The 72,089-nt window shown below is 38.8% G+C and overlaps 5 protein-coding genes and 1 pseudogene across 5 annotated transcripts in view; 2 read left to right on the top strand and 4 right to left on the bottom strand.

The window, feature by feature from the left end:
- LOC146476343 (uncharacterized) overlaps positions 1-358 on the bottom strand; it is a 3,241-nt gene extending 2,883 nt beyond the window's left edge. The window contains exon 1 of the mRNA XM_085114911.1: positions 1-358. This exon is cut by the window's left edge and continues 892 nt beyond it. Coding sequence (XP_084971037.1) covers positions 1-335 — 335 coding nt within the window. The 5' untranslated portion in view covers positions 336-358.
- The window catches only part of LOC146476342 (putative serine/threonine-protein kinase drkB), a 214,446-nt gene extending 196,256 nt beyond the window's left edge, over positions 1-18,190 (bottom strand). Inside the window, exon 1 of the mRNA XM_085114903.1 lies at positions 17,859-18,190. The gene's annotated coding sequence lies outside the window, so the exon portion shown is untranslated. The remainder of the gene's footprint in view (positions 1-17,858) is intronic.
- An 11,831-nt stretch (positions 18,191-30,021) lies between these two features.
- Positions 30,022-33,589, top strand: LOC146476341 (zinc finger protein 862-like). The gene is made up of 7 exons (XM_085114927.1): positions 30,022-30,589; positions 31,042-31,237; positions 31,406-31,748; positions 31,879-32,163; positions 32,272-32,564; positions 32,701-32,839; positions 32,959-33,589. Exons 1-7 carry the CDS (start codon positions 30,022-30,024, stop codon positions 33,262-33,264), a joined length of 2,130 nt encoding a protein of 709 aa, XP_084971053.1. The 3' UTR covers positions 33,265-33,589.
- Positions 33,590-36,231: 2,642 nt separating this feature from the next.
- LOC146476340 (zinc finger protein 862-like) lies at positions 36,232-40,090 on the bottom strand. The gene is made up of 7 exons (XM_085114928.1): positions 39,063-40,090; positions 38,415-38,610; positions 37,904-38,246; positions 37,489-37,773; positions 37,088-37,380; positions 36,813-36,951; positions 36,232-36,693 (listed from the first exon to the last, which is right to left on the bottom strand). Exons 1-7 carry the CDS (start codon positions 39,628-39,630, stop codon positions 36,388-36,390), a joined length of 2,130 nt encoding a protein of 709 aa, XP_084971054.1. The 5' UTR covers positions 39,631-40,090; the 3' UTR covers positions 36,232-36,387.
- A 1,872-nt stretch (positions 40,091-41,962) lies between these two features.
- On the bottom strand, positions 41,963-43,828 carry LOC146476339 (uncharacterized). The gene is made up of 3 exons (XM_085114680.1): positions 43,697-43,828; positions 43,271-43,361; positions 41,963-43,027 (listed from the first exon to the last, which is right to left on the bottom strand). Exons 1-3 carry the CDS (start codon positions 43,826-43,828, stop codon positions 42,738-42,740), a joined length of 513 nt encoding a protein of 170 aa, XP_084970806.1. The 3' UTR covers positions 41,963-42,737.
- Positions 43,829-50,785: 6,957 nt separating this feature from the next.
- LOC146476338 (uncharacterized) lies at positions 50,786-53,556 on the top strand (annotated as a pseudogene).
- Positions 53,557-72,089: the final 18,533 nt, after the last annotated feature.

Here is a 72,089-nt window from a genome sequence, read left to right as displayed (position 1 = left end):
TTTTCTTGTTGTTGTTCTTTTTCTCTCAGCTGCTCATGTAGGCTGGCCTCTCTCAAGTCTCTCTCTTGCAATTGTTCTTGGCAATTTGCCAGCCGCTCCTCCATCTCTGCCCGTTCTCTTTGTGAATTTTCTTGTTGTTGTTCTCTTTCTCTCAGCTGCTCATGTAGGCTTGCCTCTCTCAAGTCTCTCTCTTGCAATTGTTCTTCCCAATTTGTCAGCCGCTCCTCCATCTCTGCCCGTTCTCTTTGTGAATTTTCTTGTTGTTGTTCTTTTTCTCTCAGCTTCTGACGTAAGCTGGCCTCTCTCAAGCCTTGCTCCCTCAGCCGCTGTTCCATCTCTGTCACCTGCCTTTGCTCCTTTGCTCTTAGCTGCTCAAGCAAACTGGCTCTTTCTCGCAACTGTTTTAGGCAATTTCTTAATTCTTTCTGTATGTTGTCTCTTTGTTTTTCTGTCTGTCTTAGCTGTCGGATCAAGTTGGTTTCGCGTTCTTCTTTTTCTCGTAATAGTTCTTGCTGTTTTCCCTCAGCATGCCTTGTTGAGGTTTCTGAGAAATTGAAAAGTATGAACTCATTAGATGTCTATCGCAGTTCAATCAATTTTGAGTGGGGTATTTCCCTCTTTGTTACAAGTTAAAAGTTAAAGTCCAGTTATGGTCACCGCAAAATTGCCAGTATTACCCGGTCTTAAGTTTAAAGAATATTATCTTCGCCTTCTTATAGTATAATCTAAATTGGTTCACAAAAAAAACTACATGGTTAATTTTTAAAAACAAGTCATAAAATTTGGAAGCTTTATTTTTAAACAAAAGTTGGTGAGCTGATAATAATAATAATAATAATAATAATAATAATAATAATAATAATAATAATAAAAAATAGTATATACCACACAAGTGAATAGTGCCTTTTGCGCGCGCTGATTGGCTAGCTCGGAGGTGATTAGCCAAGTACTATTCACCTCCGAGCAACCGAAGAGAAACAAGATGGCTACCCGTTTCGCCCACGGTCACTAAAGAGGGATTTATTTAGATAAACGAGGCAGCTCTTACAAAAAATACAAAAATGGCAACAAAGTTTAGTTTGACGGTATTAAATGGTAAGTTATTTAATCTTTCCAACCTCATATTCTAAGGCGAAAAATGAAACTACAATGCCTTGTTTACGAAACTGCCGAGCACTATAATTACAATGTAGACAATGAAACATCTAATGTTTTGGAGCATGGTTTCAAACTCAAGACGAATTTCACACAACATTTAAAGAAATGACACCTTAGCAACTAAACAAGTGTCTCAAAAAGTTTTAATTGTTCGCAAGAAAGCGAGACGGAACTTTCTACAACAAGAAATCGCTTACCGCACGGCGCGCGAGATTTTAAAATTTCCCACCATTTGTCAGTATACTGTCAAAAATAAAGGAATTTTGGCCCGCTAGTTGTTCAACTTGTGTGGTATATACTAAAACAATTATTCACCTCAGTGTCGGTGAAAATGGTAGATATTTACCTCGCCGCTTCGGTGAATAATTGTTAATAATAATAATAAATGTTATTTAACCAGGGTGACCTCCTCAGCATAAAATGCTGATATCAATATAATAAGGACTCTAAAAAAAAAACGAAAAGAGCCTAAAATGCCTAAATACAACCACTAACTTTAAAATAGAAATGCCAAACCATCAGACGCTTACAGTCTTAAGAATTTTACATGAGAATACAACAAAACAATCAATATTGGGGGCTTTTGAATACTGAGAGGAATAAGCAGAAAATAGAAAGAAAGAAAAAATCCTTGTACTTGTCTCCTAACCCGACAGGATGAGCCAAGAACAACTAGGTGACAACATAGATTTCTTTTTTTTTGAAATAAACAAGAACACCTTGCTGGGCCTTAAACGTACTAGTACTTGGATAAAAAGAGATAATGGACATTCTAATATTTGTATTTAAATGAGGATTTTTCCTTATCTAATACGAGGAAATAACATGTTGAATTACCCCTGTAAATCGTGAAGGCTCTTTTCATTCTTGTCGCATTCTATTGATGAAACTTTGTCGCGCTCAACTAAATTAAAATTTCCTATCAGGAGTCGCAACTTAGACATTCCGATTACTAGTACCACTGAGCTACAGGAGACTTGTGGGAGCTAAGGCCATTAAACTAGGTTCATGGGACAAACATCCTGCATACTGCTAGGATTGGAATGTCAATGTGTTGCATATGCGCAATGGAAACAATGCGATGGAATCTGTTAAGCCAGATATGCGAGGAGCACTCAGATTTGTTTTTTCGAGTATACCTATGTCATATACTGATTTATACATCATTCTCATTTATTCACCAGGCTTAACATATTCTTATTCTAACTAGTTAGCATTTACATATGAAAAACAGTGAGGTTTGTATCAAAACAAGAACACCCTCAGCCTCGCTTCCAATCCAAGGTCAGGGGCCCGTTTCTCGAAAGACCCGGTAACTTACCGGGCCCGGTAAGTGGCCCGTTAAGTCCCCGATAAGTTTACGGGTGTTTCTCGAAACTCCCGTTATTTACGATCCCGGTAAATTTCCCGGTAATTTACGGGAGGTCATGACCTCCCGTAAAGTGCCCGTAAAGTTTACGGGAAGCAATATTTTGTTGCAAGAAAACAAGATGGCCGCCGGAGGCGGTCATTTTTGTCCCGGTTTGTCGGTCGCGTACTTACCAAGAGCGATTGATTTTAGACAAAATAGAAGAAAGAGAAATAATAGAAAGATACTGGTTATCCAGGGAAGTAATAAATTCGCTTTTTGACGAGTTTACTGGAGGAAACCTTTCGAGAGATACCATACAGTACGAGAGGCTGTCCGCTGTCCGCGAAAACACAGGTAAATATTTTGCAATTTTAGAACTAGAACAAACTCCTAATCCAGTTGGTTTCAGTCGGTAAAAACCAGAGCTACTGTAATTTGCTCAGTGGGTTTCGAATTTCGGTTATCCCGGGAGGACTTGCAATTTTGCGCCGTAAAGCATATACTTGCCCGTGCGTGGCCCTTAGATTGGTTTTGCTTGAGATCTAAGATGGCTTTTTTTACGTAGAAACTGCTTCCGATCGTCCGAAAAAGTACAGTATGAGAATTACCGAATTAGCGAAAATGGGGGGGGGGGGGGGGGGGGGAGGGATAACTAACGTGTTTTGAAATGGAAAGATGAATATAACAAAAATGAAATCCGGCTGAACTGAAACTAAACCCACTCAGTACTGTAAATAAACACTTCATAAATTCGGGGAAAAAAAAAAAACGAAAGTGATGGAGGTGTCATTTTCAACTACAAATACAGGAATTTGTGTTACTGACCTAGTGTAACATAGGAGTTCACAGGACAAACAAACAAACAAACAAACAATAAAATAACTGGGGGCAAGGGTAGGGTAGGGTGGGGGGGGGGGGGGGGAGTAAATAAAAAACATATGAAAATATTCTTTGGGCCATGGAAAGCAGACATACAACTGAACTGCCCAAATAATGTATTGAATGAATGAATGAATGAGCAGCCACAACTGCAACTGAACAGGCAGACATAAGCATGCCAAACCGAGTGGCAGCATGGTACAGACAAGAACAGCTGCACGAGAGATTCTCGGGCATGAGGCCCACTCTTAGACATAACCAAACGGACAGCTGAACATGCACTAACACCATCCATCAGATGGAAAAGCAAACAAACAGAAACGACAGTCCCTCAGTAATTTAAAGAATGACTGAACAGCCACAGTTGTGACTGAACAACAGATAGACAATAGAGTTAAACCACCATGAATAAGTACCAAGACAGCTGGAGGTATGGCATGAATGGGAACAGCGGCATAAAAGGATAGCCTCCAGAGTATATGTTGATCGAGAATTCTTATGCTGTGGGATTGCTAGATTGAATTATTAATTTCTTTATATAAAATTACATTTTCATTTGAAATTTGGTGGAGTTGTTTTTTGGAAACCATTAGCAATTACATGTAATTGGCATCAATTGGATTTATTTGTAGTTTTTCAAGGAATAATTTGAATTTTTTTGGAATAGAACCTTGAATAATTTTTTTAATTTGAATTATTGAATAAAAACTTTTGTGAACAATAACTTGAATAATTTTTTTAAATTGTTATTGAATAATTATTTTTCAAGATAATTTTTATTGAAAGTTCTTTTTCATCCACAGGGGTTCAACTGACAGAAGAGGGCTAACTGAGAACATCAGGAGCAGGGGAACAACTGATGGAAGAAGACTGAGTGTGAACAACTTAATTGAATTTTAATGAAAATTTTAATTAAGAAAAATGTACATACATGAGTAATCGGGAGAATTAAATGAGCTTGAAAACTGCACTGGCAGTGCCCCCACTCATTAATCATTAAAAACAAATCCTTTACATGTGATAATTAAACTCAATTTTACTAAATGATTACATAAGGTTAGACATACTTGTATATATTGGAACTGTTAATTCTTTTAAAGTATTTCAATACTTTCTTTTCCTTGTAATATAGGACTTCATGAAAGTGAAACTGACATTTTTTGCTAGTGAAACAACATGAGAATGTAAAAAGTTAAGTAGCCACCTTGAAATGACCAAGTAACAACATTTTTGGCATACGAACAGTCTGGTTCCTGTGTCAGAAAATTATATGGTTCCATGCTCACTTTGTAATTTGAGGGCTCAAATCTGCCAAACAATTAGCTTCTGACTTAAGCCATTAACCAAAACATAATTTAAGTCTCATATTCTTCCCACCCCCAGGGAGGGTACTCAGTTATATTTGTTGCTGAGCCATGAAGGCTTTTGTGGGTTTGAAGTCAGGGATTTTCATTTGGGCTTTTGGGTGGCTTAGGTTTAATTTTTTTTGGCAGATTTATTTGGTTAGAAAAAATTTTGGTGGGGAATTTTTGATGTTGATAACAAATGAAACCTAGCACTCTTGAGTAAATATGAAGCAATTATTGTATCAATTTTAAATAGAAGAAAGACCTTCGCAGTTATTTATGCAACTTTCTTCTATTTAATCTTTCATCCGCAGTTCAAATATATGTTTCATACATTCACATTGATGAATCTATTTCATTTACAAGTTCAAATGACAAGCAGAAAAAAAGGAATTACAAAAAAATCTGATAGCCTGCATGAATAATTATTAATAGTGTCAGTTCAGGATGACGTGTGAAAAGTTTGATGTAAAAGATATCCAGCAAGGATATAATCTGTTATATAACCTGGTTATCAGATTCCAGTGGGATAGTATACATTAGTATTGTTGTAAAGTTATATTTTGGAGTTATATGGCCCCAATATTCAACACTGATCAAAGTCACAGGTCCATTGAACATGCAGCTTAATTACCTGTTCTAATGCAGATATAGATGTCTATAATGTTCAAAGGTACAAGCAATAAATTATAATATTTTTTGCAAAAAGGTTGATACGCTCTCAGCTTTTCTCCCATTTGCTGCAAATAATGCACTCTAAAAGGGCAATGAACAATGTAATACACTCTCAAACCCCCCCCCTCCCCTCCCCCTTTCAGTGTTGAGGTTTGCTGGGTTGAATGTCATTGCACATTTCATTCAACATAGAGATTTAAGAAACAGGCAATACAATGGTGAGTGTCTAAAATGTACCCATTAATAGAAAGTGTATTAAATTTTTTCAATAATTTCTTTTGTAGAGCTGGTCCTTGGAGGTACGCGAAGAGTTCAGTATTTACCTAAAATTGTTTTGCTTAGAATTCAATGAATGATACTTTCTAATCTCCACATGTTCAGTACCTCCTGGGAGCTATTAAAAAGATGCTGCTTGTGGTTGGCTGCTAAGAAGCTGATCAATGATAATGATGATGATGATGATGATGATATATTCTGACCAATATCCTAATAGCTATGTATAAGTAGCATTATGGAAAGGGTTCCAAAATGCTATAGGGTTCCTTAGTTCTGCCAACTCAATGTCATTAACTCACTAAACGTTTTTTTCGGCCTACAGATTCTGAAAAACTTGCAGCTAAAATTTATTATTATTATTATTACTATTTTTATGTCGCATCTACTCCTTAAGGGCATAAGCTAATTATATAAAATATATTGGAGACACTCAGTGGATAGGCTACATTGTATACTTAATTCTGGAACAGTAGAAATTAAACTTAAGTTGAATTGATGCTGTGTATATAACATTGAGAAAAGTACCTATTATCTAATTTAGCCGCTTGAATACATTAGCTTTTGTTCAGTTTTTTTTATTAATAGACACTAATAATTAAAAATAAATATTTACACAGAATGTACTGGTGATTAGATTATTTTGAAAATATTCAATTGTATGGTTAGAATATATTATCTCCAGCTGAGCTTGAGCAAGTGTCTAAATTGGTGGCCTTTTCCTTGTTTGGCCCAGTTAGTGTTGTGCCTGTCCAGTTTTTTAATCCTAAAAGGTTGAATCATATCAATAAATTATTAGCACTATTAGAAGTGTTGTTGTCCTACACATCATTTCAGTGATCATCACTAAAGGTCATGACTGTAATCCAATACAGTAGGTTAATCTTGGCAAAAAAAAAAAAAAAAAGGTTAATCTTGGCTGGCCAGAAGTATGGCAAAACAGTCATAAACTGGCCACAATAATGCTCCCACTGATATTTGCTATCACTAGCATCCTCCTTTCCCCCCCCCCCCCCCCCCCCCCCCCCCAGATAATGCATGACTGGTTTTGGAATGATTTTGATTTTTGAACAAAAAATCACATTGTATTTTCATGTGAGCAATTTGGCGGCCAAGTGTTTTTCAAGTGCAAATATATTACCTCAATAGTAACAGCAGCAGTGCAGTTGTTACCAGCTGCCAGACTGACTTCCTGTATCAAGTTATAATAAGATAACAACTTCATCATACTTGTAACGTTATTATGATCAAAGTTGAATATACCATTAATCTCAATCTAGACATGACAACCACTCATAAATTTCACAGTAGGGTTCAGGCACAGGAACAGAGGCTTCTTTTTTAGCGATTGAGAAAATGAGCAGGTATTAGTCATAGGACTATAGCAATCCAATAAAATTCCACTACGTAGAGTAAAATCACTAAGTATTGCTTCATACCTAGTATATGTAATCCAGAACTGGAATTGGCTCATGCCATTATCATTCAGGCATCAGAGCATTTGCAGTCCAAGTATTCGCATTTTCAAGTTATCATTATGAGCTTTCCCACCCACCCACTTCCATGGCAGTTATGATTTTTGTTGTAATTTATATGCATGATTTTGCTATTTCGTTTCTGATTTATGTAATGTATTTGTAATCTTCTTGTACAGGTTTTTGATGGGCCTCTAGTTATCGTAGTTTATTTCTAAGAGTGTAACTAGAATTAGTCATCTCCGGTTTGATGTATGTGTAGGATTTCAATAAACTGACTAACCAAGGACCGAAAGTACAATATTTGATTTATAAACAATAAAAGGGATGGCTATGGTTATCTGCATGTACATACCTTTAAACACCACCAAACGTTTGTAACTTGCACAACCACGAACTGACCATCATAAAGAAAAGCAGATCGGAATCCAGCAGATCAATACACCTACGTCCCACACAGGTGCGTTCTAAAATAATGTAAACATGTCATCTCCAATTCGCATATCCATGTGAAGTATCATCATATAAAAAATACTTCACGGACGATAAAGACGATGACGAAAAGCAAAACTGTCGAATCGAGCTACCAAAGGCAACCGATCATCTCTTGCAAAAATTACATGATAATGTAAAATAATGATCTCTTTTGGTTGCTCTCCTTTGACACAACGAAAAACTCTCAAAGTTAAACTTAGCGCGTATTGTAACGTCCTTCAATAATCATGAATACAGTCCTGTCGTGCTTTTCCATCGGCAGCGAAATCGAATGAATCGAGATTGAATCGAATGAACTACGCATAGTCCCAAGCCGTTCTCCTTCTTTTGCAAACGAGCGTGGAGCGCGCGCAAGAGCCTGGTAACGGTCATCTATTTTACCGGGCCCGGAAATTACCGGGAAAGTTTACGGGTGCTTCGAGAAACGCATTATCGGGCCCGGTAAAGTTTCCCGATAACGGCCCCGATAAGTTAACGGGCCCGGAAATTACCGGGAGTTTCGAGAAACGGCCCCAGGTCACTAAGCACACAACTGTAAAATGGCCTACTGAAGATACACCACACAGCCAGCAATCACTTCTGATTCATCAGCTAAGGGACTGTCTTGACTTTCTTCGATGGCCGCTATTTTGCTTAGATTATGCAGTGCCCAAAAGCGTGCTGGTCATATTTAAAACTAACTTGCCGCGCAGAGTCAACTCACACGAGGGGGATGTGTCTTTGCTCCCACTCTACAGGCGTTCAGATGGCCGCCCTTCCTGCAGTTACATCCTTGCAGGCTCCTGGCCACCTATAGACTATAAAGGCTGTTCCCTGTTCCTGTGTATACACCTGAATTTAAGCTATCTAGGATTATTACTTTAAGACTTAAGACAGGTCCCGCCGCATTTTCTTGTGTGTGAGATCGATGCGATTTTGTCTCTGCTATATGTCCTTGCTACAAGTCCCTCCTTGGCGTCAATAAGTGTGCAAAGCACACGATTTTGTCGTTGCTACTTGTCACGGTGACATGTCCTTGTCCCCTCGTGTTCGGGCAACTTAAATTTCTAACAATAGTTACAGGAAACAAAGAGGCGGTCACATTAACAAAATAATTTACTATAGTTACCATTGTCTTAATCCAAGACTAACTATAGTTAAGGGGTAGATGCGACCGCAACCAATTTTATTGCAATTGCTGTCACAGAAATTAACAAGTTGTCCCGGACAGCTTTGTGCTCCAATTTCTGTCAAAATTGTTACGAACAAATCCATTGTTATCTTTTCCGCAGTTGCGATATCGATCTGGGCCCAACTGAGTAAATGTGATAAAGGAGAAATTGTTTCTAAGCTCTTAAATACAGTACTTCGAGCAACTGATGTTTCTTTGTATAACAGAGAAAAAGGCACTAACAAAGTTTGTATTTCTCTGACGTGGCACGTGACGATGCACTTCTGTTTGTAGCCATAAGGTCGCACAGGACCCTTGCTCTCCATACAATGTATGTATGTATTTATTTGAAAGAGTAATTGAACAAATGTTGACGACTGATTCCGGCAATACACGAAAAATTCATGACAATATTTTTGCCGCTTCAAACAATTTATTCAATGCATTCTGTTACGGCGTGTTAAGAGCGACTCTCTATAGGGACCGAGTGAGATTGAAAAATGCGGCACAAGGTCGGAAAAATGGACCCCTTGGCATTTCGTCCAGAGATAACCTATGGTATGCTAAGAATCGTGATATAAGTTTTAGGTTCTAGAGTTTTTACATTTTTGAGAAAATTACGAAAAACCGTCGACAAACGGTGAAGCCGAAAAATCACAGGAATGAGGTCAAATTTCATGATCAGATAGTCGAACTCGCGTGAAAGGCGCATAGCAAATTATGGTTTTCCTTAGTTTATAATTTTATTTAGGAGGTATTGCTAAGCTGCTTTGATGATATTTTAGACTTACAATTGTAATTCCGAATTCCTGGAGAGCAAGCGAAGAGAACCCAAATTTGTAGACTTTGAAAATCAAAAAATTCCATACCGTTTCAAATATCTCAAAACATACTCGGTATTATGTAGAATTCTTTCAAAATTCAATCCTAGCAAGTAAAAGAGCTGTTTGTGAACGTGATATAATTTTTTTCTTGGCAAAAGTTATTTGTGAGGCGAGCGGCCCCATGCAAGTTGACCCAATTTGACCTTTCGAAGAGATCTAACCAGGAAATGTAAACAATTCTACTATCCTTAGCTCGCTTTCTGAGCAAACCATTGTAAAACCCTGCCATTTCCCATTAAAACTACCCAGTTAACCTGAGATAATACTTCGGTTACAGCTTACCTTCCAAATGGGTGTTTGAAGGCAAATAATTTTGATGTTTTTCGCTAATTTTCCGTGTCTTGCTGCCGTGCTTAGCCTCCGGCCTTTTCATCACTACGGCATTTTCTAAGCGTCACCTTTTTCTGGCTTGTCTAATATTTTTGCAGGACCTGGATCCATGTCTTGCATATAACGCATCCTCTGAGTATCTACTGAGTTTTGTATTGAATATTTCTAATGAAAAGAGGCAAGAAAGTGAAGGAACTAATTGAACTGAAAAACAGAGGCAGATCAATGTCACGCAATGTTTTCATCCAAGTGATCACGTGCCGCAAATACATCCGCGAGGATATTTTTGTCTTGCTCTTGCTCATTTCTTCATTTCTTCCTTACTAGCATACAATGTTTTCCTTTTGATTTTTGTAACTTTTTTATTTGTAACCACAAGCCTATTTCGAAGGAGAGTTCTTTGTATGCAATACTTTGAATCGGTGTATATACACGCAACACATTTACTCTTCCCATTTATTTCTAGTGACTGTGCAACAAACTAGAAATCCTATCTAGTTTTAGCTCCAAAAGTCAAATGCCTGGGAAGGTCCATTGCTAATGATTTCCTAAAGCAGAAGAAAGGGAATAGTAATATATATCTGAAAAAGGGCTAGGTACTGGCCGCAAAGCGAGTTTTTGTAATTTGTATTAATTGTACTTACCAATTTGCCTATGGCAGGTGTACACGCCAATGGGTCCCCTTCGTGGCGCATCTAACTTTTTAGGAGTTATATGTTCAATAAGATACCTTTTGATGCAGAAGTAGATGCACGCTTTTATATGATTCTCCAAAACTATCCCTTTGGAAACTGAAAATGATTTGCTTTTGGGTTCGCACAAGACATGTTTCTTTTCGCACGAGCAAAGAGCACGTAAAACTGTTTTGAGAGTTGCCATCGAGAGAGATCTTTTTTTAAGTTTAAAACCGATAATTACCAAACACAAATAGATCTGTGGCAAACGGTTTGTTTACCTCTACAAAAAGATTCTAAATATAGAATTCTCACGGCGTTCGAGCTGTGATCTTCGATCGCTCGCCCGATAAGCGAAGCTAGCACGTGCGAGGCTCCTTACTAAAGGCTGGTTTCCATATAGGCTGGTTTCCATATGATCGCGGATCGCAGATCGCAGATCGCGGATCGCAATAAGGTCTGCGATCGTCTGCGATCACGATCGCAGGGTCGCAGACGATCGCAGACTTTATTGCGATCCGCGATCTGCGATCCGCGATCATATGGAAACCAGCCTTAAGCGGACAAACTCCACTGGATTAAAATCTTTGCAACTTTACAAAGATATGTACAGGAAAATGAGTTTAGGTCTTTTTAAGTGTATTGTATAACCTTGAGCGCTCACTTTGTCAAAAAAAAAATTGAAATCAAACATTATTTACAAATTCGGCATTCCGAGTAATTAGGACGCACGTGTTTACTTTTGCCGAAATTGAGTCATTTGCTCTGCGTCATTGGAAGATGGAGAGAAATTGCTCGTTTCAGCGGCTAGTTGGTGGCCAAAGCGGTCAAAAGCAAATGACTCAATTTCGGCAGAAGTAAACACATGCGTCCTAATTACTGTTGCCGAATTGTAAATAATGTTTGATTTCAAAGTGTTTTTTTTTTTTGACAATGAGCGCTCAAGGTTATACAATGCACTTCAAAAGACCTAAACTCATTTTCCTGCACATTTCTTTGTAAGTTGTAAAGATTTTAATCTAGTGGAGTTTGTCCGCGTAATAAGGTTTGCCGAAATTAAGAAAAAGTTAGGAGCCTCGCACGTGCTACGTAGCTTCGCTTATCGGGTGAACGATCAATAAGTGAGAATTCTATATTTAGAACCTTTTTAATACAGGTAAACAAACCGTTTGCCACAGATCTCTCTCGATGGCAACTCTCAAAACAGTTTTACGTGTTCTTTACTCGTGCAAAAAGAAACATGTCTTGTACGTGCGAACCCAAAAGCAAATCATTTTCAGTTTCCAAAGGGATAGTTTTCGAGAATCATATAAAAGCGTGCGTCTACTTCTGCATCAAAAGGCACCTTTATAGGCTGTCAACCTCACACGTCTACAAATATGGAGAATATGACTTCTCCGGACAGCAATAACAAAGAGCCTTGGAGAGGCGTCCCATCCAGGCCAAAGTCACGGGTTCAGTGGGCAGTGGGGGGGGGGGCATTAAACACTAACAGAAACAACGCTAAACATTTTACATAATCTTGTCAGCAAATTCGAGTCTACGACAAATAGCAAACTTCGTCAATTATCCGGGAGATTACAGACATAAATCTGGAGACCAGAAGATACGGCTCAAAATCTGGAGATTACAGACATAAATCTGGAGACCGGGAGATAAGGTTCAAAATCTGGAGACTCCCGGATTATCCCGGAGAGTTGACAGCCCTGCCTTTATGAAATAAATGTGATGCGGTATATTTCCAGCCTGGTGAATGAATGAGAATGATGAATTATTCTAGAAAGTGACACAGGCATACTCGGAAATAAGAAATCCGAGTGCTCCTATCAGGAGTCGAACCTAAGACCTTCCGATTAGTAGTTCGGATGCTGCACCACTGAGCTACAGGAGACTCGTGGGAGCTAAGGCCATTAAACTAGGTTCACGGGAAAAACATCCTGCATACTGCTAGGATTTGAATGTCGAACAGGTTGTATATGAAATAAATGTGATGGTATATTTCCAGCCTGGTGAATGAATGAGAATGATAAATTATTCTAGAAAGTGACACAGGCATACTCGGAAAAAAGAAATCCGAGGAGCACTCGGATTTCTTTTTTGCCAGTGTGCCTGCGTCACTTTCTAGAATAATTTATCATTCTCAAAACGTATATTGTCGAACATAATCCTAAAAAAGTTAGATACGCCACGAAGGGGACCTATTTGCGTATTCACCTGCCATGGACAAATCGGTAAATACAATTAATACATATTACAAAAACTCGCTTTGCGGCCAGTAACTAGCCCTTTTTCAGATATATATTACTATTCCCTTTCTTCTGCTTTAGGAAATCATTAGCAATGGACCTTCCCAGGCATTTGACTTTTGGAGCTAAAACTAGATAGGATTTCTAGTTTGTTGCACAGTCACTAGAAATAAATGGGAAAAATAAATGTGTTGCGTGTATATACACCGATTCAAAGTATTGCATACAAAGAACTCTCCTTCGAAATAGGCTTGTGGTTACAAATAAAAAAGTTACAAAAATCAAAAGGAAAACATTGTATGCTAGTAAGGAAGAAAATGAAGAAATGAGCAAGAGCAAGACAAAAATATCCACGCGGATGTATTTGCGGCACGCCGGATCACTTGGATGTAAAGATTGCGTGACATCGATCTGCCTCTGTTCTTCAGTTCAATTAGTTCCTTCACTTTCTTGCCTCTTTTCATTAGAAATATTCAATACAAAACTCAGTAGATACCCAGAGGATGCTTTATATGCAAGACATGGATCCAGGTCCTACAAAAATATTAGACAAGCCAGAAAGAGGAGACGCTTAGAAAATGCCGTAGTGATGAAAAGGCCGGTGGCTAAGCACGGCAGCAAGACACGGGAAAATTAGCAAAAAACATCAAAATTATTTGCCTTCACACACCCATTTGGAAGGTAAGCTGTAACCGAAGTATTATCTCAGGTTAACTGGGTAGTTTTAATGGGAAATGGCAGGGTTTTACAATGGTTTGCTCAGAAAGCGAGCTAAGGATAGTAGAATTGTTTACATTTCCTGGTTAAACGAGATCTCTTCGAAAGGTCAAATTGGGTCAACTTGCATGGGGCCGCTCGCCTCACAAATAACTTTTGCCAAGAAAAAAATTATATCACGTTCACAAACAGCTCTTTTACTTGCTAGGATTGAATTTTGAAAGAATTCTACATAATACCGAGTATGTTTTGAGATATTTGAAAACGGTATGGAATTTTTGATTTTCAAAGTCTACAAATTTGGGTTCTCTTCGCTTGCTCTCCAGTAATTCGGAATTACAATTGTAAGTCTAAAATATCATCAAAGCAGCTTAGCAATACCTCCTAAATAAAATTATAAACTAAGGAAAACCATAATTTGCTATGCGCCTTCACGCGAGTTCGATTATCTGATCATGAAATTTGACCTCATTCCTGTGATTTTTCGGCTTCACCGGTTGTCGACGGTTTTTCGTAATTTTCTCAAAAATGTAAAAACTCTAGAACCTAAAACTTATATCACGATTCTTAGCATACCATAGGTTATCTCTGGACGAAATATCAAGGGGTCCATTTTTTCGACCTTGTGCCGCCCCTCACGCGGTGGTTAGGGAAAGTTGCTCTTAAAGAGCGAAAAGTCAAATACGTTTCTTGTACGAGCCTGCCAGGCAGGAAAAACAAACCAAACATTTTTTGCCAGCTAGAACCAGCGTCTTCATAAAAATACCCAGCAAGACAAATATTAAGAAAAGTTTCAGCCAGGTAACCGTCTAATATATTAATTTCCCAGCCAGCTCTATTACAGCATGCAGAGCGGATTTTTAGTCGAGCGGCCCCATCAGGTACTCCTGTAATGAAATTTTGACGTCCAAATTAAGAACTCCTTGTGTATTATCTCAGAAACTTATAAAATTTACGTTTGAAAGTTTGTTTCATACGGTATTTTTTGACGGGTAATTAATCTTTTTTTCTCTTTGACAGTAATTCCATTGCTTCTGCTTGAAACAGGAAAAGGTGAGGACGTGCAATGCATTGTTACAAATTATCATAATTACATTCACAGCTTCCGAAGAAGCATAATGTTGACTCGTATGACCGTCGGAGACGGAAAATCAGCATATTTCCGCTCTAAGTTTTGGTCGCGGATACAAAATTTTAGGACATGATACATGAGGGAGGCAAACTTAGATGATTGTTTGTTTCATACATACTGATAGTAGCGTATTTATTAGTTATTGTGACTTGGTCACACGCGTTTTTGCGCTTGACGCAGGTTACATGTATTTGCTTTGGGTTCTGATTTGTTCATTGTGTTGTATTGGGTCTGTTGTAATTGGTTAGAGTAATTACTTATGTTCTAGTAGCTATATAGCTGAAAACATCACGGCAATGCACGATGCGCCAGCAAAATGACAACCATGATGTAATTACATTATCTACCAACATCCCCAGAAATTTTCAGCGCAATCGTGATTGATTCGGGAGTAAACACTTAACACAGAAGGTTGGCTTCTGAATTTATTCATAGGCAAGGGTCCTGCGTGACCTTAGGCAAATTTGTTTTCTTCTAAAGCTTCAAATCCCTACGGTTTGAAGGTCAATTTCGCTCAAACTTAATGGGGATATTGGCAGACAATGAAATTACACTGTGATGGTCATTTTACAGGCGGGATCGCGCTTTGTTGTGACATTTTGAGCTTCTAAAGTTAGAATAGCTACAAAGTAGTTTGTGTGCAAGCACTAAGCTTGAGAAGCGTCCTTAGTTACAGAATTCTTTTACCTAATGGTAAATCATAATATCTTTTGTGATGTGAAGGTAGCAGATTTTGCAATTTCAAGACTCATCAAAAGTTATTGGCTACTAAAGGAGTAAAACTGTGGAATTTAGACTTTGAAACGTTTCATCCTTTTTTAATTGTTTTTTTTTTCCACAATTAGAGCACGATGCATTACTCAAAGTGTATCCCCTCCCCCCCCCCCCCCCCCCCCCCCGTGTATCATTGTTCTATCAGTATTCTATATCCGCGACGAAAGCTTGGACACAATATTGCAGCTTTTTCTGTCTGCAAAAATTGTATAAGTCAATCAGTAATGTTTTCAAAATCGTGCCCATTGAGTCAAAGCTGTGAATATAGTTATGATAATACGCTATAATTTGTTGTGCATTAACGTCCTGTAATTGCAGTTCAGGGAAAAAGAGATTTTTATTCTGAATTGCTTGTCAAAAATCAGCCGGTTTTGAAACAACGAGCTCTTAAACGTAAATAAATACAGCCATGCATAATGAGAGCAGGGATCCTGCGCGACCCTAACGAGTCAAAACTATTTTTTATAAATGAATTTTAAAGGGTAGTTTACCTGATGAGCAAGCACCATAACTTAATGACTTTTCTAGAGGTTTATCCTTACGGATTTGTTCCTCAACATTCTCAACTCCCTCAGATGTCCTTGCACTTCTGGCAATGTTCTCATCAAAGTTTTCCTCTGATATAACAGCTTCAATGGGTACAAAGAGTGCACAATCTTTTCTACAAACAAAAAGTTGTTTACCGTGAAGCTTGCCAGTGCCACGTCCATCCGTTGTGTCCTGTTTAACAAATACACGTAAAAACACAATGTAAGCCTACACTATACTGCACATATATTAAGACATGGCTCGCAACTTTATTTGACTCTTTGGAAGGGGGTAGGTAGAACTGATCTAACACAGACACTGAAGGTGTCCACAAACTGCAGAAATTGGCCTGTTTCTAAAATTCCAAAATAAACTGGTCAACTTTCAGACAGAAGCACAGCAAGTCTTGGGCTCACGCTTCTTTAAAGAGGATTCAAACTTTTCCTATAAAGTACAGCTCAAAAGTAAGTTACCATTTGCATGAGATTCACTGAAGCGAAAATTATGGCATAATTTACGAGCGATTTATTCTCAGATCTCGTGAATCCTTCTCACGGTAGGCACGGCTTTCTGCAATAAGCCAACATGGACATCAACATGCAAATTAGCTCAAATTATCAAGTTATCTCCATAAATGAACTGAGCTCCATCAACTACGGTTCCATCTCAACTTTATCTTTGCCAAATTCATTGGGATTCTACAGCTAGGTATTGGTATTTTAAACCTTTTTCTGTCATTGCTATTACTAACAGTAATCAACTATAGGGGTGCATTCAACCCCTTGCATTATGCAAATTAACAAATGGTGAACCCCCTTCCAATTCAATTTGACATAATTCATTTTAAGCTTTGTTGTAATATTATTTTTATGCAGGTTTCTTTATTGGTGCTGAGTATTGCTTGTATGCAAAAATGTATACAAAAGTTAACACGCAGAGAAAAATCTAAATTTTGAGTTTTACGGAGATTTATTTTCCGCTTTCCCTCTGAAGCTCCAAGTTTACATCGGTTAACAATAACACGCGACCTGCCGCCTTCATAAGAGTCTGATAAAGTTGCGTTTCGGTGGACGTCAATCAAAGAAAAACCAGCAAAATTATTTTGAATTCTGACAAGAATTCAAGGCAACCCGGCAAGAAACTCAGTGAGAATTTTACCCACTAAGAGTTAGAAAAGCTTCATTAAAATTGATTTCCGAGTTGTAGCGGTAGGCATGTTAAGATAGAACCTGCAACATGAGCTGGTCCCGAACAGAAAAATAACACTGGTCCCCTAATTGACGAGGCTTCAGCGTAGGGCTCGGTTGAAGCGGTGTCTACAAAGACGACAATTGTTAGTTACATATAATATTGTCTTTTAAAAACTACTGCATGTACATGTAGAAAGAGAACAGATTCCTAAATTAAAGGAAAAGATATAACATGATGAATTTGTAACACTTGGGGAAGGGAGAAGGGAGAGACATACATGGAGAGGCATGCTTGAATGACATTGCCAAGCAGGACGTCACATGTGGTTATTTTTTACCAATAACAACAGACAAAGCTATTAAAACACAATGCTGCCGCAGCAATACAATAAATACAAAATATTTTAATTTTACTAATCAACTTACCAGTTGCAAGAAAACAATTTTCCCATTACGATTTTTATCTTGGTCAGTGTAACTTATAGTTCCCCTTACGGGGTAATAAAATTATTGCTTCTGATAATGTCATGTAGGCTTTATTATTTTAGTGCTCTACATTTGTTTAAATCTTATTTACTCACCAGTTCTAAGCCAACAATTGACTGCGATTTTCCATTCCGATGTCTAACCTTCCCTATAAAACGAACACGTCCTCTTACGGGGCGATCGTTTTCTAAGAGTGTCACAACTCTTTGATCATTTTTAAGCAGCTTCTTCGTATCACCCTGAGAACAAGTTTCTTCATTCTTCCCTTTCCAGGATGATGGCAAAACAGTTTCCGTTAGTCTTGATGCAATATTACTCTGACAACTTTCTCTTTTTTTAGAAGATTCAGAGTTGGAAACGTTTCGTGGTGTCAGTTTATAAGGTCGCTTGTTTTTAAAAGTTCCACCTGATATCCCTAGGATTGGATTTTCCTAAGAAAAAAAGAGAGAGAGAGAGAGGGAGACATGGAAAACTTAATTTACCTTTATATTTCCTTAATAAAGTACATTGTACCTTAGACTTTGTAGATTGATTGGCTGATGAACTGACTGTCTAACTCGTAAAAAAAACACATTTATATTAATTCCTACAGAATAAATAAATTTAAATACTGGCACACATTGTATTTAAAATATTGTGTACTCTCTGGAAGGTTAATATCCAGACAGCATGGTGAAATGTTTTGAGTGAATTGTGAGATGTTTTGTTTTAAAAAAATCATGACAGCTCAGTTTTTTAATCTTCTTGCGTTGACTGATTGATTTTGTTTCTTCCAAGACATACATGGATGTGTGCCCCGGTTCTACATGGAGTAAATTGAATTGATAGCTACAGTATGTCCTTAAAAAGTAAAATAAAATAAAAACAAGAAAAATTAAAATCCTAAGCCTGTTGGGGAGAAATTGCAGGATAAAGCTCTAAACCAAAAAGCGTAATTTTTCGTGGATATTAAGATAAAACGACTTTTAAACTACTGTAATATTGTAACAGATTACTCTACACAGCATAGAAACCAAAATAAACTGATTACAGAATCATACACAAATAAACTTTAAAATTCTATTCAAATTTAAATCTCAAAAAGCAGGTCAAATTAGTTATTACAGTAGTAGAAAGATCCTCGCAGTTAGTACGCAACCGGCATGGGTAGCACTAATCCGGCGGAACTGCAGACCGCGGAACCGCGGAACCTAGAGAAATGACTATTTTTTTTTTTTTGCAACTTACACACCAGGTATATAAGGTTACAGCTGATTTCATTGCTGTGTATAGACCCGAATTTTTTTTACATGATTCGACAGCATGATTCGACCGAGAGGTTACCAAGCTCATCGATGAACTCACAAAATCACGAAGGTTCTGCACGGAGACTTGAGGTGGCGGGTGATTTATCACCAATATTTGTACGGGAGCTCGATAAAGGAAACAGCCAATGTTCTTTTTACGAGTACCACATTTGTTAAAAAAAATCCGTAGATTGTATCGGCAACGTGGCGAGGTGAACCGAAAGAGAAGAAAAGGACGGCAAATAATCTTGTAAAATTAATTTTCATCATGTGCGAATCCTTCAAATCGATTACGCTTCTGGTGGTTGAATGTCAGAAGGGTGGTCTATAGATTCCTGCAAAAATTTCTTTGGGCAAATGATTAAGAGCGACGCGAGAGCTTTTCAAAGTCCTTAAAAAAATGCAAATATTTGACCCTCAGCGGTAAACTTTGAAATTGCGGGTCAGACATACATTTTAGTCCGTGTACATGTCTTGACCCATATTGGGTTAAAATAAGCACATAGCACATTTCGAAATGTTCTAACCTTATGATATGCTGTAAAAGACAGGTCCAATGGCCATTTTAGCACGATTCTCTGGTCGCTCGTCGCATAAGTTTGAGCCGGCTGTTTGTACTGAAACGTCCAATGTACACCACACAAACTGGTCGAATACAAATCTTTGATCAACTTTCGGCGCATTTCATCAAGACTGCGTCTTCTTCAACGGCTAAGTCATTTGTGAATTATTGCTTGGCTTACAGTAGCTTTTGGCATTCTGAGAATGCCAAAAAATGTCGGCGCTTTCAGTCTTCTCGTCAAGCAATACAATGTCATGGGCATTTTAGGGGGGTAGAGGAGGGTGAAAATGCGAAAATGCTTCATTGTACTGAACAGGTATACCCAAAGCAACAACAGCAACAATTAAGATAGTCTTAGTGTTGTACCACCAACAAGGGCCTTAAAAGAACAACAACCCTCCATTTTCAGTGTAACAAACTGTAATGCCTGCACTCCAGACTAACCCCCGATGGAAGTGGATTATCCTCAGAAACGACTCAGGCACGTTTCATTCCGCCATGTTGTATTTCACTTTAATCCCAACATGCAATACAGCATGGGTTGCACAGGTAATCCAATAAACAATCACTACACAAACTTGACTAAAAAAAATTCACTTGTGCCCCCCTCTAAGCAGGAAAACGGCGCCAAGTAACTAGCACGACAAGGGTTTGTTTACTTAGTAACTTTTTGGCGATTTTTTCTCACGGCGAATGGCCATAGCTATAGCCATAAATTCGACTTGGGTTTTCCGATTTAGCGGAAGTTCGATCTATTTTTCCGAATAGCGAAAATTGACTAATGGAAGAGTCATTACCATGTATTAAAGAAACTCGCCAATTACGATGAAGTCATGAGCACTCTCACCTTATAGCACTTAAATTAACACCGAATGAATGTTTATTATCTATCCTGAATATTTTTCTCGCGCAACAGCAAGTTTCTGATTATCGGATACTCGTTTGGCGACTTTTGGCTGATAACAGAGACTATGAAGTTTTTGTCAGTGAATGTGTTTATTTTCGTACAAGTACAATCATTAAAAGCTAACATTCTTTTACCCAGATGTGATACATGTTCACTAACTGGATGATTACTTCCTGCGCATTCTACAGTCTGTTGTACAGGCACCTTAGCCGGTGTATGATTAATTTTCTCCTGTTTGATAGGAAACCACAAGTGCAAACGACAAAAGGCAAAAAAGAACGCTTGTGCCTAAATATTGAATTGACAGATGCACAGACTTTCTGAAATCCAATTGAGTGTTCAATTTGAATTCTCAATGAGCAGAGAGCCCTATTTGCCTGCAACTGTCTTCGATTTCGCGCAATCCGTCTGGGAACTATCAGAGGCACCCTCGCAGCGTAACCTCCGTCGGCAAGAAGCCGTGCTCTACGGGGTAAACCTCTAGCTCTGCCATGTCCAATCTGAGGAAGACTCCGGTAACATTGGGCATCATTCATGTGACCTGGAAACCTGAAAGGTACAAAAAAGTGGCGATAAGTCACCTATCAGAACTGTTCAAGGTATGCAGAGCTAGGAATTATACTATACCTTGCAACGAGAAGGACGATAAGGCCATCGGCGTCCAGAACTATCTGCGATGAGATAAAGTAGCATCGTTTATCTCCGCAGTAAAATTCAGCTTGAATTAGTTCCGAAGAACGGCGAATTCGGTGAATAGTTCCGTCAATCATACCCACGGCGTTTGGAAAGCTTGGGAATGTGTCTAAAAATTGGTTCCATTGTCGAATCGAGTGCCATTTTACGTAACGATTGTAGTTTGTAAATAGAATAGGGACAACGTGGTAAATCTCCTCCTCTACGGTGCTTTTAGAAATGTTGAATACATATGCAAGAACGTGGAGCTTTAAGTATTGGCGAAGTCAAATAAACACAAGTAGCACTCTGTTGGGCACATCGAGAATGCAGCGTCGTCTCCTGTCCGTTCGCGGCGTTCCCGGGGTTCGAGGCCAGTGTCTTGGTAAAGTTACCTCTCTGTATATTTTTTCAACGACTTCTTCCAAACTATTACAGGGTTGAGCTGTAAAGCTTGCCACACGTCTCTTCATCTTGATCTCTTTCCATGAAAATACGGAAACAAGACCCTAACTAGGGGAGTATAAGTATTGTGTGCTACGGGAGCGGAAAGAGCGGTAAGAAGAAGAAACAAGGCATTAACGCTGAAGACCAGAAACACTGGTGGTGGAAGAACACTATTCGTTTGATCTTGAGCCACATTTACTAAACAAGAAGCCAAATAAATCGAGGAAACGATAATGGGGGACTTACGAACCGCATCACGCAGTCACGCAGTCCATCACAAGCAACACATTAAGGCTTAACTGCATCACGCAGTCACATTAATTGCAAGAAATGCCTCGCCTATGAATGAGCCTCCAACCAATGTGACTGCGTGATGCAGTTAAGCCTTTTAAATGTGTTGCTTGTGATGGACTGGGTGACTGCGTGATGCAGTTCGTAAGTCCAACCCACAAAAATGACCCTTACTTGCCAACGAGTCCTCAGTAGCTAAGAGGTTAGAGCATCCGATATTGAACACGGAGGGTCGTGGGTTCGAATCCCATCTGGGGCTCAGATTTTTTCTGTGTCCTGTTATGGTCGATTCTTTACATCTTACTTTATTTCCTTTATAATAAATTTGATATTATTTGAAAAACAACACCCCGAAGGAAGTAACACGCAGATGAATGACCACCCGAAGCCACAGGACACCCAGACTTACGGAAGAATGAAAAAAATTGGTGATAGGATTCCACTAACTCAGCTCAGGAAAACAAACGAAAGGCAATATTTTTCGTAGGTGTGAGTTCTTTCATTGCTATTTCTCAGCCATTTATTACTTGAAATGCGCTATTTGGGGTCATCTGCGTGAAAAAAAAAAAGACCTTTCTCTTCGGTTTTTTGGTCTGATACTAGGATCAATTGTATTAAAAAAGAACTAGCTAAAAGATGTAGTGATATTTTTGTAAAATGTAATCTCACCCGCCTCCCCACCCCCCGACAGCTCCTAACAAAACAGCCCGCGAATTCGCGAATGAATAAATTATCTGGACTTTAGCAAGGGAAAAAGAACGTAACTAAAGGTATCACTATGCGTACAAACCACCAAACGTGTCTGGATGCTACCTGAAGGAAATTATGGTGTTACGTAACGCGCGTGGGCCACAACATCATCCGTCCCGAGAGCACCCCTCCTGTCAGAAGCCCCACCCCACGCTAGTACCACATAAGCACCGGCTATTATTTATCAACTGAAGGATCGGAACATTTTTTTCTGAGAGATAGGGGGAGAGGGGGGTGAAGTGCTCACTTGTTTTCATTATTAGATAAATGGAGGAGAGGAAAGCGTATCAAATTTAAGGCCAAAACTTTAGTTACGTCAACAAACCGCTATCCACCCGTCAAGGACAGCACACTTACCAACCTACCACTTACAAGCTGTTATAGCCTTGCGCAAGCTGTTTAGTTGAGAGAAGTTTTTTACAAGTTTGGGTGAGCGGACTAGCATAAGTAATAAGAATAAGAAAAATAAAGGCCCAAAAAGCTGTTAAATCTAAGAATAGTTCTGGTCTGCAACCAGGGCATATTGTAGCTTACTGATAAAGCAAGGAAGGGCAGATGAAATTCCTGAAATAAATTGGTTTTTTTTTAACTTTACAGTCTTTTTTCTCAAAGCTAGAGTATTTATTTGTACTAGGACTAGTACCGAGTGCAGCCCTCGCCCACTCTCTTAAAATGCCCATGACATGGATACTATGACGAACAGATGCCTGCAATGAGAGATATTTTTGGTTTAATACCAGGATCTATTGCATTTAAAGGTGGAAAGAACTACCTAAGGGGTGTGCAGTGATCTTCATCAGTAAATACTGATACTCTTTAGTAAAATCATATTCCCCCCTCCCACCCCCCCCCCCCCTTCTCCACGGAAACGCTCCAATGAACTTAGCCCGTGCGCGCAAATGAATTCGCCAGTGAATAAATTATCTGGATTTTAGCTAGGGAAAAAGAACATAACTTAAGGTATCACTATCTTAATTATTGTTGTTGTTGTTGTTGCCTTGAGTATGTTCATGTTCAGTTATCAAGCATTTTTGCATTTCCCCCTCCTCCACCCCCCTAAAATGTCCATGACATTGTATTGCGTGACGAACAAACGGCTGCCTTTAATGCAAGATAGACTGAAAGCGCCGATATTTTTTGTCATTCTTGCAGCGATCAGATATAATATTTTCTTGTACTGTAAGCTACTGTAAGCCAAGCAATACTTCACAAATGACTTAGCCGTCGAAGAAGACGCAGTCTTAATGAAATGCGCCGAAAGTTGATCAAAGATTTGTATTCGACCAGTTTGCGTGGTGTATATTGGACGTTTCAGTACAAAAAGCCGGCTCAAACTTATGCGACGAGCGACCAGAGAATCGTGCTAAAATGGCCATTGGACCTGTCTTTTACAGCATATCATAAGGTTAGAACATTTCGAAATGTGCTATGTGCTTATTTTAACCTAATATGGGCATGTACACGGACTAAAATGTATGTCTGACCCGCAATTTCAAAGTTTACCGCTGAGGGTCAAATCTTTGCATTTTTTTTACGGACTTTGAAAAGCTCTCGCGTCGCTCTTAATCATTTGCCCAAAGAAATTTTTGCAGGAATCTATAGACCATCCTTCTAACATTCCACCACCAGAAGCTTAATGGATTTGAAGGTTTCGCACATGATGAACATTAATTTTATTCACGAAGTACTTTTTCTGCAGTGAATTGTATGCCTTCGAAATTAAATTATTAAGTATAAACAGAACGACGCAATATTTCCCAAAATCATTCCAACAGATATTTAAACATTGTAAAAAAATATTTGAGTGTTTTAAAAGTGGTAGAATGATTTGTTTTCGCACGCGAGGCTCTCAAACCCGAATAATTTAGCGCCTCAAATGACGATTTTAACGGATTTTCGTTATTTGCATATTTTTTTTAAATTAAAGGCTATTTCACCGAAAAAGCTATAAAGTGATTTTAGTTATATCCTAGCCTATCTGACATTAAAATATGAAAGAAATTGAATTTTCCACTCTTGCCACGATATGTTTGATTTTAACGGACAGGCGCTCTTAAGTACAAGAAAGATCCTCGCAGTTAGTACGCAACTTAAGCAGTTGCTAATCGGGGTGTTATTAGGCATCGGTCATTAATAATAGAGGGGAGGCTGGTGCATGTGTCTTGATATGCATCCCTCCCCATGTATATTACAGAAAAAATTTGCAGTATAGTATAAATTTATTTGACCCTCCCCCTCCCCTCCACACACACGCTTAAGCACAGATTATTTCGAGAGCAAACACCAAGAAGCTCAACAACCTACAAGAAGCGATTAAAGCTGAAGAAAGAGGCAACAAAGATCACCTCAATTATCTGTTCAAAAAATTCGGAAAACTAAAGCAAGGGCAGGAGTGCACTAAATGTTTTTGACGAGAACAGTACCACTAGAATAGAAGAACTAAGAAAGAAACAGTCATTTTGAAAAGTCTCACTGAAAAAGTGGAGAGCAACAGAGATATATTTTAAGGAAAGTAACTAACAAAGAAAAAAAATCCAAAAAGATCAAAAAGCAGAACAAACATAAGACCAAAAAGGAAAAAACAGCGAGAAGAGAGATGATACAACTGGTATCAGCAAATACAAGTATAACTATTATTGGTGAAGCAAATGTGGAATCTCTTACGACACTTAATGCAAATCAAATCAAATAGTTAACAAGAATGGTGGACCAAAAGGTAGAAAGCTCTTGCTACAATAAAAAAATCTATGTGAAAGGCTTTATGGAAGCAGCAGATGAAGAAACTGATGAAGCAAGTAAAAGCTCTAAAGAAAATGACTAAACATTTTCAAATTTTTGAAAAAAAAAAAAAAAAAAAAAAAAAAAGATATAGGTAAGTAACTTCGCAAAATTTGAACAAAATCCTATAACTCTGCTACTTCAGATGAATGTCCCTTAACTGATGCATTTACATTTGCTTTTGCACCAGAACAGGAAAACTCTGATTGGTCGAAAAACAGAAGGCATGGCCACTGTCATAATAAAAGTTCAAAGTTTTAGAGTAATAAACACCTGAACAGAGATGTCATTACAATAGTGGTATTCACACTAGAGGATGAGAAACCCATCCAGATGAAAGCCATGTTTTTCTTTCTGGTGTGAATTTTTGACGCAAAACTCTTCTAATCTCATCAAGAAAAATTCACATTACATGTAGGATGGGTTAGAGGCCGACTTTTTTCACTAAGGTACTGGGAGGAGAAGTTTTACACAGATAAGTGTATCTTAAGAATGCATACCTCGGGGCTTATTTTAAATTGCCTCTTATTGGACTTGTTCCGAACTACTGTATGTGTGAAATGTTAATCATGCTTAGTGTATTCATGTAATAACGCGGCTATAAGAGCACTTATTATTCACAATAAAAATCACAGCTCCCAACAGCAAATGGAGAACACGGTCCTTCGAGCCATCGAAAGGTGTAATTATAAAGATTAAAGGGTGTCAGACACCTGAACCGGTGTGGTCGAAGATCTGGCGGGAACATCGGAAAAAATACGGAAGAAAAGGGAAGTTGCTGAGACGTAGAGTGACTCAAGTTATTAACGAAATCGATGAAGCCATTCAGTGTAACAAAACGCAGTCGTTAGAACTAGGGTTGAGAAATTTGGAAAGCTTGTCTGGAGAACTGAAGTCCTAACAAAACGAAATAGAGGAGTATGTAGATGATGAATCTATTGATGTGGAGTCGAAGCGATTTATGGACTACCAAAGGAGCATAATCGACGCACAGAGCAGATGTATCGTGTCGTATCCAAAACAGGAAAGCGGCGACTCGAAGCAAACTTTTGATGATGGCGCTTCGGGATCTGGAGCAAATTCAGCAAACATAAAGCTGCCAAAAATTCCATTGCCGACATTTTCGGGTCCATCACCGACTGGGCGGGTTAGTCTTTGGGATCAATTTAAAGCAGCGGTGGTCCAAGCCATGGCACGATAAGAGCAAACTGAGAGGAAATCGAGAAGAAATCCTGCACTTCAAAGAGAATACCAAGAAGCAATCCAAAAGTACAAAGCTGAAGGTCACTCAGAGGAATTCCAATTCGAGGAAATAACACCAAAGGACGATCGTTCCATTTATAATGTGCCCCATCACGCCGTGATCAGACCGAGCGAGAAACAGCTGAGCATCGGATAGTATTCAATGCATCAGCTAAAACTGAAAATGGCACTTCTTTAAATGACTGCCTAAAAACGGGCCCAGTACTTCTGCCAGAAATTGTTAATGTCCTGCTACGTTTTAGAGAGCATCGTGTTGTAATAATGGCTGATATTCGGAAAATGTACCTACAAGCGAAACTCAGAGAAGAAGATCGTGATGTCTTCTGTTACCTTTGGAGTGATATGAACTCTGACATTCACCCACGATTCATGCGAATGGTAACTTTGCTTTTTGGAGCCAAGCCATGTCCGTTTTTGGCAATAGCGACAACAACACATCACGCAGAGAAGAATAAAGAGAAATTCCCTCAAGCATCGCTGGTTGCTAAAGATGACTTCTTTGTTGACAACCTTTGCTCAGGAGATAAATAAGATTACAAAGTCATTGTATTGTAATAATTAATAATAATAATAATTTATTCGCTTATATTGCGCATTTTCCATGACAAGATGATCAAATGCGCATTACAATAATTACAAAAGCACAATATGTATATATATTACGTGTGACAGCAATATTGAAATGACGAATCCTCTACATATTCTACATCTACCTTTCTACTATATTTACGATATAAGTCATTTTATGTCTATATGTTTAACAATAGGAGTATTACTTCGATTATAATAAGTTGTGATTAAAAGTAAAATGTAAAAAAACTGAATATAAAACTACTTAAAAAAAGAAAAATCAATCAGGAGTGAATGCCATAGTAAAAAGGTGTCTTAAGTAGCGCCTTAAATTGGGTGATGTTGCCGCAGTCTCGTAAATGTTCTGGTAAATCGTTCCACAGGCTAGGTGCTGCCATTGCAAACGAACTCAACTTGTGACTCTCAGAGGGGTTCAACAGGCCAAATGGACAAGTAATTCAGAAGACGTAATGAACGAAATTCCTGACGATTAACGATCAACAGCCACGAGACTTGAGTTTAAAGATTGCCAAAAGTTTCAGTATACAAGAGGAAGAGAAAACAGTGTCGGTGATGAAAGTTAACATTCTTCACAACTCACAAGCAGTAATTGAGAGAGAGAAGTTTTCTTTTCTGCGAAAGCTGCTCAAAGTAACTGCATACATTCTACGATTTCAAAAAAAGGTAGAGGCTCACGCAGCGAAAGAAAGACCGGAGTATTATCAGTGGTGGAATTGGACGATGCTAAGGTTCTCTTTTAAAGTACACAGAGTAAAGATTTCCAAGAGGAACTTACGTACCTCCAAGGTTCAGAAAAGTTAACCAAAGAAAAAAAAGCACAACAATTTATCTCCATTTCTTGACAGGGAGACAGGGCTAATCAAAGTTGGCAGAAGAATTCACGAGTCATTCTTCCTCACCAAAACCGATTTGTAGTCTTGTTAATTCAGGAGGCTCATGATAAGCAATTACGCGGGAAGTAATCAAACCCTCACAAATTTAAGGCAAGTGTACTGGATCATACAATCAAGGAAGAAGTGCAATGAAAAAAGTAATCACTCAGTGTTGCACCTGCTGGTTTTTCAAGACCATCGCTCACATGAAAAAGATGGCTCCACTCCCGGAGGAACGCGTCGTAACATCCTCGCCGTTCACACATACTGAAATTAATTTTATGGGACCTTGATATATCAGGAACGAGTTACATGAAGCTCAGGCCCCGGTTCCTGGAAAGCCGATTAGCGCTAATCGAGGATTAAATCGCCTTAACCCAGGAATAAAATTTAACACACGGTTAGTTTCTGTTCCTGAAAGCCCGATTAGTACTATCCAAGGGATAAACTAAGGGTTAAATTTAACACACCTAGCGAGGTCGATTAACTCACTAATCGGGGAATAAAGTTGATCAAAACAAACAAAATGGCGGACTTACTAATCCCGGTAATTCCTTCAAAAATACGCGAAAGAAAGTTTCGTCAGCACGAAATTTTTCTTGAGGACGTTTCAGACGAGGAACTTCGGAGCAGATACAGATTTGGCCGAGATTCCATTGAGTTTCTCACGGAAATCCTTAAAAACGATCTGCAGCGACAGACAAAGAGAAACCATGCGCTGTCGCCGACACAACAAATTCTTGTAGCGCTGCGTTTCTTTGCGAGCGGCAGCTTTCTACAACTGATCGGTGACACCGTCGGCCTTCCGAAATCCTCCGTCTCAAGGGCGGTAAAAGATGTCTCGCTTGCGCTGGCCCAGAAGCAAAATGAGTTCATTTTGTGGCCGTCTCCCGCCGAACTACGAGAAGTCAAGCGAGGGTTTTATGACAAGGGAGGGTTCCCTGGTGTAATTGGTTGCGTCGACGGGACCCATGTGAGGATTCAGGCACCTACCGCGAACGAGAACGACTTCGTAAATCGAAAAGGATTTCATTCAATAAATCAGGGCTCAAAGTTAGCGACCAGCTGGTCGCAAATGCGACTAGATTTTTTATTTTGCGCCTGAAAAATCATATGTGATCGCACTCACGCGCCTAAAACGCCCAAGTTCAGTGCGCCTGAATCGGGGCCACTTTGATTCCTTACCTGACAATTCTTGTTTACTCTGCCTGATTAAACACGAAACAGAAGCTTGAAATAATAAATTCAAATGTGGCCGTAACGCAATTAGGTTCCACATAATAAAGTTACACCGTTTTTCTTGCATCAGTGTGTGTTTTCTTCGTTGTTTCCTCAAGTTCATTTCTTGTCCGTGTTTCAACCCACCCCAGACTCTTCTCGGTTTTGTGACCGTACCGCTGACACGTACGAGTGAAGGCAACCTTCTGAAACACGTGCTTCTCGCACAATTTTTCGTTTTTCTGATATCAAAGGCCAAGCCTTAGGTCAAGCCAAAGTGTCAAGAATGTCTAAACAATCTGGGTTAAGAGACTTTTTTTCTTCAAGGTAAGAACAAGTGTTACGTATTTCCTGTGAATTTTATCTCAGTTAAATGAATGCCCCGTCAACATTAGCATAGAGAACGCTAATTTACATAAAGAAAATTTATTCTCAAACAGCCGGCCGCTGCCTTCCAACACGAATAATATTTCAACTACCCCAACCCCCAACTCCAATGATGTGACCTTTGTCCAAGATAACGAGGACGAGCCAGCCAGCAAGAAACGAAAAGTTTACAAGTTTCAGAGAGCGTGGTTGAAGGAATTCGACTGGTTAGAATGGGATGCAGAAAAAGAACTGATGCGCTGCAGTTACTGTAAAGCATTTTCAATGCATGCATCTTCATCCTTAGTCAAGGGATGCGACAACTTTAAGCGCGAAACACTTACCAAGCACTTGAAGAGTAAGAGCCACAATTATTGCAGGGACTGTTATTTAACCCGTAGTGGTAGTTCGAAAACAGAGCAAAAAGCACTTCCGGAAGTTTTGGCCAGGCAGGAAACAGCCCAGCAAGCGGATCTCCAACGAGCCCTTGAAATTAAATTCAACGTTGCTTATATGATAGCGAAAGAGGAACTCCCGTTTACAAAGTATCGGTCACTGCTTTTGCTACACAAAAAGAACGGAGTAGACATCAGCCCAACGTATGACAATGACGTCAAATGCGCAGAATTTATTTCTTCTATTTGTGAAAGCATGAAATCTGATCTTTGTGACCGGTTGAAATCAACAAGGTACACGTCTATCATCATTGACGGAGATACTGACATATCGGTCAAGGAATGCGAAATTGTTTATGTACGCATATTAGAAAATGGCAAGCCTGTCAACAGATTACTGGGTCAGCAAGAAGTGGAAAATGCCAATGTACTGCAGGTGATTACATTCACTTAAAATAATTTAAAATTGTAAAAAAATAAATAAGGCTTTAATGCAGGTCGCGCAACTGCGTCAATCTGGCAGTAAAAATTTAATTTTGCGGTAGCTATTAAATAAACGGTTGACGGTATCTATACAATCTTTTTGATTACTTTACGGTAGCTTTACGATGTAAGTTAGTATTAACTTTACGGAAACCTTGACTGGTTAACTTTACGACCGTTTTACGGTAACTGGACTATAACGTTACGCTAACCCAACTCATAGTAACTTTGAGAAACTTTAACATCGGAAAAACTTTAATACTATTGGAGAAACTTTAATAACATTTCATTAATAGCCGTACAATAACTTCATGCTAGTCTAGTTTTACTGCAAATCTAGATAGCGTTACATAGATTATGATAACCTTACGTAAATTTAAACTTTTCTTTTATATTTTACCAGGTGTACTAGCTGCAGTGAAGAGTGCATTTCGTGACCTTGCTGAAGATGGTCTTCCAAATTGGATGCAGAAGTTAGTTTCTCTTGCTTCAGATGGAGCCTCTGTTAACCTTGGAGTTCGCAATGGTGTGATTGAACTCATTAAGGCTGAAGTCGGCAACCATGTCATTCCATTCCATTGCATGGCACACAGGTACAGCTGTAGCTCACCCAGGTCATTTAAGTGTTAATTCTTCAAGTCGTATTGTTTAATTGAACTGGTTGACATGGTTTAAGAAATTGTGTCAAGGGCTTTTTTGTAAGACTATTGATATTAAAATATCTTGTTTTCACGACCACACCTTTTCAAAATTTCTTACAGGTTGGAACTCGCAATGCTAAGATGTCAGAAGGGGGTGCCAATGGTTGAAAAGCTGTATGATACCCTACATCTCGTCTGGAAGACCTATCACTACAGCGCGAAGTCTCGTCGTGAGCTGAATCATCTAGGGACCGAGTTGGGAGCCAATATACGTGTTGCAAGCAATGTTAAAGGTACACGTTGGGTACCCCATGTGCAGAGGGCATTAGAAGTGTTCTTGACAGGAATCCCAAAAGACGGAGACGTAAGTGAAGATGCTGGTCAGTTTGCCGCAACATTTGTCCACATGGAAAATCTTGCCGAGACCTCCAAAAATGCTGACATTAAGGGCAGGGCAAACAAGGTAAATACCTATTAGTTTACGCTGTCAGACTTTTATCCTGCAATTGTAGATTCGGTCGTACCCAAATCCTTTGTATAGTCTGTCGTGTTCCTACTTTCAAATCCTGCAGTTTCATTTTCTTGTCTCGTAGCTCGTGAAGACCATGAAGAAAGTGGATTTTGTCGCCTTCTGCCACTTCATTGCTGATATGTTTCAGATCATCTCTGAGCTAAGCAAGAGCCTACAAAAAAATGATTTGATACTACCTATGGCCATCACTGCTGTAAGAAGAACCGTGGACCAGCTGGAAAACCTCCTTGTGCGGCCAAAGAGGAATGGTCACTTGAGTACATTCCTAACTGCTCTCCAGGCTCAGATGGAAAGACAAGAGCATGATGACGATGATCAAGATGTGAATGAATGTGCCAAATTTCAGGTGAGCATTTGAATACATGGCTTCATTCTCTGAGGGAGGCACCATTTTCAGGAAGGCTTAATAGTTATGGTGTTACAGTCCCTAAGTTTTTTTTTGTAATGACTTTAGGGAATAACTTTGTCTGGTGATGCTAAAGACCTTGCAGAGCAGACCATTCACCACCCTCAGCTTGAACGGCACATAAGGCAGACAGTGCAAGTTACTGTACAGGAAATACGTCAACGATTCTCCGCCTTGCTTGGTGATACTGGCAACAAGGAAGGAGGTGCACCTGAAGCTGTAAGATGCCTAAACATGGTCTTTAGCCATGATAGTTGGCCAGAGAGCTCTACAAGCCTTACGTTGTTTGGTGAAAACGAGATTGAATTTCTTCTGTCGTACTTTCAAAGGATACTGGTAAGGTAAGTAACAGTCAAAGTCTTCCAAACATAAAAATTGAAATAACAAGTGATTAGATTGGCGTTACTACACAACAATACTTGTTTACTCTCTAAAGAATTTCAAGTAAAGATTCTCTACTCTCATCATTTTCATTAGAAATGGTTGTGACACTACAAGAATTCAACCCGAGTTTGCCAATTTCAAGACGCTAGTCCGTGGTTCCTTTCAGGACAAATCATTCTCTGCCCTCTGGCAAGTTATGTTCACAAAAGATCCCTACAAGGAGGATTTCAAGGTATTACTCAGGGCATGCAAAGTACCGGTAATATGGTTTTATATTTTGTTCTTCAGTACTAATGGAATCAAATTATATGCCTTGACAAACTGTTTTACTTTAAGTTTTATTTTCTTTAGAACCTGTTACATCTGGCAGAAATTATGTTGGTTATTCCAATAAGCAGTGCTCAGTGTGAGCGAGGATTTTCTGCCCAGAAGAGAATCAAATCAGATGTGAGAAGTAGTCTCCATGTGTCCACAACAGAAGACCTCATCCGCATCAGCATGGAAGGGCCAGAGTTGGAGGAATTCAACCCATCTCCAGCAGTTGTAAAGTGGTTCAACAGTGGGCAGAGATCAAGGCGACCTAACCTTGCCTACAGAAAGTGGCCAGATGAATTAATTTCAGTTGGTGATCCGTGGGACTTGAAGGATTTCGTCTGATTCATCATCGAGAGGAATCAATGACGATATTCCTTACCTTCGTTTTGTCTTATTATCTTGTTGAAAGTACCATAGCATGTAACAGTATTATTGCTATCTCAAACGTACAGTTAGAAACTGAAAGAAACAAACACATGATTGAAATAAAAGATTACTGTGTTGATTAACGGTACCAGTATTTTGTTTTACTGGTGCTACCAGTATTTTACGTTGTGCTCCTAAGATTTTTAGCTGCGCGCCTAAAATTTCGGCAGTGCGCCTAGAAATCTACACCTGGTAGCACAGGTGCTCCCAAAGCCAAAAATAAACTTTGAGCCCTGTAAATGTACAAGCAGTTTGCAACCATAAAGGTAAGGAACACAAAGCGAAATAAGTGACTCAGTTATAATAACATTGTACGTATTTCCAAAGTAGGAAAATTGTCAACCAGGGGGAGGGGGTGGTGGCGGTGGTTCAAGCAATCTTTTGAGAAGTTGGATAAGGTTACATAGTTTCTTCTAAAAGCATTTTTTCCTCATATAGAGTTGTGTGAACAATTTAAGGAGTCCTTTACAGAAAAAAAAAACTGTTTTTGTTGAAAGAGGGTAACCCAATGAACAACAGACACCTCTTGTCTATATTATCACCAAGTAATGAAGTATTATCATGGCTTTATAATCCTGGAAAAACACGTGTACAGCACAACTTATGATTGGATTTTTTTTAAAGGCATGTTTACAAACATTGTTGCAAGATGGCCTGGGAGCACCCACGACAGCTTTGTCTTCAGCAACTCTCACATTGGCCAGAAATTAGAGAGTCAGCCCCACTCAATAGAAGATGGTTTGCTCCTGGGAGATAGTGGGTATCCATGTAAACCCTATCTCATGACCCCGTATCTCAACCCAACCACTGCAAAAGAGGAGGCATACAACAAAGCCCACACAGGAACAAGAGTGGCCATCGAACAAGCCTTTGGCTGGTGGAAGCGCCGTTTTCATTTGCTTCACTCTGAAGTCAGAATGGAACCCGAAAAGACCTGCCAATTGATGGGTGCATGTGCAGTGCTGCATAACATTGCAGTACTGAGAAACGAGCCAATCAATGGCCTTCTTCAGGATGAAGACCAGCCAGACATTGCCCCATATCATGGCCAAGAAAATGGAAAGGCTGTCAGAGACTATATTTGTAATACATTTTTCTAAATTTATTGTTTCAACAGACTGATTTACTGTCAAACTTAGTGAAATGTGAACACCTGAAATATTTTGGGAATGTTTAGTGGCATCATGACCTGTGTTCATCGTTTACTGAATTTGACAGTAAGACTGTATATATTTTAACGTTAATTTTGTGAATCTATGAAAAAGGGATCTATGAGAGTTAAAATTAAAGGGTCTAGGCTATGACAGACCTACAACCATTTTAGGATCATGTCCTTGATTTTCAACAAACAGTAAAAAAAATCCAGGGGAAAATGGAGCTACATTCTGTTGGAACATGGTTCACAAGATAGGGCTTCCCTTCCCCTCCCACCTTGCGATGTTGGTTTGGAAAATCAAAATGAAATCTCATGTAGATTGTTCTTACCATATTAGTGGTGTTTCAACTACTGTGGTCAATTATTACTTTTTTAGTAGGTTTCTAACATGAATCTTATGGGCACAACTGAAGAAATAAGGTAAAAATTTTAAGGTCTAATTTGGGGGGGGGAGTGGTGGGATTGTCCTTATTCCTTACATTAGGCCTACAATTTATTCAACAAAGACAGATACAATGGTTCTCCAAGTGATCCAGCATTAAACTATTAATCTCAAGAATACAAAGATTGTCCACTTCCATTATTAGAGAGAAGGGGTTCCATGTTTTCCCTTTGAAAAAGTTATCATTTGCAACACCTATTGACACAGCAAGACTTAAAATTAACTTGAAAGTTTTAGTTTCAATTGAAGTTTATTATATGTTTCATTTGTTGTTTCATTTATAATCATTAACTCTGTACAGTTGAAAACCAATTAACTTAAAGGGAATCTCCACTCCGATAACAAATTAACAGTTAATTGTCAGAAATAGAGTATGAATTCAAGTGTGCTAAAAATTAGATATGATTATCACCTATTTTCTATTATAAAATGGCTGGTCGCTGCCACTATTGTCAGTGTCAGCAGAAGGTCTTTTGTGTGAAACAATAATTGAGCAACCGTATTACGTCATGAAATCCAATGTGGCAGTGCCCAGAAAATTTAAAATAGAAAAAAGGCGATAATCAAATTCTGTTTTGTCACAAAACAGAACTTGATTGTCAATTGTCTAGCACAGATATATTATTTCTATGTTATTCAACAAATTAACCAACAATTTGACATTAAATTATTTCAAGAGTGGAGGTTTCCTTTACAATGTGGCTGCAAGCAAATTTGCTCCACAAACATCAATAAAAACTTAAACAATGGAATTTTAAGACCACAATAATGTAATTAACATAATAATTATTGCAAGATTAAAATAAAAGAAACTATATCCTCAATCAATCATGCCTTGTGCTGTTTATAATAATTTGATTCCAAACAGCATTTCAAGCTAACTGTTATGTTACAAGTCTTTCAACTTAGATTTGTGACTTTTTAAAAACCATTCAACTCCATCAGTCTCTCCTCATTTATTGCAGCTGTTGGTATCTGCAGTGTCCAATTTTACATTTCAGTTTAATATTGGTCTCTCCTTATTTTGTTTGAACCATTACTGATTGAGCTGGAAGGTGCTCATTGCCGAGGTCAAAACTTAAAAAGGAAGGTGCCTACTTTTGTTACTGCACATACGTTCTCAGGGCTCAAAGTTTATTTTTGGCTTTGGGAGCACCTGTGCTACCAGGTGTAGATTTCTAGGCGCACTGCCGAAATTTTAGGCGCGCAGCTAAAAATCTTAGGAGCACAACGTAAAATACTGGTAGCACCAGTAAAACAAAATACTGGTACCGTTAATCAACACAGTAATCTTTTATTTCAATCATGTGTTTGTTTCTTTCAGTTTCTAACTGTACGTTTGAGATAGCAATAATACTGTTACATGCTATGGTACTTTCAACAAGATAATAAGACAAAACGAAGGTAAGGAATATCGTCATTGATTCCTCTCGATGATGAATCAGACGAAATCCTTCAAGTCCCACGGATCACCAACTGAAATTAATTCATCTGGCCACTTTCTGTAGGCAAGGTTAGGTCGCCTTGATCTCTGCCCACTGTTGAACCACTTTACAACTGCTGGAGATGGGTTGAATTCCTCCAACTCTGGCCCTTCCATGCTGATGCGGATGAGGTCTTCTGTTGTGGACACATGGAGACTACTTCTCACATCTGATTTGATTCTCTTCTGGGCAGAAAATCCTCGCTCACACTGAGCACTGCTTATTGGAATAACCAACATAATTTCTGCCAGATGTAACAGGTTCTAAAGAAAATAAAACTTAAAGTAAAACAGTTTGTCAAGGCATATAATTTGATTCCATTAGTACTGAAGAACAAAATATAAAACCATATTACCGGTACTTTGCATGCCCTGAGTAATACCTTGAAATCCTCCTTGTAGGGATCTTTTGTGAACATAACTTGCCAGAGGGCAGAGAATGATTTGTCCTGAAAGGAACCACGGACTAGCGTCTTGAAATTGGCAAACTCGGGTTGAATTCTTGTAGTGTCACAACCATTTCTAATGAAAATGATGAGAGTAGAGAATCTTTACTTGAAATTCTTTAGAGAGTAAACAAGTATTGTTGTGTAGTAACGCCAATCTAATCACTTGTTATTTCAATTTTTATGTTTGGAAGACTTTGACTGTTACTTACCTTACCAGTATCCTTTGAAAGTACGACAGAAGAAATTCAATCTCGTTTTCACCAAACAACGTAAGGCTTGTAGAGCTCTCTGGCCAACTATCATGGCTAAAGACCATGTTTAGGCATCTTACAGCTTCAGGTGCACCTCCTTCCTTGTTGCCAGTATCACCAAGCAAGGCGGAGAATCGTTGACGTATTTCCTGTACAGTAACTTGCACTGTCTGCCTTATGTGCCGTTCAAGCTGAGGGTGGTGAATGGTCTGCTCTGCAAGGTCTTTAGCATCACCAGACAAAGTTATTCCCTAAAGTCATTACAAAAAAAAACTTAGGGACTGTAACACCATAACTATTAAGCCTTCCTGAAAATGGTGCCTCCCTCAGAGAATGAAGCCATGTATTCAAATGCTCACCTGAAATTTGGCACATTCATTCACATCTTGATCATCGTCATCATGCTCTTGTCTTTCCATCTGAGCCTGGAGAGCAGTTAGGAATGTACTCAAGTGACCATTCCTCTTTGGCCGCACAAGGAGGTTTTCCAGCTGGTCCACGGTTCTTCTTACAGCAGTGATGGCCATAGGTAGTATCAAATCATTTTTTTGTAGGCTCTTGCTTAGCTCAGAGATGATCTGAAACATATCAGCAATGAAGTGGCAGAAGGCGACAAAATCCACTTTCTTCATGGTCTTCACGAGCTACGAGACAAGAAAATGAAACTGCAGGATTTGAAAGTAGGAACACGACAGACTATACAAAGGATTTGGGTACGACCGAATCTACAATTGCAGGATAAAAGTCTGACAGCGTAAACTAATAGGTATTTACCTTGTTTGCTCTGCCCTTAATGTCAGCATTTTTGGAGGTCTCGGCAAGATTTTCCATGTGGACAAATGTTGCGGCAAACTGACCAGCATCTTCACTTACGTCTCCGTCTTTTGGGATTCCTGTCAAGAACACTTCTAATGCCCTCTGCACATGGGGTACCCAACGTGTACCTTTAACATTGCTTGCAACACGTATATTGGCTCCCAACTCGGTCCCTAGATGATTCAGCTCACGACGAGACTTCGCGCTGTAGTGATAGGTCTTCCAGACGAGATGTAGGGTATCATACAGCTTTTCAACCATTGGCACCCCCTTCTGACATCTTAGCATTGCGAGTTCCAACCTGTAAGAAATTTTGAAAAGGTGTGGTCGTGAAAACAAGATATTTTAATATCAATAGTCTTACAAAAAAGCCCTTGACACAATTTCTTAAACCATGTCAACCAGTTCAATTAAACAATACGACTTGAAGAATTAACACTTAAATGACCTGGGTGAGCTACAGCTGTACCTGTGTGCCATGCAATGGAATGGAATGACATGGTTGCCGACTTCAGCCTTAATGAGTTCAATCACACCATTGAGAACTCCAAGGTTAACAGAGGCTCCATCTGAAGCAAGAGAAACTAACTTCTGCATCCAATTTGGAAGACCATCTTCAGCAAGGTCACGAAATGCACTCTTCACTGCAGCTAGTACACCTGGTAAAATATAAAAGAAAAGTTTAAATTTACGTAAGGTTATCATAATCTATGTAACGCTATCTAGATTTGCAGTAAAACTAGACTAGCATGAAGTTATTGTACGGCTATTAATGAAATGTTATTAAAGTTTCTCCAATAGTATTAAAGTTTTTCCGATGTTAAAGTTTCTCAAAGTTACTATGAGTTGGGTTAGCGTAACGTTATAGTCCAGTTACCGTAAAACGGTCGTAAAGTTAACCAGTCAAGGTTTCCGTAAAGTTAATACTAACTTACATCGTAAAGCTACCGTAAAGTAATCAAAAAGATTGTATAGATACCGTCAACCGTTTATTTAATAGCTACCGCAAAATTAAATTTTTACTGCCAGATTGACGCAGTTGCGCGACCTGCATTAAAGCCTTATTTATTTTTTTACAATTTTAAATTATTTTAAGTGAATGTAATCACCTGCAGTACATTGGCATTTTCCACTTCTTGCTGACCCAGTAATCTGTTGACAGGCTTGCCATTTTCTAATATGCGTACATAAACAATTTCGCATTCCTTGACCGATATGTCAGTATCTCCGTCAATGATGATAGACGTGTACCTTGTTGATTTCAACCGGTCACAAAGATCAGATTTCATGCTTTCACAAATAGAAGAAATAAATTCTGCGCATTTGACGTCATTGTCATACGTTGGGCTGATGTCTACTCCGTTCTTTTTGTGTAGCAAAAGCAGTGACCGATACTTTGTAAACGGGAGTTCCTCTTTCGCTATCATATAAGCAACGTTGAATTTAATTTCAAGGGCTCGTTGGAGATCCGCTTGCTGGGCTGTTTCCTGCCTGGCCAAAACTTCCGGAAGTGCTTTTTGCTCTGTTTTCGAACTACCACTACGGGTTAAATAACAGTCCCTGCAATAATTGTGGCTCTTACTCTTCAAGTGCTTGGTAAGTGTTTCGCGCTTAAAGTTGTCGCATCCCTTGACTAAGGATGAAGATGCATGCATTGGAAATGCTTTACAGTAACTGCAGCGCATCAGTTCTTTTTCTGCATCCCATTCTAACCAGTCGAATTCCTTCAACCACGCTCTCTGAAACTTGTAAACTTTTCGTTTCTTGCTGGCTGGCTCGTCCTCGTTATCTTGGACAAAGGTCACATCATTGGAGTTGGGGGTTGGGGTAGTTGAAATATTATTCGTGTTGGAAGGCAGCGGCCGGCTGTTTGAGAATAAATTTTCTTTATGTAAATTAGCGTTCTCTATGCTAATGTTGACGGGGCATTCATTTAACTGAGATAAAATTCACAGGAAATACGTAACACTTGTTCTTACCTTGAAGAAAAAAAGTCTCTTAACCCAGATTGTTTAGACATTCTTGACACTTTGGCTTGACCTAAGGCTTGGCCTTTGATATCAGAAAAACGAAAAATTGTGCGAGAAGCACGTGTTTCAGAAGGTTGCCTTCACTCGTACGTGTCAGCGGTGCGGTCACAAAACCGAGAAGAGTCTGGGGTGGGTTGAAACACGGACAAGAAATGAACTTAAGGAAACAACGAAGAAAACACACACTGATGCAAGAAAAACGGTGTAACTTTATTATGTGGAACCTAATTGCGTTACGGCCACATTTGAATTTATTATTTCAAGCTTCTGTTTCGTGTTTAATCAGGCAGAGTAAACAAGAATTGTCAGGTAAGGAATCAAAGTGGCCCCGATTCAGGCGCACTGAACTTGGGCGTTTTAGGCGCGTGAGTGCGATCACATATGATTTTTCAGGCGCAAAATAAAAAATCTAGTCGCATTTGCGACCAGCTGGTCGCTAACTTTGAGCCCTGGTTCTGTGCATCTCAAGATACTCAGGTTTCGTATGGGTGGGTATTTTTATGAAGTTTAAAACTAAGCTGAGAAAGCAGAACTTAGCAAGTGCTCTTGTTATCCGAAAAGAAAATTTGGGGTAACCATGCATTTTTAAGAGATAAAAAAGCTTCCATTTGGAAAAAAAGAGCCATACACTGCTTTGTATTTTAATTTTTGTTGTTATTATTATTATTGCTTATTAACAACTCTGGAAAATGCGTGGTTACCCTAATTTTCTTTTTGGATTCTAATAGCCCTTGTTTAAATCTGCTTTTCCTGCATAGTCATAAACCGTGCATAATACTTTTGTATTAGTAGGCACCATCCTTAAGTACATTAATATTTTTTGGGTAAAATTAATTTCAAAAGGAATGGATCCATTCAAAAGGCATTTTTCAGGTCACAATTGAATGCACTGTAAATCCTATAATTTTTCCAAAAAAAAAAAAAAAATGCAATCTTACAGATGCAAAGTGATCTTACAAACTGTCACATTTGGGCAATTTTACACTGATTCATCCTCTAATTTGCCTCTGGAATGTGGTTCTGCTTCCTACGTTCTGAACATTTTACAACATCATTTTAAGAGCGGCTGCCTGTAAGGATCAAGAACTGCATTTCAGTGACCACTTGGTCAAATTACTTCAAATACCCTTGGATTAAAGTGCACCTAACCCCAATTTTTTTTTCTTTTAAATAAATCTTTGCACCTGTTTGAAAGGCATTGAGCCTTTTTGCGCCTTTTTTCAACCAAATCTTGACTTTTTATAGGCTGTAAAAGTTACGAAATCTAGCCATCATCTGTCCTATGACCAAGCTAGTGAGGGGCATGGGTCTATTCCTTACATGATGTCACAAACTGCTTTGCAAGCATTTTCACAAAGACTCAATAAATGCAAATCAGTTCGTGACGTCAAGTAAGGAATAGACCCATGCCCCTTACTAGCTCGGTCATGGGACAGATGATGGCTAGATTTTGTAACTTACAGCCTTTAAAAAGTCAAGATTTGGTTGAAAAAAGTGCCAAATAGTGCAATATGTTTCGAACAGATGCAAAGATTTATTTAAGAGAAAAAAATTGGGGGGCTAGGTACACTTTAACTATTTTCAAAAATCATATTTAAAAGTACCAAGGTATATTTACTTTTAGAGAAAATTGCAGGAGTTTGAAAATACGGTCTACAGTCCTAGTCAAGTTTAGTTGTGACACTTCACAACCAAGCCGAAAATGTCCCCCTCCTGCTCCCCTCCCCCGTCTCAACCTTGTTTTGTGGCATTTTTCTGGCCAATCTTGTTAACCAACATTGAGAGGGTAGGGTGGCAAGATCTGCCCCATCTAATGTGACTAACACTGTAGGTGCAGTCATGGACTGATGAAAACTGTGCAAATTTAGGTCCAAGGACGAGGCCCCATTCACATTGTGAAATACCCAACGAACTTGAAACTTTACAAAATCCTAGACCAACCATCCCACAAGAAAATTAATACAATAAACATTCCAAATTTTGCTCGGGCTGCTTTCTAAAAAGCACAAGGTTTGTGCACACTGCTCAAAATGGCCTTGAAACTGATGCTTATTTTCATTAAAATAAAAGTGTTTCTGTTATGTAATTTTCTCTAAATTAAATCTCAATCTCGTTTTCATCCGCCCATGACCACACCTACTGTAGAGAGTTTTTTTTTTTCTGTTTTCCAGCGTGTTTGTAATTTACTGTAATTTTTTTTATTATGTTCTCGTGCTCATCTTGTCCCGCCTCGACTAGCTTTGTGGCTATTTGTGGGACAAGCCCCTAATGTAAACTGAATTTATAAAAATAAATTGTTGTTGTTGTAGGCTGCATTTTCAAACTCTTGCAATTTTCTCTAAAAATAAAATACCTTGGCACTTTTTAACATGATTTTCAAAAATAGATAATCCCAGGGTATGTTCAGACAAAATATGAGAGATTCGACCAAGTCGTCGCTGAATTGCAGTTCTTGATTCTTGTAGGCAGCTGCTCTTAAGGTCTATGAGTGTAGACCATGGAAAAGCGTGGTTGATTCAAATAAAATATCTCCAAACAACACATTGCTGAAGAAGCTGAGTGCTGATTACATTCAGTTAAAAACTGCCGCAATAAATTGCAAACTTGATCCCTATTTCAAAAGTAGAAATAAATATTTGAAATGGGATTTGATTAAAACAAACTAAATACTGGTAAACTGATGGGTGTGGGAAATTGCTAAGCATGACAGAAGTGTAAGACAGCTGAGACAGACTCTAGCTTTATATTTGCTCCAATGTAGCCTACTCAGCAACTAAAAAGTCTACATTCAATGCACTAGCTAATGAGGCATTCACTTGCTGTTCCAAAAGCTGTATTTCTAGTTGCAGTTTCTGTTTTTTCAAGAGCAAGTTTTCTTTTTGACAAAAAAGACATTCATACTGCATTTTTAACACATCATCACTGCTCACTCTCTTCGGCGGCTTCTTCGGCGCAAACTTCACGTCAGCAGGCTTGGCTGAGGAAGAACCAACTCCTTCACTGCTATCATCAAAATTTGTCGCACACTCGGCTGGTAAACAAGCATCTTCCCCTAGAGAGCATTTCAAAACACAATTTATGTTTCATGAAGGCTTTGTTAAATCACAGAAATATCAAATTATTGCACAACAAGTGACACTAGCAGAATCATATGATCCAAATCTTGTGTACACAAAAACCGACGACTGGAAATCTTAGAGTAAGGTTTTATCAACCGACCAAAATAATAATTGCCGAGAACTGAGGTAAGTTAGTGCAGAGGTTCACAAAAAAATAAAACGATTTTCACAGTTACAAGCTTTTTCGACATACATAACAACCGAAACGAAGTTTCTGTCACATAATCGCTTGAACGTAGCGAGTCTCAAATCGATTGCAATGTTGACCTGACATTTGGTTAAAAATTGGCTTAAACAAATTTTCCTCTTCCTAACAGTCAAGTTACTTATCTTTTAACTTGCGTATCAGGCTCCACTGAAACCTTTCCAGCCGACAAACGGTAAACGCGTACAAAACATGGCGGACAATACATTTCAAGGAAATCACATGACCAGCATTTATTTTGCAACACTAAAAATTTGCATACTACTCACCAGCTCCTCCGTCGCCGCCAGTCTCGAAACCACTCAGGCCGGAAAAAGCGGGTGTGTCTTCAAAGATTTCAATTATTTGCTCGCTTGACTGTGAGGGCTGCTTCGGTGGGGGTCCACCACCAGTTTACTTGGACTCCTTGTTGAAAGTGGAGAACTCCTTTTTCGCCGTTGAGTGGAGATTCTTCCACTTGTCCTTCACCTCTTGAACGGTGCGATTGGCTTTTCCCACCGCGTTCACGTCTTTCGTTATCTCTTCCCATATTTGATTTTTTTTCTTGTTGGTAACGTTATTTGTCAATTTTGACTGGATTATATGAAGATTTTTCCGCACACTGTCTGTTATGATCGACATTTCGTTGATGGAAAAATTTGGTTTTCTTTTCCTCTCGGCCTTAATCTCAATTTCATTTTCTGCCATTTTCCTTTCCTTCACTTTTTCTCCCGCGCGAAATGGAAACGTCTCGCGCCAGATATTCGAAAAACTGGTTAATCCGGTTTGAACCGTCACTAATCCAGGATTAGTTAATCGAGGGATAAATCTGCTTTCAGGAACGTTCTTTATTCCTAGATTAGTTATCCTAAGAATAAGAAATTTAATCGTCGTTTAATCGTTAATTGGGGGATAGTTTAATCGGCTTTCCAGGAACCGGGGCCAGAAGGCTTAAATGTCTGCTTGTTTACGTGTTGTGTAACACGTGCGGTGCATCTCGAGCTCACACGGAACATGACTACCGAGAGATTTCTGTTGGCTTTCACAAGGATGATGTCAAGAAGAGGCAAGATTGACGTGATTTGGTCAGACAATTTCAAATCCTTTAAGAACGCTGACAAAGCAGTTCAGCAATGCTGGCAAGTTGTCTCGAGCGATGCAACATGCAATGCAAGGTTGAGGGTAGTGGAATTCGTTTGAAGTTATCATTGTCAACCCCTTCGGACAATGGCTTTGAAGACGAAGGATATGATGGGCAGCTCGACAAAATTTTCTTCGTGCATGGAGGAACCGTCAAAAGTTGGCCGACAGCTTTTGGAAACGATGGGCACGAAAGTATGTGACTCAATTGATGGCTTACAAGAACCGGGCACGACCTACGCCACAATTTTAGTGGTGATGATCGCCTTCCAAGGCAACGCTGGAAACTTGGACAAACTGCAGAAACATTCAAAGGACGAGATGTACTCGTATGATCCGCTCTTGTAAAGACGCCCCAAGGAGTGTTCCGTCAACGATTACCGTACTCCACATGTTGCAGGCAGCTCACATTATGAAAGTAGACAAACAGTAGAAAGAGAACCACTCTTTCTTTTGAAAGAAGAGCTCTGTCTAAAATACAAAAAATGTCGATAACGAAATCCTCGTTATAGTGAACACAATTCAGACCAAATGTAAAATCTAACCCGGATAAAACAAATAAATGTCATCATCAACACACGACGAAAGATGAATGCTGAACAAACAAACAAAGATGAAAATCCTTAAATCATGTAACAAGAGAACAACTTCTCAGGCAACAGCTCATGATTTATACAGTATGTGCTATAGATAAAGGTATTACCTATACAGTTTTCCAGTGCCATAGCTATGTATACGGTACTGTAGCTTCATACGAACATAAAAGCACAAAATTGAACGTTTACTTAACTTCACACCACGATATCTGACTGCATAGCATACAGTTTGCAAAAATCGTCTTTTTTTTAACTCATTAAAAGTAGAACTAACATTACGAAACAAAGCACTCACCTCAGATTGTGCAGATTGCTCACTTCCATTTGCCATGTCGTCATGCTTAATCTTATCCTGTTTTCTAAAAGGGCACATACATATAGCTAAATGTCAAAGATCTCTGATGAATATATGAGAAACACGCACAACCTTGAAGAGAGCATCTAAGAGGTAATATGTATGGAAAATACAACAAAAAAGTAGTAAAATATACAGCTGGTAAGTTAGGATTCCAGTTACGACCGTCAGGCCTGGTTCATACGTCGAACTTTAAATGAGCCGAACCTAATACCTATTAAGGTCGACCCAAATAATAAAGTTCGGCAGTTGATTCAGACGTGGAACCTAACTGAAGTCGAACTTAAAGCTAAAGTGAGAAAATAGATTTTCGTGGTCAGCGGCTGTTGTTTTTACTCAACAAGATTCAAAATGGCGGGAAAGATGAATTCTGACATGGAAGAGCTTGTTTGGTAAAATATTGAAGACAGGCCAAATTCGGCTCCTATTGGTCGAGATAGGAAGAATATGACCTTCAAAGCTAATTTGCTCTTACGAGTACGTCTTTCAAAGATCTCCCTTTTCCTTTGATATAGCCTGTATTGAAAAGTTTCTGTCGGTTTGAAGTGGGTGTGCACATCAAGAATAGATTCTTTTTTTTCTTTCTTTCTTTTTTTTTTTTAATCTTTCGCATCTCAGACAAGTGTATTAAGTTGTTTCGAGACAAGAAGAACAAGCACATTCCTCTTTTCCCGCCATCTTGTTCAGAATGAAGTCCTTTGCACATGCCAAGTCGATGGAATGCGCAGACCTCTGGGATAGATATAATTATACGTAACGTAAGCATTTGGTTCGGCACATGTACAAGTTCGACGCCTGAATCGAAGTCGAACTTTTGCCGTTCTATTCGACTGGCGCAGTCGAATAGAACGACGGGTCGACCCAAATACAAATCTGTCGATCCTAACTATTCATACGTCGATCTGTACATGCGCCGAATCAAATGATTAGGTTCGGCTCATATAAAGTTCGACGTATGAGCCGGGCCTTACTCCGCAAGTATGAAGTTGCTTTAAATTTTTGATTTTTTCGACTCCTTTATGTAAAGAACAACTATCTTCTTTGAGAAAAGAATTTTTATCGTACTTTTGATGATTTTTTTCCATAACGGAACGCTATAAAAACTATCAAGTCTAATACGGTTTACATGGTGTGTTTGTTTTCTTATAAATTTTGCGAACTCTCGACCTGAAAACTCTTTTTATCGGTTTTCCTCTCAGCAGTTGGTCAAAGTCATCTTACTGTAATACAAAAAGTGAATTCAAATTCAGATCAATCGTCATCTAAGGAGGTCAGCTCTAAAAGCGCTCTAAAACCAGTTCTAAGCTAAGTTAACGCTTCCCTACAGCTCAACTCATCCCCAGCAAAACAGTTGTACAGAACCTTTCTGAACGGTTAAGTCTCGGGCACGTTGATTGTTTGAGGTGCAGAGTCTTTTGTTGGAATGATAGTTAAGAGCGCCTGTCTTTAAAAATCAGACAAATTCTAAATTTCACGGCAAGGGTGGAAAATTCGATTTCTTTCTTATTTTAATGTTAGATAGGCTAGGATATAACTAAAATCACTGTATAGTTTTTTTGGTGAAATATCCTTTCATTTCAGAGAAAAATGCAAACGACGAAAATCCGTTAAAATCGTCATTTGAGGCGCTAAATTATTAAACGGTTTTGAAAGCCTCGCATGCTAAAACTAAAACAAATCATTCTACTGCCTTTTAAACAATTAAATCTTTTTTTACAATCTCTAAATATCTGTTGGAATGATTTTGGGAAATATTGCGTTGTTTTATGTATACGAAATAATTTAATTGCGAAGGCATACAATTCACTGCAGTAAAAGTACTTCGTGAATAAATTAATTTTCACCATGTGCGAAACCTTTTAAATCGATTAAGCTGCAGGTGGTTGAACGTTAGAAGGATGGTAAAAATTAACGTAGACTTGGCAATGTTAACTGGCCTAATGACGTTCAAAATTACAGAAAACAAAACAGGACCCAAAATGGTACCCTGGGGTATACCCTTATTTACGGACTTAGCTATGTTTTATGTGGTAGGATGGAAACTTGACGCATTGTGTTCCCCAGTAGGGCAAATTTTTGTAATCGTGCCTTGCTTCCTCTAGCTCTGACAGCGAGTTTGTTATAAAATTCCATCTTCATGGCTTTAATGGCGCCCGGTTTGAACGTATTTGTCTTTTCAACGAAACACTAGCTGTACCTCGAAAAATGAACCTCTTGGAGACTGTACCGCACAGAAAGGTTTCTGTAACTATCCTTCTGGGAATAAGTTGATGTACGTGTGTTTTGCTTACAACTGATTTTTCACGAGCTTTTCGAGCTGATCTCGTCTGATGACGGGTAAAATTATCGTGTCTAAAAGTACACACGAGTGATCACGAATGACCATGAGTGACCACGAGTGAGAATAACAGGAAAATGATATACTGACGTCATAATGACGGCATTTTGCTAAAAGGCGGCCCACGGTCCACCTCAAAACCCACGGCCCGGCGGCCTGCGGCCCACTTCCCAGTTCACGGCCCCAAGGCCCGCGGCCCACCTCACCTCGGCTCCCGCCCCGGGCAATTTATTTTACGTAAAAATATTGAGGGGCCGTAGCCAGGATGAAACATAGTTAAAATTTAAGAAAGCGATCTCTGGCTAAAATGATTAAAAACTACGAGCTTTCGACTGCCCGAACTGCAGTCTTCGACGGGTAAAATGAGTGATAAGAAAGCGATGAGAAAAAATTTTAAACAAAAAGCGTGAATTGCGAAATAATAAAAATGTAGATAATTATGAATGTTTGTTAAAAAGAATGTTGTATTATCCAGGTAACGGGCAAGAATTGTTATCTGCGTTAGGTGTCACTTTGGTATGCCACGCTTCTAATGTTTTTCTGGTTCTGAAGGTGCGTTTGTCAATAATTGACGCGTTTTCAAAATCAATGACATGGTTGTTGGACCAGGCGTGATTAGCAATTCTAGAACCTTTGGCCGCAGTTTTGGTGTTTCTCAAATGTTCTTTTTTTCGGGTTTTGAAAGCTCTGCCGGTTTCCCCAATATAACACCACGAACAATTTGTACAGGGAATTTTATACACGACGTTGGTCTGCGATTCCATGGAAGATCGAAATTTCGGAGCTGGGAACTGTTGTTGTAGTGTGGTAAATGGTTTGTTTACAACTGCGACATCGTCTTTTACGCCCACTTCAAGATAATGGATAACTATTTTAGCCAATTTAGCTCAGAAAGTTTGCTTGAAAGGATATCTAGCCCCAAATTGCTAATTTCGGTAGTCAGTCGTCGGTAGTCTAGTGGTAAAGTTCCGCTTGGGAATCCGACGACCCGGGTTCGACCCTTCTTTTTCTAACTCAAAAAAGTAGAAAAAAGTAGCCAAGTGTTTTATTTATAATATTTCCAGATTTTTGGTCAGCGGTATACTACAACGCATGCTGAGATGGCATCGGCATGTGAGTGTGAATGAATGAATGAATGACTTTATTTCCCGTATTGAAATAATACAGCAAGTATTATGTTGTTACAATCTATACTTGGGGGGAAGACTAAGGAAATTTTTGCGAGCTTTTATAAAGTAGTCTCCCTTAAAAAAAAAAACCTTATCTAAATTTAGTCAGATGGTATCAGAGACTGGAATTACATACAAAAATTATTAACCAGTGCAAATAATGTTATGCTAAGCTAACTAATCAATTTCCAAAAATAAGATCTATGTCAGTATCACTTTTGCAATATAAATTGCTTGATTTTCGTTTTAAAGATTTTTGAAGATGCAGAGCATTTGACAGTCTTCGGTATTTCATTCCAGAGTTTAATTATCTTTTCCCTAGTAGAGTATTTTCCATAATTTGTTCTGTTAAATGTTTTGTGAAGTTGTTTTGTTGCCCTAGTATTATAACTATGCACTTTAAAGTTCTCTATAATCAGCAATTTCTTTTGGAAACTGGTCAGCAATTCCGATTTTAGTACCTTTTAGGAGATATGCAGACTTCCGAATATGCTCTTTATCTTGGTACCTTAAGCCTGGTTCACACTTGCAACATAACGACATAACGACATAATGACATAATGTCATAAAGACATAATCGCTTATGTCGGTAATGTGAACACTGACATAAAGACATAAGGTTCGGTGAAAAGAATACTTTAAAAATGGCGGAACAAACACTTGTTGCCTTTGAGATGATTTAATTTGTTTATTCGACGAAGGTGTCGTCGACGACAACAAAGGGAAAAAATTGCTAGAAGAAAAGAGTGGGTGCGTCCAGTATTTCAGGAAGAAGCTAGAAGAGCATCTACACGTCTTTTATCATACAGTATTGGATAAGTTCGAACCACTTCAGCAAGTTCTTCTTCATCTACATGGGCCCCACCAGGGTTGCTCCGTCATATCCTCCAACTCCACTGTAGCCGCCATATTGAAAATAGTGCTGGTGGCGAACTGGGTTCGACAATTTTTGCCGCTCTCTGATTGGTGGTTTGTTGTGTCGTTATGTCGAAGTTGTTCACACTTGTTTGACAGCAACATAACGACACAACGACATGGACATAACGACATAAAGAAAAGATCAGTTTTTTCCTTATATCGTTATGTCGATGTCGTTATGTTGCCAATACGTTATTATGTTTACATGTTCACACTGCTAACATAACGACATAACGAAGTGTGAACCAGGCTTTAGGAATTTAGCAACAATTGGTCGAGGTTTTCCGTCATCTCGCTTTCCACCTAGCCTGAGAGCTCTCTCAATTTCTATGTCATTAGACTCGTCGATGGCCATCGTTTTTTGGAGCAGTTCCCTCAGTACGGCAAAAGGATCATCTTTTTCTTTCTCTGGGAGGTTGTAAAATACAAGATTGGAACGCACTGAACGCGACTTCATGTCCACGAGCTCCCTTTGTAAATCGGCATTGCGTGTTTCAATCCTTTCGATGCTCTCCTCAAGACTCTCAATCGAAGTGCCTTGTTTCTTCTGTTCAACCTTTATCTCGTCAGTTGTGTCGTTGACAAAAGTAAAAGATTCTTTAAGCTCTTTGATTTCGTCATCAATGCGTTCTAGGTGTTTCTCTATATTGTCAAGCTTGTTTAGTTTCGTGTTGATTTCGCTCAATATTTTCATGATGTCGGACTATCCATCATTTTGTATTCTCATTTGATTTGTACTTGGCTTTACTGGAGTGCTGGATACCGAATTATTGAGTTCTTTCGCAGAGCGCTCAGAATTCGTGCCCATTTCTGATACCTTATATTGTGTGGTCGACCGACTTGTCGATGGACAACGGTGAGACTCGATTCGTTAACTTTGTAATTTCAATCATTTTAATCCTCTGCGATCCTTGTAGCTGTTACTTTTTCCTTAGAGAAAAACGTTTGATCCTATATATGTACGCCCGTACATATAAATGTTTGTACGTCGATGACACAGACAAAAAAATATGGACTGGACCGCGGGCCGTGGGGCCGTGAACTGGGAAGTGGGGCGCGGGCCGCTGGGCCGTGGGCTTTGAGGTGGACCGCAGGCCGCCTTTTAGCAAAACCCAACAACAATGTATATCGACAGATAGAGCCAAACATTACGGCTGAGGGATTATTAAAACTGCCTGAGCAAAGTGTGCAAGTTCCGACAAAAGTTAAACACACACTTACTGAGGATGTGAACGCTGTGAGAGTTGGAACTCCGTCTGGTACACCTCAACCTTACAGCTGTTCTCATGTCTGTCCTGCACCACAGCTTTCCTTTGTAGAACCTGTTGATCTGACGTCATTCCATACCATGATACAAGCTTAAACCATGCTTCTTCAGGCAGAAGGTTGTAATCAATTTCATCTATCAAAAGGTTTCTTAGAGTAAAGCCATCAGCTAAACAAAACAGAAAACTTGTAAGAAGAATAATTTATTAAATAGATGATATACATGTACAAGGTAGATGACAAATTTAAATCTTTAACAGAAAACTTGGCTGTTTAGGATTTAATATGCTACTGCAATTAAATGAACAAATATCCGCTTCCTGGGCAACAATATTTACACGGAATGCCCGCAGGGCAGGCGGTGTCTAGGTTTGGGTCGGGTATCTTATTACGCGGGATGCCCTAGGGAGCATACCGTGTCTAAAAACGGGACGATTTCTTTTTTTACGCGGAATGCCCGCAGGGCAGGCCGTGTCTAGGTTTGGGTCGGGTATTTTTTACGCGGGATGCTTTGAAGGGGCATACCGTGTCTAAAAATGGGTCGATTTCTTTTTTTTTTTTTTTTTTCTTCGTCGTAGCCACAAATCTGTACATTAATTTATTCATTAAACTCTCCCCTCTCCTACTCGGGATGTATTGTTCTGATTGTCTTCAACAAAAGTAGGCCAATCAAAATCTATTCTTGTCGCTTATATCGCGAGGGAGGGGACCCACTCACCCCTACCTGTGTGACGTCAACGCATCATTTGATTTATTCATTAAAATTGCATTAAATTGTGGCGCCATAATTGTTAACATGTTGTGGACTCAAGTGTGCCGTTTTCAAACGGAAATTTCACCATTTTGAAGCGGTTAATCGAAAGAATAACTTCTAAGAAGCACTCGACATCTAAAACTGTGGAAATTGGAGAGTTCCTGGCAAAGGAATCGTGCTTTATTTGACAGTCCTGAACCACGATGGGAGACTTAAAAGAGGTCATTGAGAAGCTTACGTTATCGTAATGGAATTTCCGAAATTTCCGGTGAGACCCTCAGTAACTTAACACAAGGGAAACAACATAACGCGATCTTCGCGATTCAAAATATTCCATTAGCAAGGATAGTTTTATCAATCTGCGAAGCATACAGTTGGAATAAATGAATTAGCCACATTAGCCACTGTCAGCATCTCGCGTAAATGCCAGTATAGGCATCTTGGTTTTTTTTTTTTCTTCGTAGTAGCTACAAATCTGCACATCAATTTATTCATTAAACTCTCCCCTCTTCTACTCGGGAAGTATTGTTCTGATTGTCTTCAACAGAAGCAGGCCAAAAGCATAGAAAAGACGGAGACCATTATCATTTGGCCATCAAACTGGACAGAAACCAGCGGTGGATGATGTCCAAACGCTATTTGCAGCGCACATATGGTATCACCGTGCACTACTCGAGCCGTCATCATAATTACTATAGTGCTTGGCTGTACGTCACTAAGTCTGATAGAGAATTCAAGGAGAGCTCAGGGCACCCAGATCTACGTAACCGAGGTGCACCTCGAACTGACCTAGCCAGTAGAGGCCGAAGACAAAGTGCTAGGAGAGAAGATGACGCGGAGCAAGGCAGGGATGGAGACAAGACTTCAAACAGTGATAATAGTGAGCCTCAACGAAATGAATCAAACAACCCGAGAAAAAGGCGTCTGTCTGCCTTGGAAGTGTCTGAAATTGTCGTAGAGAAGGGGATTAAAAGTGTTACTGAACTTCAGGCGTTAGCTGGTGAACAAAAAAGTCAAGGAAAAACGGACTTGGCTGAATTTATTGTGAATAGAGCGCCACGTGTGGTCTCCGATATCGTGAAGACTGCCTGGGACATGGAGAACACCAACGCGACACTACAACGTTCACGAAAGAGCAGAATGCTGCTGCTAGAAGAGGCAAGAGAAGGCGATTGTGACGGATGCGATGGCCAGTGGCGACTTTGTGCCGAGGAGATCTTGGAAAACAATGGTATCGATGTGGAGCTTTTTCGCACTGCTGTAAACGAGTTATTATTGCACGGCCGAGGCAAAAACCGTAACCTCGTAGTGACCGGATCCACAAACTGCGGGAAATCGTTTCTATTAAATCCACTGAAAGTCATCTATCGCACTTTCTGCAATCCAGCAACAGGTACGTTTGCTTGGGTGGGCGTTGAAAATGCGGAATGTATCCTCTTAAATGACTTTAGGTGGTCAGCGCAAATTATCCCGTGGCACGATCTATTGTTGTAGTCCATTTGCCCGCGCCAAAGACCCATTATTCTACCGACATCTGTTTGCAAAGAGACACTCCCGTCTTTGCCACAGGGAAAGGCCTCCTAGTCTATGTCAAGAACGGAGTAATTGACCAACAAGAAACGGATATGATGTCCTCAAGGTGGAGAATTTTGAAGCTGCGTCATCAAGTTCCGCGCGAGGCGCAGCGGGAAATACCGCCCTGCCGAAAGTGCTTTTCTAAGCTCGTTGTGGGTCGCCCTTAGAAACCGTGCACGCACAAAGACTAAATTTAGCTGTCAATTGTTATTATTAAAAACGTTTTGTTAAAGCAGTACACAGTAAGCAATTTGCAACGGTTCACATAACGTGGACAAAATATATATTGTTCCTTTTCTTTTATTGGGCATGTGAATCGTTGTGAACCATTGTGAACCGTTGAATTCAAATATTTCATTATGTGAACCGTCAAGAATCACTTAAAAATAATATACACCGTTTAAAACGAGCTGTCCAAATGTGATACATTTGAATAGTCAAGCAAAGTGCTGCCAGTTAAGTCACGCGCGCTACAATTTCGTCCATGACCACGCACGCTCACTCGCAAATCTAAAAGGTCTTCTGCTTTCGCTGTTATTTCTTTGTTTTTGTTTGGCATGATTTTTTTGGTTCGTTTGTTTGTTTGTTTTTCATTTGTCTCTTTGTTTCTTTTTCTGATTATTTTTTGGTTCACACCCCCCACCCACCCTCCCCCCCCCAACAAAAAGATGTCACACCCACAGAGGCGAAAGAAAAAAAGTGAACAAGAGAAAGGCTGGAAATGGGTACGAAAAATTCAGTGTACTCTACGTGTATATGATTAGATTTAGTGAAGCCGCTTTTTCGAGGGAGGTACTTTTCCAAAATATGCCACGCATTTTCTGTCGGTTCATTACAAATTTTAATCCATTCTGTTGCATAAGATGGAAAACTTGTTTACAATAAGTAGAGTAGTTTAAATGTCACGCACGTTTCCACCACTGTACAGTAGTGTCACGAAACAAATGCCAATAATTTAGAGTGTAACAAACATTACAAAGAGTATGCTAAGTAATGAACAAAAGCAGTTGTAAACAGATCAGCGAAATAGCTTGAAATAAAATGATCAGTATTTTGTTTTACCGCCTTTCTTGCTTATTATTGAATCCATTCTTTTGTTCAAACTTTCGATAATTTTATCAATTACAGCCTTATCCATACTCAATATTGTCTCTCTTACGCGTTTAGAAGAGTCCGGAAAACTTTCCCAAGTTATGTTGTTCGCGATGGCGTCCTTTGTCAAGCGGTCTTTTACGAGCTTAAAAAAGTTCTCGATTGGATTTATATCTGAGCTCCTGGGAGGGATGGAAAGTACTTCGGCTCCCAATGCTAGCCAGGAGCAACGTGCCAAAGCACTGTTTTGGCTCGGATCTCCATCTTGAATCCAAAGCTTGGAGTCCCCTTTGTTTGCTTTTTCAAACATGTCGCCAAATCCTCTTTCGACAAGGTCTTTAAAGTAGTGCCCGTCCAATTTGTCATATTGTTCGCAAAGGACTGCTCCTTCTCGATAACTGATCGCTACCATGAACTTGGCCATCTGCCCACCAGAACCACAATGAGACCCTTTTGCCGTGCATCCAATACTTAGGCCCTCTTCAGGTTTTCGCCAAATGCGAGCCTGCGTTGATCGAGCCTGATGTGCTGGCTTATATTTGTGTACAAAACTAACCCCATCTAAATAGAAAGCGACTTGTTCAGTCCACAGGGAGCTTGTATACTCACGCTTTATCCCACGTGCAAATTTCAGCCTCTTTTCGTGATCTGCTACTGTTAAGATCCCTTTTCGACGGGCTTGTATGTACTTGTAGCCGTGTCTGTGTAGCAGACGCCTTACGGTTTTACAGGAGACAGGTCTAGCATCTATTCCCACTTCCAACATCAGCCTCTTGACAGTAAAGGAACCCTCTTGTCTTCTAAGAACATCGATTTTTCGCAATAGCAACCGCTCGTCGCGTTCACTAAGTTTTCGAGGACGTCCCCTGCGCTGAATATCTTCTCGACCCACATTCCTTTTTAAACACCAATTTTCGTTATTTAGGATTCGGTAAAGCGATGAACGAGGAATATTGTATTTCCTCACTATGTCTTGCTTTTTGACGCCATCGTTTTCCATAATGAAACAAAAATATGCGCGGATTTCCGCACCGATAACTCCGTGAAAAACCATTTGGTTGAAAACTTCTCACCAATAATGAGTCACTTGTGACGCAATAATTACATTCTAATGCGCGTGACGGGCCTTTTCGCGGAGAAGTGTTGACGCTGAGTATGCTGGGTACACGGCACATTTTCTACATGAAATGAGTATGCTTAAAATTCCTATCTTTCTTAAAAGCATCAAATTCAGACAATCAGGGACAAAAGTTGTTGACACACATAAAATTACCAACCTTTATCCCTAGGTTTAAATTCTCCTTCTCCCCTAGTGAAAGGTAGCTTCCCCTTCCCCCCTTTTCAATATTGGAAACAAATAAACATGCAGGAAGCGTTTTGCAACATTGTTTGGGGGGGGGGGGGGGAGGGGGTGACTACAGATGAAAAAGGTGTTTTCATTCAAATACAAAATACCATGGTTAGTTCGAAAGCGTTAGTTTTGGTAAATTGTGTCAACACTTTTGTCCATGATCGTGGATTAAATTGTGGCGCCATATTGTTAACATGTTGTGGACTCAAGTGTGCCGTTTTCAAACGGAAATTTCACCATTTTGAAACGGTAAATCGAAAGAATAACCTCTACGAAGCACTCGACATTAAAATGGGTGGAAATTGGAGAGTTCCTGGCAAAGGAATCGTGCCTTGTTTGACAGTCTTAGACCAAGATGGGAGACTGAAAAGAGGTCATTGAAAAGCTTACGTTTTCGTAATGGAATTTCCGAAATTTCCGATGAAACCCTAAGTAGCGTAACACAAGGGAAACAACGTAACGCGACCTTCGTGACTCAAACTATTCCATTAGCAAGGATAGTTTTATAAATCTGCGAAGCATACAGTTGGAATAAATGAATCGGTCACAGCATCACGCGTAAATGCCAGTATAGGCATCTTGTTTTCTTTTTTCTTCCTCGTAGTCACAAATTGGCACATTAATTTATGCATTGAAATATGTCCTCCCCTAGTAGGGATGTATTGTTCTGATTGTCTTCGACAGAAGCGGCCCAATCAAAATCTATTATTTAGGCACATATCACGAGAGAAGGGACCCACTCATCCCTTCCCTGTGTGACGTCAAATCATCGTTTGATTTATTCATTAAAGCTACATTAAATTCTACCCTCCCTTAGAAGGGATCTATTGTTCTGATTGTCTTCAACAAAAACGGCCCAATCAAAATCCATTATCGGCGCGTATATCACGAAGGAGGGGACCCACTCATCTCTACCTGTGTGACGTCAAAGCAAATCATCATTTAGAAGGTTGTCTTCGTTCAATGGCGGCCACATGTATGAATTTAAGTCTCTGATCTGCCGTTTTCAGAAAGAAAACAAACCTTTTTCAAGCGTTAAATCGAAATAATAACTTCTAAGTAGTACTCGAAAGTTTAAAGGGTGGAAACTGGGAGAGTTCACAGCGAAGAAACTACGCTTTCACAAACAGATCGAATAATTCAATGCGAAGAAAACCAGACCAGTTCAAGCGGGGGTTATGACGTTATCGCACAGTAATTTCCGGTATGATTCCCTGTAACACAACGATAAAATATCACGCAGTCTCTCTGAATAAAACCATTCAATTACTTTCAATTGCGAAGGGAGGATAGTTTTTTTGCGAAGAATACAATGGGGAATAAATGGGGCTACATTAAGCATTCCGTGTAAATGCCATTAGGGGGGCATCTTGTTAGTTCAACGAAAAAAAATAACATCAAAATGAAGAACCCTTGAAGGGGTATCTTAAGTTTGCTGTACTTAAAGTGCCTATGAAGTAAAAAATAAATTATACTTATTTAAAAGGTCTTTTAAAGTGCCGGACGAATAATGGCACTCCAGAGATAGCTAGAGATCTTCAAGTTTTTGTTTATAAGGTAAACTGATGATGACACAAATTGTAGACTATCTCAGAAAATATTGGAGTGATGTAATGCTCACTTGGCACCAGTGATGTACCTCAGGTAAGACAAAATTATTGTGAAAAACTTCTGTGCTGTTGCCATGGCAACAATTTTGCTTTCGGGTCTATTTCATGCTTCATTGATGCTATCATTTTTTCTCTTAATCAGACATCGTTTACTCCCAATGAGCTGGTGAAAAGACTTAGGGCAATATGGGTACTTCGTGCGTTTCAAGTAGAATGCCATGGTGTTTGGCCTAATTGTGGAGAATGAGTGATGTAAATTTACAGTAGATGTCGTGTGTTACTTTCCATATCAAGTTTCACATATTATGGTCACTCGAGGACATAACTATTGTAACAAACATGATGTACAACTTAAAAAGTACCCATGGAAGAGGTCGGTTGTTTTTTAACAGCACATTTTTTAGGCCAATATCTCATTATATAGTATAGCTAGTTCCTTTCACAACTCTAATATATAAAAGCCTGTTTGGGGAGATTGACAATAAAACTGAGGGAGGGAGGGAGGATAAAGTAGTATTTCTCACGCACGAAACACAAGCAAGGATGTCATGAGCTACAAAGCACTTGTCAAGACCCTGAGAGTCAGCAAATCAGATTTGTTTCTCTCCTGATCTCATACATGTATATAAGCAATAAAAGCAACTTTTCTGAAATGTTTGTTGTTCCATGACCAATCTGCAGATGCTAGATAATACTGTAAGAAGACTTAACCAAAACCACAAGTTAAAACAAGAACCAATATAACACTGTGTGGTTTATTCACGTTGGATCCGATTGGTTCTTTTTCAAAACAGATTGAACATTCTTCATAAACATTTCAGAAATTCTTTTAGCATTCACAGTTTTCATGGTTGCTCTGTAAAATAATGCTTTACTTAATTTAATTACTATCATCATTCCCTTTAGAAACGCTGTCTGTTTCAATACGATTTAAAGAGAGGGATAGACAGTTCAGCTGACATGATAATATAATATAAAAATGACTATGACTTGTATGAATCAAAAGCCCATTTAATTAAATAGTTCATTGTTTATGAACCATTCTGAAGTGAGAACTTAGATAACTTGGTTGAAAAATAAACCTTGTGAAGAATTTTCATGGTTGATGATTTTAATTCAGGTGATCGCATTGTTTGTCTCATGCAAATACCTGTAAAATACTGTCAACCGTACATAAATCTTTCGGATCAACACTAATAATTATTCAATATTAATAGTGTCGGTGTTTCCACTGACATTTTCTGAGAATTTTGGTCATCTGTCATCAGTTTTGCTAGGACTAATTAGATCTAATGTGATAACTGAAGTACAATTTTGAGTGGGATTTTTAAAGCCATAAAATAAAATGTTATGAAACAGAAATATGCACATGCACTGAAAAGTGAAAAGGGCTGACCCTTCCCTTAAACTCACAAATCATAACTTGCATTAAAAGTTCACATGCAAAAATGCAAAAATGGCTGACATTTTAGTATTCTTTTGTCTGCATTCATATTAGCCCTACTCGTTTAAGGTAATTGCTGGTAAAACTGAAATATTCTTTTGATTTTTGAACCCAACTCAAGAAAGGTGTTAGTAAGGCTAATTTGAATGCAAACAAAAGAATATTTATGTCAACCATTTTTGCATAGGGACTATAAGTGCACATCGCCATTCAACATGACAATACTGATAAAGTCTTGTACATAAACATCACATCAATTAATAGTATAACACAAAAATGACTAAATAGATGAGAAGTAAGATGAGAAAACAATGTCTATAAAAAGTAAGAAATAATGCTGATGATGCATGCATTTAAATATTTAAGTTGTTTAGTTACAAGACAACATTAATACATTTATTCTCAAAGGGTTGCCTAAGAAAGAAAACTATTTAGAATAGTGTCATTCCACGCATTTTGCTTAAAATCTTAAAAATTAAGAGTTAAAGAAGAAAAATCATCTACAATACAAAAAGTCATGATCAATCAGAAATATGCTATACATTTGAACCAGAGCTGTTTGCAGCACAGTGTAGCAACATGTTTTTTTTTTTTTTTTTTTTTTTCATATTTAGCACATTTTAGCACATCAAATGCTGTGCATGCAATGTATAATGTCTTCCAGCTTGGGACTTTCCCATGGCCTTGCATGAATTAACTTCAAAGTTCTAACCCCAGGACTAGTAACTGGCACAGATCAGCTGCTTGGAAACTTACGAATATTAATAAAATAGACAACAACCTACAACCAAGTACAGTCAACTCTCTCGTAAGCGACCACCCTTGGTGCACGACAAAGTGGTCGCTTACGGGAGGTGGTCACTTACGGGAAAGATCAACAAACTAAGCCTAATACTGGATTGATTAATTAATTACATAAAAATATTACCTTGGCAGCTAAAATTAGGCAAATAGAAACTTATTTATTTGATTTTTTCACATTTATTCATTCTTCTGATGAAACTTTGTATAACATGGTTCATGACCTTCATTTTGGAACAGATCACTGTAACAATTCCCATTTACCTACAGATCTAATTATAGCCACCTTCTCTGTCTGTAAACTTTCGTTATCTGTCAGCAGTATGGGGAAGCGTCATCAAAATTGAACTTTTGTCACTTCTGAGTACAGTGGAACCTCGATTTAACGAAGTCGCTGGGGACCGGCCAAATTTGTTCGTTAAATCGAGGGTTCGTTATATCAAAAACCTCGATATAACGAACTTGAGGGGAAACCACCAAAATGTTCGTTATATCGAGGTCATAGTTAATGATTGATTTTCAACACAAGTGACTTCTGTCACGCAATTCAATGCAATTTTTGTCACCCAGATATGCTGCATTTTGAGATGGCTTTCAGTAGCAATTATTTTCACTTTTGAGAAGACGTGCAGCTTTTGTTTGCAAAAAAACGACACTTTCAGAGTGTTGATCTGTTCAGCGTTTATCTTCTGTCATGTGTTGACATTGTAATTCGTTATATCGAGGTAGATTTTACGTTTGGGCTTCCGTATTATGTTCGTTATATCGAAGAATTCGTTCTATCGAAGTTCCTTATATCGAGGTTCTATTCCATACATTTTACTGTAACATTGGCCGGGACATAGAATATCGTTCTTTATATCGAGGACTTCGTTAAATAGAGGTTCCTTAAATCGAGGTTCCACTGTAATGACTTACAAGCGATCATACGTCATTATGTGGGGTGGTCGCTTACCGGAAACAGAAAACAAAAGAATATGTGTAATTTCTGGCCTAAAAAGTGGTCGCGGTCCCTTAAGAAATTTGAGTGGTGGTCGCTTAGGAGAGAGCTCTTGAAACAGTATTTAACTGAGAAACAAAACGGTTGTTTACAAGGTGGTCGCTTACAGGAGGTGGTCGCTTACGAGAAGTGGTCGCTATGAGAGAGTTGACTGTAAAACATAAAGGAAAGGTGTGAGTTATTACGCAACCCCAAACGCAAAATTTATTCATAACAATTGAATTGATGAAGCAAATAATTCTAAGAATTAATCTTGATACTTTAGAAGAATGCAGACATTTCAATTTGCACATCTACATGTATCTTAATATGCTTCCAAGGAATGATGGAGACTGCTATTACATTATCTTAATGGATTAAATTGAACAATTCAAACAGATCACACATCTGTAAACGTAAAGCTTAAATTTGAAAAGTTGGTGCTGCATGTATTGAACTACATGATATAAATCAATAAGTATGCAAGTCTCATTCACTGTTAGGAAATTCAACAAAAATGTGTGAAAAAGCATCTGAAGCGTTAAAATTAAGTTATAAAGGAATGTACATGTAACTGAAACACAAACCACTTATTATTATTAAAAGTATTTACTTTTTCGTATGCATTAATTGTACATGCAAACAATATCTTTCATGCCTGCAGTGACCCAATATCCCTTGAATGAGATAGATCATGCAGCTGGCCATATCAAATATTTTCATTACCTTGAAAAAGTCTTGAATTGTCAATAGGGCCAGGACTGTTCAACACAGCATTACCAACACCAGAGTGCTTCCCTGTATCAAATCTAACAAACTTCTTCCATTTTTCAAACCAATGACAGTCAACAAGATACCTTCAGATGAAACAACAATTATAATAACTATTATAGTATTGTGATAACATTTTATTCACAATTCCAAGGAAAAGTGAAATTAGGAACTAGATAAAGATGTTTAATCCCTCTTAAGCAAATGAAACATTTTTTACTCCCTGTCAAACAAGTTATGAAAGTAAGCACATTTTTGTACTTACAAGAAAGCAAATCAACTCACATGTTACATAGTGTATGAATATGCAGCCGATCTACTTTCCATGCTTGAAATAATTATCATGATAAGAAAGCTGTTTCAATACATTTCTGGACATAAGTGTGATATATATAATACCTAAAGTTCTGATAAAAATGACAAATTTGTTTCATCTTAATTTCCATTGAAATGAACCTCCAATCACTGCTGATCATCTGATGAGTGAGCTTTATTCAAACAGAAACCGAGTGTTTAATATGCGAGTCAGCGAGGCATGCGAGGCATGTGAGGCATGAACAAAACATGCGAGGCATGCGAGGCAGACGTGCGAGGCATGAACAAAACATGCCAGGCATGAACAACCCCCAACATAAACTGCTAACGGTTAAGCTAACCGTGGAGCTATTTAAGCTAACCAGTGAGTGCTTTTTAGGCTAACCGGAGTGCTTTTTAGGCTAACCGAAGTGTTTTTTAGGCTCATCTGAGTGCCTCGCACATCTGCCTCCCATGCCTCGCTGGCTCGCAGATTGGCAAGACCCACAGAAACCAGTAGCCCTCTTGTCCATGCAGTTATGGAATACCAAGAAATTGAATTCTGAGTTAAGAGCTGACTACGATTATCTATCTGAAAGTGACTATTAAATATCACTTTATTATGTCATAGATCATCATCATCATCCAACTGCACTGCAGTGGGAGAAACTACTACTGACAGTCAGCTTCAGCAGCTGCAAAAAGTTTAAATAATTGTTTTCAACCTCTCGGCCTTTTCTACTCAGCATAATTCAGTCGCACAATTATAGCTGATATTTTCTTTCACCTATTAAGTCCCATTTCACATATGTGACATTTCAAATATTTTATTTTCATTTTGTAAAAAAATTATTTACATGTAGCTTTTTTTGTCCATTTGCCTGGCACTGTTAATAAAATTGCCATTATGCATAATTTTGATGTCAGCAACAACATTAATTCATCATAACATTTTATCATCTCAAATGATGTGCTTATAAATATGTTAATATTTTGAATTCATGGGTTTGTTGTTTGTCTTTATGATTTGATATATAAAACAACCCTGACTTGAATTCAAGGGTTTATAAATTATATTTATTATAAAATTAATATAACATGATTTAAAATCATGTCCTAGCATGGTTTCAAACCAAGATGCAAGATTTGAATTGAATTTGGTGATTTGTTCCTTCATTTCATATTACCCTGCTGAATCTCACAGAGTTGAAACCATGGAAGAGGTTATTTGAAATTTAATGCACAAATTGACTAAAAAATTAGCAAAATCATGATTTGTTGTTTTACAAATAGTGCCCCATATAATCTTCTCTAGGTATATTATGATCTTATATTAAATGACCAGCTCTCAGTTTGCTTCATAGAGCTCAGCTGGTATTTAGCAATCCACCAGCATTGCAGAGATCATGAGTTCAAGTCCCCTTTACAGTCAGTCTATGTCACGCGTGAAAAGTTTTTCTGGGAACAAGATGCCTATACTGGCATTTACGCATGATGCTGTGGCTGATTGATATATTCCAACTGTATGCTTCACAGATTTATAATACTATCCTTGCTAATGGAATACCGGTAGTTTAAGTCACGAAGATCGCGTTACGTTGTTTCCCTTGTGCTACGTTACTTAGGGTTTTACTAAAAATTTCAGAAATTCCATTACGATAACGCAAGCTTCTCAATGACCTCTTTTCAGTCTCCCGTCGTGGTCTAGGACTGTCAAGCATGATTCTTTCGCCAGGAACTCTCTAACTTTCACCATTTCAAATGTAGAGTGCTTCTTAGAAGTTATTCTTTCGATTTACCGTTTCAAAATGGTGAAATTTCTGTTTCAAAACAGCACACTTGAGTCCACAACGTGTTAACAATATGGCGCCACAATTTTAATCCAGGTTTAATGAGTAAAATAATCAAATGATGCTTTGACGTCACACAGGTAGGGGGTGAGTGGGTCCCCTCCCTCTCGATATGGGCGGCAAGAATGGATTTTGATTGGCCTGCATTTGTTGAAGACAATCAGAACAATACATCCTGACTAAAAGAGGGGAAAGTTTAATGAATAAATTAATGTGCAGATTTGTAGCTACTACGAAGAAAAAAAAAGAAATCGACCCGTTTTTAGACACGATATTCCCCTCAGGGCATCCTGTGTAATGAAATGAATATTCAAATTCTTTTTTGTAATGTCCTGCATTTGAATGGAATCTTGAGAAATCTTTCCGAAAAAGATGCATTAACTGGACAAAAAAAAATCAAAATACTAATTGGGAAACATTTGTTATTTTTCAAATACATAATTCTGGTGGATTGTGTGGTTCCAGAAAATATCCATACCCCACCCACGGAAGGGATTTTTCATATGGCCCCCCCTCCCCTCTAGATTTTCCGAAATCAACCCACAAAATATACCCCCCTCCCCTCTGGAAATTCCAATTTTTCCGCACACACCCTGGAAATATTTCTATTTCTAGTACAAGCAAGAAATACGCTTATTTATTGTTCAAGAGCTCACTCCTCCGCAGAGGCTTCTTAGAAAGCCTGGGGAGAGGGAAATTAAACAAGTAGAGTCTGGAGGAGAGAAATATCAAAGCGCGCGCGGGACGCTGGGAAGGGAGAGGAAAAGGAGAGAAGCCTCTGCCAGACTCTGGCAGGATTTGCGGTTCTCTGGTTATGGCCGAACCAGACGAAGATCTCGACGATTTTGAATATTCTTTTAAAGACCTAAGTATAGAATTCTGATCCGTATCGGTGCACTGAAAAATATGAGCAAACAACTTATTTTTATGACGGCCTAAATTGTTAGAATAATTGTAAATTTTAGATTACTGGAAACATATTCGCAGTTTCCTTGATATGAATTAAACGAAAATTCACTCACCGATTGCAATCGACGTGTGTTTAACCGTTGTACTGCGTTCGCCGTTTCCTTGGCGTGATGCTCCTGAAAAATGGCCAAACATTTTGCCACGTCAACATCGCAGTTGCGATGCATCGTGCGGAAATGCTGGCTTAAGCCCGCTCCCTCGACGAAAAATTTTACCAAATGTTGATCTTCAAAGCATTTAAAACATACTATTTTACTGTTTTGTTTCGCCATTTGAAACGGGCGCTCAGAAAGAGAGAAAATTTCCTGTTCTTGTGGTACTGCATGTTCCGCCATTTTGTGAATATTCATGAAGAAGTAGAGTTAGGTCCAGTCTCCCTCGGAAATCGGGCGCCATTTTGAAAACATTATCTGGCAGAGGCTCCCGCTTTTTCCCCCTTCCCATCGCCCCCCGCGCGCCCCCGATTTTTTATTTCCCCCGTTTTCCTTCCTTTCCCCTCCTTTTTTCTACGTTTCTCCACTGATGGAGCCTCTGTGGAGGAGAGAGGTTCAAGAGGCCGAATTTTTATGCTTACATGTGTTTTCTAGTAAATTAGCGTATACTATGACCAACATATGAGCAGAAGTCGCGTGGTAACGTACTTATCAAAAATGCGTATTTTCATTACGACCAATTCCGCTTCATTATCCTGACAAAACAGCAACACTTCAATATAAACGAACAGATATCAAAATGCAAGTTCACATTCAAGGGCGCTGGGGAAAGAAACGCTTTACACTGTACCAGTAAAAACAAAACAATCAAAACAGTATCTGCGTGCCCAAATGTTCACGTATTTCAGAAAGAATATCCATTATTGTCTCAGATTACGGGTGTTACGAAAACGAAGACCTCGAAAACGAAGACCTAAGACCTAAGACCCGGTCTTTGTTTTCGTACTACGAAAACGAAGACCCCGGTCTTTGTTTTCGTACTACGAAAACGAAGACCCTGTAAAACAGAAAACCGTAGAAATTACAAGTTCAACACACATTAAGCAGCAGCAAGGCTAAGTGATATAATAGGACATTACACTTCATGCGTTTCTTCCCATTATTATACTGCTAGTACTGCTGGCCCGTCTTATCTGCTCTATTTCGCTATGCGAGCTAATTTGGTAGTGAAATTCTTGAGGGTTTCCTCGGGTAAACTTACCACGCATATTATTCTGGTTCAGCAGGCAGAATTCGAAACGCTAGCCGCCTTTGATTTATAGTTAGGATTGCGTGACAGGATAATAAAGAACGCGTTCTGTTCTGTACAGGAAATGACCCTGGGGTTCTGTCAATAAATAATTTATGTCTATGTATGTTGAAGCTAAATGTAAAATAGATTCTAACAGTCTATAAGGCTTGTTTGCAGGAAAATTCATTGGCTGACTTAGGGTCTTCGTTTTCGTAGTACAAAAACGAAGACCCTTTATTAAAAGCAGAAAAACCATTGGTGTCTCGAAAACTCAGACCTCAGACGCTAGAAAACTCAGACCCACTGGATGTCTCGAAAACTCAGACCCTAGAAAACTCAGACCCCTGGATGTCTCGAAAACTCAGACCCAAAAATAGAACAAGTTTACAATGCGTGATGCTGCAAGCCGACTTGTTTACTGTTCGTAGAATCGCCGAGAAAAGAAATGCAACTCGCAATGGTAGATATCTGCACTGATCAAGAAAATAATACTAAACATTGGCATCGGTTCTTGGTTTCTTTGTGAATATAAGCCAAGTTTATCCAAAATGTGATTGTTTTCGAACGTGAGGTGTGTTGCGTGATGGGGTCTTCGTTTTCGTACTACGAAAACGAAGACCCTAAGTCAGCCAATGAATTTTCCTGCAAACAAGCCTTATAGACTGTAAGAATCTATTTTATATTTAGCTTCAACATACATAGACATAAATTTTTTATTGACAGAACCCCAGGGTCATTTCCTGTACAGAACGCGTTCTTTATTATCCTGTCACGCAATCCTAACTATAAATCAAAGGCGGCTAGCGTTTCGAATTCTGCCTGCTGAACCAGAATAATATGCGTGGTAAGTTTACCCGAGGAAACCCTCGAGAATTTCAATACCAAATTAACTCGCATAGCGAAATAGAGCAGATAAGACGGGCCAGCAGTACTACTAGCAGTATAATAATGGGAAGAAACGCATTAAGTGTAATGTCCTTTTATATCACTTAGCCTTGCTGCTGCTTAATGTGTGTTGAACTTGTAATGCTGCTGCTTAATGTGTGTTGAACTTGTAATTTCTACGGTTTTCCGTTTTACAGGGTCTTCGTTTTCGTAGTACGAAAACAAAGACCGGGTCTTAGGTCTTAGGTCTTCGTTTTCGAGGTCTTCGTTTTCGTAACACCCCTCAGATTACATGGAAAATCCAATCTTTCTTGGCCTTTAACGAAGACTTCACTGTTTTTTCAATGTTTTCCTATGAGATAAGGTTCCCCAAGCAGTTCCTTTAAAAGTTACTGTTATTTTTGTGTCACGAAATAAAACTTTCGATCTTGTTTTGCTCTCGGAGTTGCGTACAGTGTAATTCAATCTTTTCCCGCCACAATATTTAGCTTCCCGGACGGTCAAAATTTGACATGTCGTCGATTTCGGAACTTGCATAATTTTTCTTTTATTTATGACTTTGTTAGACTTTGGTAAACTGACTAATCTGGAGATCTAGCAGAGCTAGAAAATCTTTACAGAACTAGATTTTGTTCATTCAAAGTTTAGCCGAAAATGACGTTGCAAGCAGCATGCCTGCGTTCGAAAACATTTCAGCGCACACGCCGGAATGTTCTGTAAACCAAATCGTGTGCATGAATAATGAATCGTGTTACACACTTGTCACACTTCCTTGGGATGCCTTTTGTAAAATATAAATGTAATGATTTAATCATTAATACAACGTGATTTACCATGGGTATCGAAGAAATTTTTCCCGTCTGTTTAATATGCGAAAATTTGAGTGAAAATTCGTGAAGCAACAAGACGTTGTTTATTTATCTGATTTATATCGCACGCGGCTTGTAAATTTTGACAAATAATATTTGCCTCCTGATTTATAATTGTCTTACCGTGCTTTTACTTAGTTCTCGAAGGATTATATTTATCGGGATCAGAGAACTGTTTTCTGTCGATTTCAAATTAGTACGGTCACTGTAGTTCAATGTTGACGCAATAATTCAGTTCAAACAATATTTTTCACGCTGGCGAATGACAACGAAAACTGCGACGTAATGTCTGCCAGCAGAGACAATATAGTTCGTAGGGACAGAAGTATCTAGTTAAATATGTGTGGCAGATATTCAAGCGAGTGGAGTGTAATTTACAGGATTTACTCGTCTTATTTCCACAACATGGGCCTCGCTTACCAGCCGCTGTTCGGGAAAAATGACCGGACTCGAGCGGCGACAGAAATCAAGCCTAACCACAATGAAAATATTCATTTTGTGCTGTTATTAACAAGATTTATTTTTGCGTCCGCGGCTCGGGAGCAAAATACAAACAAACAAAAATTGAACATATCGGAATTATGGAACCGGTCGGTCTGAAAAAAACAAATATATTATTGATACACCACCCCCCCCCCTCAGGAATTTCCTGGACCCTTGACCCCCCCCACCCCTCTGGAATTTCCAATCCCTTCCGTGTGGGAGGTATGGATATTTTCTGGAACCACACATTGTTAAATGCTAGCTGAGTTCTATGAAGCCAACTAAGAGCTGGTAGAGAAAAATTCATAGCTTTATACATATATATAGCTTTTGGAAACTTGTACGGGAACTCTGAAATCTCACCAGTGATGTTCAAAACTGACATGTAAGTTTCAAAACTCCACTCAAATTCCAAAAGTACTGTTCACACATGACGTAGATTGACTGTAAGCCTGAATATTTTTTAGACTTTCTTATGACAAGGTTCAAGGTTCATTTATTTCACACTATTTACACAACATTAACATAAAAAGTAAAGTATTACAACAGATAATTACAAGATAAAAATAAATACAGTACAGATTATAAAATGTGTGTGGTGGTCAAAGTAGCAAAGGCTTTCTAGTTGACCACCACACCAAAAATACAGACATGTGATTATTATAAAGTCATATACTGTATATGAATATTTATTTCCCAAAAGGGAGGGGAAATAACTAGACTTCTTATCCCCACAAGGCACACTGACTGTGAGGAGTGTAGCAGCAAAGCCAGAACCCTGAATATATTATCAAGCAAAAGGTTTGAACATTGCAGTTGAAAAGCAGTTAGTTAGACGGACATGACAAGGTGGCTTTATAATTTATCTATGAAAAGGGAACATGGCCCCGTGCTGAAAACTGGTAAAGAGTTGTCCATAGATGACGTATTCTTTCATTCCAAGAGTTTTTTGGGCAAAATAAAACACAAAAATGTGATAATCCAAATGTTAATAACAACAACATGTGCCACCCAGTGGATCTGTTAATAAACCATTATTATTATTATTATTATTATTATTATTATTATTATTATTATTATTATTATTATTATTATTATTATTATTATTATTATTATTATTATTATTATTATTATTATTATTATCATAACATTAACTTGCATGTAGCATAAAATTCAACTTGTTGTAGTGCATATTTTATTTGCCATATGTTTCCAGTTGCTAAGATTCTGCCTATTAAGCTTTGGGTAACATTAATAAATGTTATGACCTTTGTTTTGGATTGGCAACCAGATTAGTATCCTTTTCTAACATGCCATCCTCTCCTGCCAAGTATTAGTTTAATTTTTTTTTTCCGTTATTTCTTGTTAATATTTTACTTAAGGTAAGTTGTTGATTTCACTTTGATGAGCTCAAAATGCAGTTAAACAAATGTCATAGATCAAGAAATTCATTGACCATGGCACAAGTCAATGGAATATTTTGGAATTCCAATTCGATTTGGAAAGTGTCCTCAATTAGTGCTAAATAAATTGACACTTAAATAAAGTGGTTAAATTTTTTAATTAATTTAATTTAATACTTTAAATTTTAAAGGCTGTTGTTTAGGCTGTGTTCTTTCATGCTGTGTTAGAATCATCGAAAACCGGAAGGGGTATAGAGTGGTCAAATCCAAGACTTGTCGAGACGCCAAAACCCTCATTTAAAATTCGAGACCTAGACTGAATTTTTTTTTCAAATCCAAGCCTGAGAAACCAGGACTTAAAAATCCAAGCGTGAGATGTCGTGTTCTAGAAATAAATGCGAGTGCAAGACTTTTCAGCACTTTGGGTCTCAAACTAGAAATTCTTGATCATTCGGAACCAGCTGGTTTCGTATTTAAAGATAACATGCATCTTTTTATCAGAGCCAGGTTAGTTACTTTTGAAGTAACACCATGCCTGTTGTAGTTTTGAAGGTCACACGCTCATTTAGCTTCACTTATATAGCCACACTTATAGCTCAATTTACTGTGTTCTAGACAACCCGGCAGGCATAAAACGCAATTTATCAGGAGAATTTATCCAAACCATATGTTTACTACAATAGCGAAAGCAACATTGAGCTGTTAATTGCGGTTATTCGTTGTCACAGTCTTATTGTTCTTGTTTTATGGTGGTTCATTTAGACCAAAATAATATTTCACTTGGCTTACGAGTGAGACTCCAAGACTAAATTCCAAGACACACTCACTTTATTTATTACAGACTCAAGATTCTGAGGACAGACGCAGAAAATTTGCAGAGATTCATTATTTTTCAAGGACCATTCTATACCCCTACCAGAGAGGAAGTAGAAAAAAAAGAAAGGAAAAAGGAAGAGTTTGAACCAAAAACCTTAAGAAAAACTTTGAAATATTTATGCAAAGAATCGCTGCTATCGTTTGGCACTTTTGCACCAAAAAAAACATTTGACCCAAAATCATCACTAGCCTTAAATAGACTTTCAGATGAGAGACAGCCTGGCTGCACTTCTTCTGTGTAAGCTAATTTAGATAAGTGTATCAACACAACATTTTCGAAGTAAATATAACTATAGCATTCTGTGTGGGGAGTTGTATGGTCATGATTGCAATGAAAACTTGCAGATGTAAAACTTGAGCACCGATGTTAAATACTTTTTTTGTTCTTTCCTCAATTTCAGTTAGTGCATGACAAAAAGCAAGGAATTATATTTCTTATGCCACTGATGTAACTGATCGAGACAACGAATTAAAGGTTCATTAAATGACGAGAACAAAATCAATTTACAGGTAGCTAAATTCCTAAAACATTTGTGGTACTAATCAGACAATAAGTCCTACTGCATAGCTGCGTAGCCACTTCAATCAACCTAAAGAGATCACAGGAGGAACAGGTGGTCCCGCTCACTGTTAAGCCGTGACTAGCCGCTTAGCCACTTCAGCCAAACAAGATAGGGCTGCAAAGCTCTGCGAAGCCAGTCCTTGGCTGCCAAACCTTGACAGTCGGCCTTAAAAATGTCTATTTCTTCTTAAGTGCGATCTAAGAGTAACTGCACATCTACGTATCTAGCTTTTTTAGGGATATAGCTTGATATCACAGGGTATTCCGCAGTAACTTCAATAAATTAAAGCTGAGTTTCTTGGGTAAAACATTTGCTACATTGTAGATGTAAAACTAAATATGCAGACAGAAGATAGAACTATACAGAGACTTCAAAATTTCCACATACGTCAAAATTAAACTAGCCGTGCGTTGTCATCAAAAGTAGTCCTCTCAAACTTACCAGCTGTCACCTTCACGTAACCGCTTTTTCATGAGTTCTTTCATCTCTCTCTTTTGTGTTTCAGTTTCAGGAAGTAGGTTCTCGTTTGAGGCCATGTTGAACCTTATATTGAACCTCTGTTGAACCTTTTCCTGGGAAGGGGCTTGGGAACGAGCGCGGATATCAGGCCGGGGGGACTCGGGGACAGGCTGCGAAGCTTTGAGGGATTCTTTCAGGATGGAAACTCACATCTCCATCCCGCTGTTAAAGGCAGTTGTGCACATTAAAGCTGGTTTCTTCTCGCGGTGATTCACAGAAGCGAGGGAAGGAAATTGGGGGAAACCTCTGGTGCCTAGGGCAAAGCTCGCCTAATTCATAGAGTTCTTTGAATTCCTCGTCAGTTCTTGGCTCATCCTACTCATGTGTCATTATTCAAGGACTTGAAATGGATATTTTTCGGAAACGGTCCTGAACAGTAAGAAGGACTTAATCGAGTGACATTCCGAGACTAAAACAAGCCTTTGCCACAAAAAAGACAACAACCGTTTACGATGCATTATTAAAATTATTGTGTAAACTTGTAAACTACTGTACCTCATGTATCCGTCAAATCTAAGAACGCCCCCCCCCCCCCGGGGGGGAGAGGGGAAGGGCAAACCCCCGGGCATTGACTTTTATAAAGAATGTTGATCAAGTTCTCCACTAGGTTGACAGTTTTACTGTCAAATGCTTCACCGGTTAAGGCTTCAAAAAGTCTAAATTCCCCACCCCTCTACAATGTAGGTAGATTGAAGCAGCCACTCAGTAATGAAAATT

Source organism: Pavona decussata, unplaced genomic scaffold (genome assembly GCF_977016875.1).
Source record: "Pavona decussata unplaced genomic scaffold, jaPavDecu1.1 SCAFFOLD_78, whole genome shotgun sequence".
Lineage (NCBI taxonomy): Eukaryota > Metazoa > Cnidaria > Anthozoa > Scleractinia > Agariciidae > Pavona > Pavona decussata.
This window is presented reverse-complemented; position numbering and strand designations above follow the sequence as displayed.

Excerpts from the sequence above, each read along its gene's own strand:
- LOC146476341 (XM_085114927.1), top strand. The coding sequence starts at position 30,022 with ATGCGCTGCAGTTACTGTAAAGCATTTTCAATGCATGCATCTTCATCC. Across the intron at positions 31,749-31,878 it reads TTAAGGGCAGGGCAAACAAG|CTCGTGAAGACCATGAAGAA; the intron begins GTAAATACCTAT and ends CTTGTCTCGTAG. Across the intron at positions 32,565-32,700 it reads TTTCAAAGGATACTGGTAAG|AAATGGTTGTGACACTACAA; the intron begins GTAAGTAACAGT and ends CATTTTCATTAG.
- LOC146476340 (XM_085114928.1), bottom strand. The coding sequence starts at position 39,630 with ATGCGCTGCAGTTACTGTAAAGCATTTCCAATGCATGCATCTTCATCC. Across the intron at positions 36,952-37,087 it reads TTTCAAAGGATACTGGTAAG|AAATGGTTGTGACACTACAA; the intron begins GTAAGTAACAGT and ends CATTTTCATTAG. Across the intron at positions 36,694-36,812 it reads CCTACAAGGAGGATTTCAAG|AACCTGTTACATCTGGCAGA; the intron begins GTATTACTCAGG and ends TATTTTCTTTAG.
- LOC146476339 (XM_085114680.1), bottom strand. The coding sequence starts at position 43,828 with ATGGGAAGAGATAACGAAAGACGTGAACGCGGTGGGAAAAGCCAATCG. Across the intron at positions 43,362-43,696 it reads ACTTTCAACAAGGAGTCCAA|GTCAACATTGCAATCGATTT; the intron begins GTAAACTGGTGG and ends ACCAAATGTCAG. Across the intron at positions 43,028-43,270 it reads TATGTATGTCGAAAAAGCTT|GGGAAGATGCTTGTTTACCA; the intron begins GTAACTGTGAAA and ends AATGCTCTCTAG.